Consider the following 72,089-nt stretch of genomic DNA (forward strand, 5'->3'; position numbering starts at 1 on the left):
AATCTTGTTGTAACTTAAGCTTTAAAAGAAAAACGCGCAAACACAGAGGGTCAAAGAAAGAAGTAATTTGTCATTCATGTATCTGGTTATAGTTTAGGGTTGGGACTATTTTTGGTAGAATCTTATGATTCATCAAAGTCAGGAGGAATATCTGTTTCAAAATACCCACTGTGGCATTTCATGATTTCCGTTGGCTACTTTTTGTTTGGGTTTTTCATTTTGGCTGTCATTATTCTTTCAAAAAAAGGGACACAGTGGCTCAGTGGGTTAGGATGCTGAGCTTGTCGATCAGAAGGTCGACAGTTTGGCGGGTCAAATCCCGAGTGCCGCGTAACAGAGTGAGCGCCTGTTACTCGTCCCAGCTTCTGCCAACCTAGCAGTTCGAAAGCACGTAAAAATGCAAGTAGAAAAATAGGGACCACTACGGTGGGAAGGTAACAGCATTCCGTGCGCCTTTGACGTCTAGTCATGCCGGCCACATGACCATGGAGACGTCCTCGGACAAGCGCTGGCTCTTTGGCTTTGAAACGGAGATGAGCACCGGCCCCTAGAGTTGGAAACGACCAGCACGTATGTGCGGGGGAAACTTTACCTTTATTCTTTCAAAGAACAGCTACACAATGTGGGTTTGTTATCCTCCACTGCTTTCCTTTCCTTGTAGATGTGAATGGCATAGGGACCAGGAAGCGCCCTTCCTTTTGTCTGCTGACTTTCAAAATTATAGGACAAGTAGCCTTGATGAAGTCCCAGCATGTTGGCAGCACCAGGTTGATCTTGTTTGGTGTACAAAGTGGATGGACACTGGCGGAGTTTGTACTGGGATTGTGCCCACCTAGAACTCCAGTGATTGTTCATTCCTGAGGGATTGCCTTTTCCTAAGAGTCGCTAGCCATCCAATTTGAACCAACAGATGCTACAGATCCTATCCGCCGAAGAGTGTTGGCTGGCAGAGACTGGAAGACAAGCAGAGTGGCCACTTCTCTATTGAACACCCTCCTTTAGGAGATCAGAATGGCCCCAAACCCTGTTAGCCTTCCGTAAAGCTTTAAAGACCTGGCTTTGTTCCCAAGCCTGGGGTGCTGAAGGTATTAAGGGCCCCGTATCCTAGCTGTATTGCTAAGTGACCAAGTACCTTGCTCCTATCTATATTTAATCTGGATGTTTCTATTGTTTTTATTTTTAAAAAAAATATTTTTAGCTTTTTAATTGTAATATTTTTCTTGAATTGTAAGCTGCCCAGAGTCATTGACTAAGAGAGGTGGCTACAGAATAGCAATAGCAATCGCACTTAGACTTATATACCGCTTTGCACTGCTTTATAGACCTCTCTAAGCGGTTTACAGAGTCAGCCTATCGCCCCCAACAATCTTCTCTCCTCATTTGACTAATTTAACAACTACTGTGATTCATTTGACAACTGTGTCAAAAAAAGGTTGTAAAATGGGGCAAAATCGCTTAACAAATGTCTCACTTAGTGACATAAATTTTGGGCTCAGTTGTGGTTGTAAATCAAGGACTATCTGTAGCTTGCTTCCAGAAGTTATGGATGCTCCATCATTGGAAGTTTTCAAAAATAGGCTGGTCAACTCTTTGACTGGGATGGTATAAAGTCTCCTGCCTTGAGTAGGGGGTTGGACTAGAAGACCTCTGAGGTTCCTTCCAGCCCTTGGGTTCTATGTTCTAAAGTCAAATAACTGGAGAAGGAACTGGCCACATTTTCTGGCTCTCCAGTTTACTCAAAGCACCACACGTCCCTTTCTGAACTGGGGTCAGACACTGATTAGAGCAATCCAGCTCAATGGCCAATGCAATGAATGAATGAACCTTTTATTATCAAAGTACAACCATGTATACATTGAGATTGGCTGAGCCTCCCTTCGTGCCCCCACCCCCAACTTACAGTGACACAAACCCTCCATCTTATTACACCATGTGAGCTAATTGCACAACACACCGGCCTCGCAAGTCAATCATGCATAAAGTTTATAAAGTTATTTCCCGTTCAAAAGCCTGACAGCCCATGGATAAAAGCTGTTCTTCAGCCTGTTGGTACGGCTGGCTATACTCCTGTATCTCCTACCCGATGGTAGGAGAGTAAAGAGATACCGTCCAGGGTGTGAGTCATCCCTGAGAATCTTCCTCACTTTTCCAAGGCAGCGAGCCCTGGCGATGTCATCCAGTGGTGTCAGGGGACAGCCCACAATGTCTTGTGCTGTGCTCACCACCCTCTGTAATACTTTCCTATCCGCGGCTGTCAGACCAGCACACCAAACCACAATACAGTACGAGAGGACGCTCTCTATAGTAGACCGGTAAAAGAGGGTGATTAGCCGTTGTTCTACCCTGTTCTTCCGCAAGACCCTGAGAAAGTGATTGGTGACCAGTGGAAGAAGACCCTAAGGCCATTTTCAAACTGTATCAGGTGATCTATAGGACTTACTCAATTTCTTCTATTTGAGGTATAGTCTTCAAAACTTCTGCAAGGTGAGAACATGCTGGACCATCAAGATGGTTGTTGCTCAATCTAAAGCCAAATAAACATACAGTAGGTCAGTTGGTCTATGTGAGATCAAGTTTCCCCAACTTGAAGATGGAATTCAATCTGCAGATACTTACCCAAGTCTTTTCAGGAGAGGCATTTTAGAGAGCTTTGACGACAACTTCAGAATTGTGGTGTTGTCAAGATTCAAAGAGCCAAAACTAAGAAACAGATAAAGAAGATAGAGATCATAATTATTATAGTGGAACCCCATTTGGGAAATCTCTGTTATTTGCGTATCCCAATCAGGCACAAGAAATATCCCTGGATAATAGCATCTATTCATTTCCCTTCAGGCCAACACTTGTACCTGTAGCATTTTTGCTTATCCTCATAAAATAGCCAGACAGGAACTTTGTGATGTGAATTATGGAGTGATAGTTGCTTTATGGATTCATCTCCTAGCCCATCAGAGCAGGAAGGCAAGGCATATTGCAGGTCCCAACCATCAAGGAAGTATCTCTGGTGGGACCTAGAAATAGGGCCGTCTCTGTGGTGGCTCCCTCACTTTGGAACATCATTTATTCAGTTGTTAAGCAAAGCGGTCATTGTAAAACCACAACTGTGCTTATATTGTTGCTCGAGCTTTCCTTTGCTTTACAGACTTATGAAGACCATAAATGCCGGCATTAGTTGCAGTCATATTTTATTTATCATCATAACTGAACAGCTCTAAACAAAGGCAGTCACTTCCTTATGCAAAGCAGGTAATGTGTAGACCAGCCAAGGTTCCTAGATCTGCTGCACAAGAGTAGAATCACCCTAACCACTATGTACTACATCTTAGCACAGGGGTGTCAAACTGCCGGCCCGCAGGCCAGACACGTCATCCGGAAACCATGCCCACCCCATTGCCAGCAATGGTGAAAAGGCTCCAATACATTGCATGACGTTGTGAGTTTGACATGTCTGTCTTAGCATATTTAGAATACAGTACATAGAATAAAAGGGTTGGAAGGCACCTTGGAGATCATCTAGTCCAACCCTCTGATCAAGCAGGAGACCCTATACCATTCCAGACAAACAGCTGTCCAGTCTCTTCTTGAAAACCTCCAGCAATGAAGCACCCCTAACTTCTGGAGTCAAGTCGTTCCACTGATTAACTGTCCTCACTGTTAGGAAATTTCTCCATCTGTTACTTCTTGTCCTACTATCCTCAAGTGCTTTAGAGAATAGGCTGACCCCCCTCTTCTCTGTGACGGCCCCTCAAATATTAGAAGACGGCTATCAAGCCTTCTCTTTGTTAGACACACCCAGTTCCTGTAACTGCTCTTCATATGTTTTAGCCCCCAGCCCCCTAATAGGCTTTGTTGCTGTTCTCTGCACTCTTTCTAGATTTCAACATCTTTTTTGTATGAGGGTGACCAGAACTGGACATAGCATATTTATTTATTTTTTATTTATTTATTTTATTAATTTTATTTGTATACTGCCCTTCTCCCGAAGGACTCAGGGCGGTGAACAGGGCAATACATATTAAAAAACAAGATACAAAAATTAAAAACGATTAAACAAAATGCCCATGAATAAGTTAAAACACATTAAAAAGTAGGTTAAAACAGATTAATAAAACCCAACCCCATCCCATCAGGCCAGGCCAGCTTGTTCGAAAAGGTAGGTTTTGAGATCGCGCCGGAAGGAGCGGAGGTCAGGCGCCATCCGGAGCTCGACCGGAAGATGGTTCCATAAATCCGGCGCGCCCACAGAGAACGCTCTCCCCCTGGGGGCCACCAGTCGACATTCTTTGACCGGTGGCACCCTGAGGAGGCCCTCTCTGTGGGAGCGCACTGGGCGGAGGGAAGTTGACGCCGGCCGCAGGTGCTCCCCAAGGTATTCCGGACCCATGCCATGTAGGGCTTTGTAGGTCATTACCAACACCTTGAATCTCACCCGGAAGACAACTGGAAGCCAATGCAGCTCGCGGAGCAGAGGTGTAACATGGGAGTGTCGGGAAACTCCCAACACAACTCTCGCGGCTGCATTCTGTACCAGCTGGAGCCTCCGAGTGGTCTTCAAGGGTAGCCCCATGTAGAGAGCGTTGCAGTAGTCCAGACAAGAGGTCACGAGCGCATGAGTGACTGTACTCAAGGCATCCCGGTCCAGATAGGGCCGCAACTGGCGCACCAGGCGAACCTGGGCGAAGGCCCCCCTAGTCACAGCTACTATATGGTCTTCTAGAGAAAGATTTAGGCAACATCTCATTCTTTACACAAGATTAAACCCACTATATAACACCGGAATTATTGGAACAGATTAAATAAACAATTGGAATTCCATTACATGGCATCCCATGCCCTACAGCAATATACTCTAAAGGCCACTTACTTGATACTCTTTAAGTGGCCTTTGCCAGCCAAAGCATCTAGGAGAAGGCTGAGACTATCCAAACTCAGGTCACTGTTGGAAAAACTAGAAATGGAAGGAAAGTACAAGTTTTTAGAAAAGTTGTTCAGAAAAGAACGGAAATAGCAAACTGGCACAAGGTACGGTGACCCTGTGAGAAAGAGGCAAATCTGAGAGCAGTTCATAAGGATAACAGCTTTTTAACTGTTTACGTTTCCCTCCCGTCCAGAATCAGCTGCTGGTGAGAAAAACTGTCACCAACTGCCACACATGGCCTGGATACAGATGGTGGCTGACTGGAATGGAGAGTTTAACCACCTTTTCAGTAGCCCAAGTGACAGGGCAGAGGTTCCCCATCAAAAATGAGTCACTTGGGATATTTTTGACTGCAAGTCTAGCAGCCTCCTGGAAGGGACCACTGGCTGGAGTAAACCTGGGCAGTCTTCTCTTAAGACCAGCAAGTCATTGTTCCAAAACAGCCCAACAACCCATTACAGACCAGTAGACAATTTTACTGCTCTTTCTTTCGCTTTCACTAAGAGCTCTAGCAACTCTTAGCTCTCTTAAATCAGTAATTGTCATAAGGAAATTTTAGAGCAAGTAGAGATATCACATCAAGAACTTTGAGTGGCTTTGATCTAATTCTACACTGCAGGAGTAGGCAACCTTGGCTCTTTGATGACTCGTGGACTTCAACTCCCAGAATTCCTGAGCCAGCCATGCTGAGGGGAAGGGAGAGGTTTCCAAGCTGAGCCAGGCTGGCTCAGGAATTCTGGGAGTTGAAGTCCACCAGTCATAAAAGAGCCAAGGTTCCCTAAGACCTAATCGAGACTAATAGAACTACCGGTAATAAAAAAAAAAAAGATTAAAACAGCAAAAGGCAGCTCTCCAGCCTTGAAATATCCACTTTGTCAATAAATAGGGACCATCCCTTAAAAATGAGTACAGGTAGTCCTCGACTTACAATGGTTCATTTAGTGACCATTCAAAGTTACAACGGCACTGAAAAAAGTTACTTATGATAGTTTTTCACACTTAGTGACCATTGCAGCATCCCCATGGTCACGTGATCAAAATTCAGACAGTTGACAATGTATTTATGACTCTTGACGTGTCGCGTGGTCATGTGATCCCCTTTTGCAACCTTCTGACAAGCAAAGTCAATGAAGAAGCCAGGTTCACTGAACAACTGAATTACTAACTTAATAACTGCAGTTATTCACTTAACAACTGTGACAAGAAAGGTCGTAAAATGGGACAAAACTCCCTTAACAACAGAAATGTTGGGGTCAATTGTGGTCATAAGTCAAAGACTATCACTATCTACCTCATCAATAAATCGGAACTATTCCTTGAAGATGAGTACTAACCATCTTTATGAAGTCCCTCCTTAAAGAAACCCTAAACGAAGAACTTTTCCATTCCAAAAATCTGTATTTTGCAGGAAGAAATTAGAAATCAGTAGCACTTTTAGGTCTTACACTTACTTAATATCATCAATGTAAAGGCCCCGTTGCAATATCTCAGCTACATGTTCAACGCTGGTGGGAAGAATTCTACCATCGGTTAACCTGGAAATCCAGAAACACGGCAAGTTGAGAAGAGTCTGGGGTCTGACTGAACACCACTTGTTTTCCTATGTGTGGCACTTGTGCAATGCACAGAGAAACATTTGTTCATGTAGTGACATCTATCTATCTATCTATCTATCTATCTATCTATCTATCTATCTATCTATATCTCCATCCATCCATCCATCCATCCATCTCAGTGTTTCTCAGCCTTGGCAACTTTAAAATAGGCGGACTTTAACTCCCAGAATTCCCCAGCCAACTGTCTAGATAGATAGATAAATAGATAGATAGATAGATAGATAGATAGATAGATAGATAGATAGATAGATAGATAGATAGATAGATGATAGATGGATGGATGAATGGATGGATGTCATCTTCTCAATATCTTATTCTTTTAGATCTCTCATCTTTCTCTACATTTATCTATAGTACCTTGTTTCTCTCTTTCTCTCTCTTCTTCTGTTTATCTACCTATCTAATTTTTACACCATTTATCTCACCTGAATGGACTTTGGGAGGTTTACAATACAAACCATATAAAATATCTAAATACAAAACATGTAAAAATATAATTAACAGAGTTAAAAGCAGAATTAAGAACAAAGTTAGAAGAATGGCATAAGCAAATCTTTGGAAATGCAGATGAAGACTCTCACAACCAAGAGGAAGGGAAACAAAACCATAGATTTCAAGAACCCAACAAAGACAACAAAGATAGGCAGCCAAGCCAAGCCAAGCCAAGCCAAGCCCACGCCTTGGTTTAGATTGGACCTACCAAAGTTTCTGCAGGGCTGGAAAATGCACCAAAGCATCAAATGAGGTTGGTCCTTCAGCATCAGGAAACAATATGTGAGAAGTCCTGGAACAGCCAAACCACCTTGATCAATTAATCAAATAAGGAATCATTGCATCTAATATTAAGTCAAAATGTTATTTGTTTCTGGCTTAATGTGACCCAGGCGCTCAGGGCTCACTTCCTGGACTGCTTTTAGCATTCAATCATCACTTTGTTGTTGGTTTATGAATCCTAGATTCTTTTAATCACATCCTTATATCTGTACCCCCAACCCTTATTTCTGATTTACTCGTACACCCACTTTGTTTCAACCCCAGATAATTTTCTAAAAATACTCTGAAATAAGAATAAGGAGGATATTCATAGGGGGACTGCATAGAACATTACTTTCGATAGCTTTGATTGAATTCATATGCTAAATCATGTAAATGAGTTCTTATAACTATGTATAATCTGGTTACTAAGTGAACTCATTTTCAGGATTTATATAATATACTGATCTATAGGTTAACCAAATAGGTAAGGTTCACACAATATGCTAAACCCCGAACCGATTATAGTCAAAACCATCCAACTAGAAGGTTGTATACATGTTATTTGCTAGGACGTTACCTATGCTGCTTAAAAAGGTTCATAGTGGTTTGTCTGAGGTTTGTTTGATTTTGGCAGAGCCTGATGTGTGAAACCCACCCACAGTGAGGTAGAGTGGTCAAAGGTTTGCTGATACTAGATAGACCTATGTTCAAATCTACTCTCGGCCATGAGAATTCTCTAGGTGACTTTGGAAGCCTTATTTCTGTTTGTCCAGCCAATATGACCAGGGATGTTTACAGCAAGGATAAAACCAGAGGAGACCCAAAGTGTTGCCTTCAGCCTCCTGAAGGAAAATGAAATAGAAATATTGTTATGTCTAAACTCCTCATTGGTTAGCAAGTCACTCGAGTCTTGGGTTCTCCATTCATTTGAGATTTTCTGTGCAGGCAAACGGTGAGAAATAAATTAGAGCATAGGAAATAGAATCGTAAGGCTGGAAAGGACCCCAGAGGTCTTGTAGTCCAGCCCCTCTGCTTAAAGCAGGAGAATTTATACCATCCCGGTGAAATGGTTATCCAGCCTATTTTTGAAAACTTCCAGTTGATGGAGCACCCACAACTCCAGAAGACAAGCTATTCGGTTAATTAATTGTCAGGAAATTCCTTACTTCTAAATTGGATCTCTCTCTAATGAGCTTCCACCCATTGCTTCTTGTCCTGCCCTCAGGAGCTTTGGGGACTAGATCAATCCCTTCTTCTCTCTGAGAGCCCCTCAAGTACTGGAAGACACTTATCATGTACCCCTAATCTTTTTCTTCAATAGGCTAGACCAGGGGTTGGCAACCTTGGCTCTTTTATGACTGGTGGACTTCATCTCCCAGAATTCCTGAGCCAGCATGGCTCAGCATGGAAACCTCTGCCTTTCCCCTCAGCATGGCTGGCTCAGGGATTCTGGGAGTTGAAGTCCACGAGTCATAAAAGAGCCAAGGTTGCCTACCCCTGGGCTAGACACACCGTTCCCTCAACCATTCTTCATACGATTTAGCCTCCAGACCTTTTATCATCTTTGTTGCTCTTCTCTGCACCCTTTCTAGGGTCTCAGCATCTTTTTTGTATCATACTAGCAGAATCTCCCACACATTCATAAAATACATGGTGGCGATACCAGCAAGAGGACTTACTTACCTGTTGACCACACGCTGTCCTTTCCCCACCCGAGGAGGAAATTCCTGTTCCAACATGAAGAGAAAACCAGCTTTCCTTTTGAAAAGTGAAAAAACAAGAAAAAAAATGTAGACTGGCTGAAAGATTTAAGTCTGTTCTTAGCCCACTACCAAAAAGTGCGTTCTACTTATTTAATCCAGCAATGCACTACTTGGAGTGTATTTCCCATGGACTCTTTGTCTAAATCTTGTGTTACATTTCTCTGGCGTCTCCCGAGAACCCCAGGGCCACTAGTGCATTTGTAGACCAGCCAATTCTGTTTAAACAATACAGGTAAAGGTAAAGGTAAAGGTTCCCCCGCACATGCGTGCTAGTCGATTCCGACTCTAGGGGCCGGTGCTCATCTCCGTTTCAAAGCCGAAGAGCCAGCCCTTGTCCGAGGATGTCTCCGTGGTCATGTGGCCGGCATGACTAGACACCAAAGGCGCACGGAACGCTGTTACCTTCCCACCGGAGTGGTTCCTATTTTTCTACTTGCATTTTTATGTGCTTTCGAACTGCTAGGTTGGCAGAAGCTGGGACGAGTAACAGGCGCTCACTCTGTTATGCGGCACTCGGGATTCGACCCGCCAAACTGCAGACCTTCTGATCGACAAGTGCAGCGTCCTAACCCACTGAGCCACCGCGTCCCTTCTTAAACAATACAACTCCGAGTCGTAGCAGCCACAGAATGCCAGTTAGTGGGGCCCAGAGGGTGAGCCTATTTTGCCATGATGCCCACTTTATAGAACATTCTCCCTGTGGAAATTAGAAGGACCACAATCCTGCTTGACTTTCACAAGGCCCGCAAGACTTACTTCTGTGCCTGGATCTTGGGTTCTTTGTACTAGAGACCGTCGATTGTGATTATTTTTTCTCAGCCGCTGTGATTTGTGATTGGAATTGTTTTTAATTATTTTAAAACTGTTTGTCATTGAGAGTTGTCTGAAAGTTGAGTCGTGGCAACTGGTCTTACTTTGTTTGTCATAAGGCCCTCAAGAACTACTTCTGTGGTTCTGGGTGTATAAAGAGTCCCATCTGGGTGTATAAAGAGTCCCATCTCCTGGCTGTGTTGGTTATTTTCATGTTAGTTGAGACATTTCATCTAGTTGGCTTCATCTGTCACAGCAAGTTAGTTAGAAAAACAGCTGTTGGAATGTACCGCCTCCTTGCACACCAACCACAGGGGTTTCTTCTTTAAAGTGTGTGGAAATAAAACTATTGAAAGTTGAGTCATGGCAACTGGACTTTTTCTTGTTGTTGTTGGTGGTGGTGGTTTGACTTATTCCATTGCTCAACCAATGATGAAGCTGCTTCGACAAACAGCGAAACATCTCAAATCAACAAGAAAATAAGCCTAGTTGTCATGACTCAACTTTCAGACAATTTTACCTGAATGACTGAGAACGTTCATCAACACTGACAGTTATTTGTCAAGATGGATGGTGGAAGGAAGGAAGGAAGGGAGGGAGGGAGGGAGGGAGGGAGGGAGGGAGGGAGGGAAGGAAGGAAGGAGGGAGGGAGGGAAGGGAGGGAGGGAGGGAGGGAGGGAGGGAGAGAGGGAGGGAGGGAGGGAGGGAGGGAAGGAGGGAGGGAGGGAGGGAAGGGAGGGAGGGAGGGAGGGAGAGAGGGAGGGAGGGAAGGAAGGGAGGGAGGGAGGGAGGGAGGGAGGGAAGAGAGGGAGGGAGGGAAGGAGGGAGGGAGGGAGGGAAGGGAGGGAGGGAGGGAGGGAGAGAGGGAGGGAGGGAGGGAAGGAAGGAAGGAAGGGAGGGAGGGAGGGAGGGAGGGAGGGAGGGAGGGAAGAGAGGGAGGGAGGGAAGGGAAGGGAGGGAAGGGAGGGAAGGGAGGGAGGGAAGGAAGGAAGGGAGGGAGGGAGGGAGGGAGGGAGGAAGGGAGGGAGGGAGGGAGGGAAGGGAGGGAGGGAGGGAGGGAAGGAAGGAAGGAAGGAAGGGAGGGAGGGAGGGAGGGAGGGAAAGAAGGGAGGGAGGGAGGGAGGAAGGGAAGGAAGGAAGGGAGGGAGGGAGGGAGGGAGGGAGAGAGGGAGGGAGGGAGGGAAGGAAGGAAGGGAGGGAGGGAGGGAGGGAGGGAAGAGAGGGAGGGAGGGAAGGGAAGGGAGGGAAGGGAAGGGAGGGAAGGGAAGGGAGGGAAGGGAGGGAGGGAGGGAAGGAAGGAAGGAAGGAAGGAAGGGAGGGAGGAAGGGAGGGAGGGAGGGAAGGGAAGGAAGGAAGGAAGGGAGGGAGGGAAGGGAGGGAGGGAGAGAGGGAGGGAGGGAGGGAGGGAAGGAAGGAAGGGAGGGAGGGAGGGAGGGAGGGAAGAGAGGGAGGGAGGGAAGGGAAGGGAAGGGAGGGAAGGGAAGGGAGGGAAGGGAGGGAAGGAAGGAAGGGAGGGAGGGAGGGAGGGAGGAAGGGAGAGAGGGAGGGAGGGAGGGAAGGAAGGAAGGGATCCAGTCAACTCAAAAGCCATTATATCCCCAACTGCAATCCAACACATGCCCTGAATAGGACCCTGTCCTACAGATAGTCAGTCAACGGTAGAGATGGAGGATCTGATTACTTGATGGTGATCACTTCTCCCTGGACTTCAGCAGCCAGGCTCAGGAGGGCAAGAAAGCTTTCACTGGCCACCCATGGTTCTTCTATGCTAGAAGACAAAGCAGAAGAGCTGAGAGAAGCCTATTTTCACTCAGAAGGTTCCTCGTGGTTTTCCCCTTCATCATGAAAGAATCCTAGATCACATTCACATAAAGATATAATTATTATTAGCATATGGCATTCTTACAGTAGCCAGTAGACCACAATGCTATTGCAGGGTAGTAGTTTGCCTTTCCAAGATACCAGCCCTGTTAGAGGACATGCTTGCATGCTTCCCAAGGTGCGTCACAGGAGAGAAAGCTGGCTTCGCACCAGAGCGAAAGACGAGGGGCACTTCCCAAGTCCCCTCTCCCTTCCCGCAGCTGACTCACAAACAGGCAACACAACCGGGAAGGGTCAGGGGCCATCAAGAATCTGACTGCCTGCAGAGAGCACCAACTCATCCCCCCACTGAAGTGGCATGTATCTATCTACTCTCACAGAAGAAGATTTCTAACTTTTAAGTGGACAGAAGCGGAGGCTAGTGACGGGAGCTCACCCTTGACGCGCAGTCCTTGGGCTCAAACTGCCAGAGCTGAGACCATCTCCAGGATCATTAAGCCCCTGAGCCACCACATCTGTTCACACAGAGGTGAACTCTATGTTATCACCTAATTGGCTAATGAAATACCTAAAAACCACCAGCCCCGCTCAGGTGAACATCTAAAACGCCATAATTCAATCCTGGACTACCTATATTCTCTTCTGAAAGCTCCACAGAGCTGGAAGTAACAGTAGGACAAGGAACCAAGCAGAATTTCTTTGCGCTTTCTGATTCCCCGATTATATACCTTCTTACCTTATTTTTTGCACACCAGCGGGTCTCCTAAAGGCCCTAAGGAGGGTTTTGGTGCTGCTGAGTGTCAGGCCATTGTTAATTGATCTAAGAACAAATGCAACAAGCTGGTGAGAAATTCTGATTCGATGGCTCCTAACCAAATAATAATAATAATAATAATAATAATAATAATAATAATAATAATAATAATAATAATAATAATAATAATAATAAAGTTGGAAGGGACCTTGGAGGTCATCTAGTCCAACCCCCTGCTCAGGCAGGAAACCTTATACCATTTCAGACAAATGGCTGTTCAGTCTCTTTTTAAAAACCTCCAGTGTTGGAGCATTCACCACCTCTGGAGGCAGGTTGTTCCACTGGTTAATTGTTCTAACAGTCAGGAATTTTCTCCTTAGTTCTAGGTTGCTTTTCTCCTTGGTTAATTTCCATCCGTTGCTTCTTGTCCTGCCTTCAGGGGCTTTGGAGAATAGCTTGACTCCCTCTTCTTTGGGGCAGCCCCTGAGATATTGGAAGACTGCTATCATGTCACCCCTCACCCTTCTCTTCATTAAACTACACATACCCAATTCCAGCAACCATTCCCTATATGTTTTAGCCTCCAGCCCCCTAATCATCTTTGTTGCTCTTCTCTGTACCCTTTCTAGAGTCTCGACATCTTTTTTACACGGAAGAATGTTATGAAATGGTGCACGAACTCACGTGAAATCACTCAGGCCAAGGCATTCTTCCAGCTCACTCAACAGTTGCACCAGATGCTCTGCTTGCAGGTCGCATTCCTTTAGACTGAAAAAAAAGAAAGAAAGCCATCTGAGGATAGTTGTAACAAACACACACACACACACACACACACACACACACACAGAAAAACCATCTTGCACTAAGTTCATTTACATTTTAAAGGGTATTTAAAACAGAGAAATTTGCAACAAAAGAGTATTGTAGGGGATACTGCCTTTAAAAATATTCTATTAGGAATGATCTGTATATTCCTTTCAAATATGGATGAATGAGGCGATTTCATGGTGAAGCTTAGCAATTCTCATAGGTTTGAGCACTGAGACTCTAGGAATAGTCTACAACATACCCTAAATTGCTAAAAGAAGAATTTAAATAATATTTCACTTACCTCAGGATCTTTTGAGGTTTAGCTTGTTTCTTGAATGTGACAAGTAGCATTTTTTCAGGGCACAAACTGGCGAAGGAAGAAGAAAATAAACAAGCACGGATAGAACAAACCTCTCTTGAAATGACTGCTTATTCTACCCAAACCTTAAAAACATTTTCTATTCCAAAGTCCCCAATTTCTTTTAGATTACTATCCCTAGAACTTAAAGAATACCATGAAAAGCCATGGCAGGGCTCCACTTTCCAACACATAAAATAGAATCTGCAAACATTCAAATTATCAGGAGACAAAAAAGAGAGTTTGTTCTGAACTCGAATGCTTCAGAAGATAGATACTGTAAGTAGAACTAAGTAGGATTTTGGCCCTTTCTGTAATCTTTCTTTCAAGGATCTCTACAAGGAAGCTCAAAAACTTCAAAATGGCAGCTACAATCGCACAATTAAACCACGCATCAGTCGTGTCCAATCTTGGCAATTTTAAGACCTGTGGACTTAAAATTCTGGGGGTTGAAGTCCACAGGTCTTAAAGTTGCCAAGTTTGGACAGCCTTGGTATATATGATCTACATTAAAAAGGGATGGGGCTTTCAGTGCAGAGTTATAGCCGCTATCTTTTATTCATATTTTGTCAACCCCATTACATTTTTCAAATCTATCTATCTATCTATCTATCTATCTATCTATCTATCTATCTATCTATCTATCTTATCTCTCTCTCTCTCTCTCTCTCTCTCTCTCTCTCTCTCTCTCTCTCCATCCATGTGTGTGTGTGTGTGTGTGTGTAGATAGATAGATAGATACAGTAGATAGATGATAGATAGATAGATAGATAGATAGATAGATAGATAGATAGATAGATAGATAGATAGATAAAATTAATGGGTTGAATCTGATAGACAGTTTAGTTGGAACCATCAAGATCCATGCTTCAAAAGTGATACAAGGATTTGGAGAGATATTTATTTATTAAATTTATATGCTGCCCATCTCACCTTTTTTTGCTTCAAAGGGAAGCACAGAATTGAACCGATTTTCTGAACTGACCCAAATAGTCCAACAGGATCCAACTGAGAGCCTGAACTGAATTCTCAACAAAGCTAATCTATTTCTATCACCTTTTCTGTCCATTCTCCTTTTGATGCCTTCTGCAATAGGGCAGGTTAACTTCCAGTCCCTTCTTAAATATTCTCTGCCTACTTCAAACCCTTTTGAACATCCAGCCACTCTACCTTTCCTCTCTGAAAACTTCATTTCTAAATCCACACTAACGTCAAAGGAAACTAAATTAATACAAATGGTTGCACCTTGCATGAACTTCAACCACATCATCCATTGTGGCAAGGAAATTAACAAGCAGGAGAACCCCATCTTGAGAGATTCTATTGCGGTTGATTCTATGAAGAAAATGACAATTGCCAAATTATTTCTGTTTACCTTTTAAAGGTCCAAACATATGCTACATGATTTTATTAAAAACTATATATATATTTCCTATGTTGTTAAAATATTACTAGAATCCTGCTAGATTCTATTATGATTGAATCTATACCAGAAATGACAATTAATGAATTATTTATTTTTCCTTTGAAAATTAATAGCAATAGAAATAGCACTTAGACTTATATACCGCTTTATAGTGCTTTACAGACCTCTCTAAGCCGTTTACAGAGTCAGCCTTTTGCCTCCAACAATCTGGGTCTTCGTTTTACCGACCTCGGAAGGATGAAAGGCTGAGTCAAGTGTGAGCCAGTGAGGATCGAACTGCTGGCAGTGGGCAGAATTAGCAATCTGCATTCTGTGCCACCAGGGCTCTCTCTTCATTGTTTTCTTCCAAATAATGGTAATGGCCTCTTTCATTCAAATTTATCAAACTACTGATAACTTCCCAGTTTCCTTTATATCTCAATATCTAGGTCAATTGTATTCCATATTAAGGGAGGCTACACTTATCTTTAGCATGACCATCCTCCAAAGTATTTGAAGGTAGAACAAGAAGCAACAGATGGAAATTTATCAAACACAGATCCAACCTAAAAGCAAGGGGGGGGAGTTCTGTGTGTGTGTGTGTGTGTGTGTGTGTGTGTCCTCTTTCTTTGGACCAAAGGCGGAGAGCACAGTGGCTACCACGCTGGCCCGGAGCACCTCCAGCATCTCTCAGCGAGTGCACTAGGCCACCCCAACAGCAGCAGCCATCACCGGAACAATTCCTCAGCCCTTGGGGCCCGCTGCTGCCATGGGGGCCGGCCCAGGAATTTGTTTCTGTGGGGGAGGCGGAGGCTGGCGGAGATGCGGCAGACCTCCAGCGTCTCTCTCGCCGCCACCTCCACCACTACTGTTGGCTTCCGCTACGGCCGAACCCGGGCAGCTTCCTCCACCCCCAGCAGTGGCATCCAGAGGTTTTCCGGTTTCATCAGAACCAAGCAGCAAGTGGAAAATTTAGCAGTAGCAGCACTACCGGGAGTTGTTTCAATCGGCCCCTTCATTGCCAAGCGTCCCCATAGAAGTCAATGGAGGCGCCACGGCTGGCCTTTCGAGTGAATGAGAGCGAGAGAGAAGCTTTTCCAAACAAAACATGAGTGAATGAGAGCAGAGGGGGCAGGGTAGGTGCATATCTTGCCTTGGCTCTACTCTTCAGTCAAACCCTGTTCTGCACATGCGTGCATGTACGCGCATGTGCACACAGTTTTTGCGGCTCCCAGTTTTTCCTTTTGTGAGGGAACCAGTTCCGAGTGGCTCTTTCACTGTTTCAGGTTGCTGACCCCTGGTATAGACCAATGTTTCGGTTTTTTATGAACTTCTTGTACATGTACATGGATGTATAAGAAACAGAAGTTTCTTATACACATAAATGTATTATATATGTACCAGTGGTGGGATTCAGCCGGTTTGCACCACTTCGGCAGAACCGGTAGCTAATTTTTTGTTGCCCAGGGCCAGAACAGACTTCCAGAAGTGGCATCCACGCAGAGAACCGGTTGTTCACATATTTGAATCCCACCACTGACTTACATATATATAAGAATGCAGAGTAACACTAAAATAAAGAAACTGGCACCAATCAAATCTAAAAATAAGATGCAACTTTTGCACTGAGCGGTGGCTCAGTGGGTTAGGACGCTGAGCTTGTCGATCAGAAGGTCGACAGTTTGGCAGGTCGAATCCCGAGTGCCGCGTAACAGAGTGAGCGCCTGTTAGTCGTCCCAGCTTCTGCCAACCTAGCAATTCGAAAGCACGTAAAAATGCAAGTAGAAAAATAGGGACCACTACGGTGGGAAGGTAACAGCGTTCCGTGTGCCTTTGGCGTCTAGTCATGCCGGCCACATGACCACAGAGATGTCTTCGGACAAGCGCTGGCTCTTCGGCTTTGAAACGGAGATGAGCACCGGCCCCTAGAGTTGGAAATGACTAGCACGCATGTGCGGGGGAACCTTTACCTTTAATATAATCCAAAGATGCTTTTTCCAGAAAGGCAACTAGAATTTCTTGGCTTTGCTTTGAAAACTTTTGCCTCTTGTCTGAGAAGAGATGCCTCTGATGAGAAAAAAAAATCCAAGAGAGTCCAGGTGACTTTTGGGAAAAAGCATTTTTGGGACAAGCATGACCGGGATGATTAAGAATCTCCATAGACATTGCTCCTAATATAACCGTACATCATCTAGGAAGGACTTCTGCAGTGGTGGTGGTGGTGATGGTTAGAAGGTCAGCAGGTTGAGGTTCAACAGATAAAGTTGCAATTGGGGGGGGTCACATTCCCCCAGAACCCCATAATTTCCCCTCTGCTTCTCACACTGAATCCACTTACTTCAATAAGCACGAATTCTGGGTCTTGGGCAAATGTCTGAAAAGACACCTCAGTGCTTCATTGTCAAGATTGTTCCCAGATAGACTGAAAAAGGAATAAAAAAAACCGGTAAGCTTTCAGAATAGGTATAAAATGTCCTTATTAGTCCAGAAATTGTTTTTTTTAAAAAAAGAGCTTAACCATGTTGGAAGTTGTATGGGCCTCTCAAAGTTAGACTCCGCTCTTGATGACTTCAGAGCAATCTTTTAAATGATTAAATTTAAAGTTGAATGAGAGATGTGCCCCTGGTGGGTTCTTTTGCAACAAGATGGAAGTTGCTAGGTCATAATAATAAATAATAAATAATAATAAACCTTTATTGTCAAAGTACAATATGTGTACATTGAGATTAGCTGAGCCGCTTCCCGTGCTCTCTCCCCCCAACACACAGTGACAACAAACCCTCCATCCCACCACACTATGTGGACCAACTACACCACACACCGGCCTCCCAAGTCAATTCTGCATAAGATTATGTCCCATTTAAGAGCCTAACAGCCCACGGATAAAAGCTATTTTTCAGCCTGTTGGTATGGCTGGCTATATTCCTATATCTCCTTCCGGATGGTAGGAGAGTAAAGGGTGTGAGTCATCCCTGAGAATCTTCCTCACTCTTCCAAGGCAACGAGCCCTGGCGATGTCATCCAGTGGTGTCAGGGAACAGCCCACAATGTCTTGTGCTGGGCTCACTACCCTCTGTAATACTTTCCTATCCGCAGCTGTCAGACCAGCATACCAAACCACAATACCATACGAGAGGACGCTCTCTATAGTAGACCGGTAAAAGAGGGTCATTAGCTCAGCGTTTCCCAACCTTAGGAACTTGAAGATGCGTAGCTGGCTGGGGAATTCTGGGAGTTGAAGTCCACGCATCTTCAAGTTCCTAAGGTTGGGAAACGCTGCATTAGCTGTTGTTCTACCCTGTTCTTCCGCAAGACCCTAAGAAAGTGAAGCCTCTGTTGGGCCTTTCTAGCCACCTGGGTTGTGTTAACTTTCCAGGTCATGTTCTCTTCCATGATATTAAATCATAATAGCATAGCATAGAATCATAGGGCTGGACTGCCAGTTTACTCTACAATACTGGTCTCTACAACTATCCAAGCTTTGAGCCCTTTTGTGCTTAGTTTCCCAGTTGCCACCTGATTAACTAATAATTAGTAATTTTATTTTCTGAAGATAACTTTAACAACTATTTTAATGCAACGGATGGAAACTAATCAAGGAGAAAACAAACCTAGAAAAAAAGGGCAACTTTCCTGACAGTTAGAACAATCAGTCAGTGGAACTGCTTGCCACCAGAAGTTGTGGGTGCTCCATCACTGGAGGCTTTCAAGAAGAGATTGGACAACCAGTTGTCTGAAATGGTAGAGGGACTCCTGCTCAAGCAGGGGGTTGAAGACCTCCAAGGTCCCCTCCAACTCTGCTATTCTGTTAATCTGTTAATGCTTTTAGCACTTTCCTGCTGTATGAAATTGTGATTTTTCAGCAATACAGGTAATCTTTGAGTTGCTACCATAACTATGCCTGGAAATTACAGGGATAAGTCATGACCGCAGATGACCGCCCGGCTGCCCTGTTTAGAGTGACCCGCTCCCTTCTCAATCAGGAGGTGAGGGAGGAGCCCTTGCAGGGTCGTGCTGAGGAATTTGGTCAATATCTGTTGGATAAAATCGCTCGGATTCGAACCGGCCTGGACTCCAACTGGGCAGAGTCTGACGAACAGGACACGGGCGGTCTTGTCGACGTTATCTGGGAGGAGTTTGATCCTGTGACTCCGAAGGAAGTGGACAGGATTATGAGGAGATTGAGCTCCACCACATGTTTATTGGACCCGTGCCCTTCCTGGCTGGTTTATGCACTCGGGAGGGGACACGAGGCTGGTTCCAGGCGGTTATATCTGCTTCTTTGAGTGAGGGTAACTTCCCCGCCGCCTTGAGACAGGGTGAGACCTCTCCTCAAGAAGCCCGCCTTGGACCCAGCTGTGTTAAATAACTTTCGTCCGGTCTCCAACCTTCGCTTTCTTGCAAAGGTTGTTGAGAGTGTGGTGGCGCATCAGCTCCCTCTGGTCCTGGATGAAGCGGATTATCTAGACCCGTGCCAATCGGGTTTCAGGCCCGGCTACAGCACGGAGATGGCATTGGTCGCTCTGGTGAATGATCTCTGGAGGGCCCGGGACAGGGGATATTCCTCTGTCCTAGTCCTATTAGACCTCTCGGCGGCTTTCGATACCATCGACCATGGTATCCTGCTGCGGCGCCTCAGAGGATTGGGAGTGGGAGGCACAGTTCTTCGGTGGTTCTCCTCCTATCTCCTGGGACGCTCGCAGTCGGTGTTGGCAGGAGGGCAAAGGTCGACCCCAAGGTCTCTCGTTTGTGGAGTTCCTCAGGGGTCGGTCCTCTCGCCTCTCCTGTTCAACATCTACATGAAACCGCTGGGTGAGATCATTCGTGGTTTTGGAGTGGGTTACCATCAGTATGCTGATGACACCCAGATTTTCATCTCGACCCCAAACCACATCAGTGATGCCCTCGACGTGATGTCCCGTTGCCTGGAAGCGGTCCGGGAATGGATGGGGAGGAACAGGCTTCAACTCAACCTGGACAAGACTGAATGGCTGTACATACCGGCATGTCAGGATATTCAGAGCTCGCAACCTGGGTGTCCTCTTAGATTCACAGCTCTCCTTAGAAGATCACATAGGAGCTGTGACTAGGGGGGCTTTCGCTCAGGTTCGTCTGGTGCGCCAGCTACGACCCTATCTGGACCTGGATGCCTTGCGTACAGTCACCCATGCACTTGTGACCTCTCGTCTTGACTACTGCAACGCTCTTTACATGGGGCTGCCCTTGAGAACCACTCGGAAGCTTCAGCTGGTACAGAGTGCAGCTGCACGAACGCTTTTGGGGGTTTCCCGATACTCCCATATTACACCTCTGCTCCGTGAGCTGCACTGGCTTCCAGTTGCCTTCCGAGTGAAATTCAAGGTGCTAGTGACGACATACAAAGCCCTACATGGCATGGGTCCGGATTACCTACGGGAGCACCTACTGCCAGCGTCAACACCCCTCCGTCCTGTGCGCTCCCACAGAGAGGGCCTCCTCAGGGTGCCACCGGTCAGAGAATGCTGGCTGGTGACCCCCAGGGGGAGAGCATTCTCGGTGGGTGCGCCAATCCTTTGGAACCGCTTACCAGCTGAAATCCGGATGGCCCCCGACCTTCGCTCCTTCCGGCGTGATCTAAAAACCTATCTATTCCAGCAAGCCGGCCTGGCCTGATAGATTTGGGGTTTTATTTGTTTTATTGTTACTTTATTGTATACTTACTTTGCACTGTACACCGCCCTGAGTCCTCCGGGAGAAGGGCGGTATATAAAACAAATTAATAATAATAATAATAATAATAATAATAATAATAATAATAATAATAATAATAATAATAATAATAATAATAATAATAATAAATGAAAGCGGGTTTGCCACATGATCAGACTCAATTTTACAACCTTTTTTCTGGCAGTGAACCATTGTTTACTATGGGAAACCAGGAGTAAATGTTTGTTTCCAGCCAAAACGTCATAAATTACAGGGATATGACTGCAGGACATAGTCTGAGATGCTTTGAGCAGGGAGTTGGACTAGATGACCTCCAAGGCCTCTTCCAACTCTGTAATTCTAAGCTGCCATATATGTAGGCCTATTGCTGAGTATTCACATGTGGTCGTTAGACTGTATGCGGGGAAGGCAAATGTCATAACTTTGAATCCAGGTTGCAAGTAGTTTTTTGGGGTCTGTCATAATTTTGAACAGTCGCTAAGTAACCGGTCGTATGTCAAGGATTGCCTGTAGTTATTGTATTGGTTGAGTTTCATTTTGCCTTCTCTATTGCTTTTCAGGCTGGCTTTATTCATTTTCTGTTTAATCCATCATCTATTTTAATTAATTTGTAACCTGTCCAGAACTGTAATAATCTATTTGTTTAGGTTTACAATCATACAAATTCACTGATATCTCCTCTTCACTCTGAATGTTCAAGGCAGCAGTTCTGGTCTCCTCCATTATTTTAAACTCACAATCACAACCCCGATAGACTCCATGGTTGGTGGAAACCGCCTTAGACCCAGTTCGGCATCTCAATCTCTACATCAAGGTCTCTCAACCTTGGACACTTTAAGATCAGTGGACTTCAACTCCCCGAATTCCTCCAGATCCCATGCCCACAAATTTAATTAAATTTCTGAAACTGGGAGAGTGTGTGTGTGTGGAAGCAACTGTATTAATACTTCTCTCTTACTCCAGCTCTGCAAGATGGTCACAGTTTTCAAACACGGCACCCAGCGCTCTGAGATCAGCCTGGTCAATGTCACAGTTGATGAACCTATTTGAAGACAGTTCAAGGTGAAAGTTAGAAGCAAGTCCTCTTTTAAATATAGAAAGTGATATTAGAATGATGCATTTGTCTGAAAACTGGCTAGTTAGCTCAGGAAGAAAAGGGAACAAATGTAACACTTTTGGAAATGTGTATTTCCAAAGCACACGAAGGCTAGACAAGGAACAGTGGATGGAAACTGATCAAGGAGAGATTTAACCTAGAAATAAGGAGAATTTTTTTGACAGTGAGAACAATCAACCAAGGAAACAGCTTGCCTTCAGAAGTTATGAGTGCTCCAATATTGGAGGTTTTTAAGAAGACAGAAATGGTATAGGGTCTCCTGCTTGAGTAGGGGGTTGAATGAGATGACCTACAAGGTCCCTTCCAATTCTGTTATTCTAAATAAATAAAAGTAACTATTGACCATTGTTTGGCAAACCAGGGATTGCTGTAAAATGTAGTGAACCTTGTTCTGCCTTTGTCTCTTGCCTGACTTCTAATGTACCCTTCAGGAGAGCTGGGACCAAACCTAAATCTGATTCATTTGAACAAAACACAAATTCAAATGGAATGCAATTATTTTATTTGTTAAATTTATGTGCTGCCCATCTCATCAAGAGTCGACTCTAGGTGGCCTACAACCAATGAATTAAATACAATCAATTAATTAAGTAGAAATAATTAATTAATTGCCGCATATTTGATATATTTTTCATATTGTGTTTTTGCAGCAATTTTGGAAGGGCTCTCCAAAGGCACCCAAGAAAAGCCATTCACCTCTGAGACTTCAATTTGTGTGCTCTTACAAAAATAGAACAGGAAGGAAGGAAGGAAGGAAGGAAGGAAGGAAGGAAGGAAGGAAGGAAGGAAGGAAGGAAGGAAGGAAGGAAGGAGCGAGCTAATCATACTTACCTGAGGTTCAAAATGTTTTTTTCATAATGCTATGCTTGATCATTTATTTTTTGGGGCTGTTTGTTTTCTATAATCTCACATACATGAAAGGGTGGCTGACCCATGAACTATTTGGTTTCTTTCCTGGGTTTTCAAAGCATGCAACATTTATCCATATTCTTGAAGAAAACAAAAGTATCATAAAAACATAAAGGGTTGGATTGAACCATCACAGACCTGCAGAACAGTGTATGACTTGCTTGACTTTCCACAAAATGCAAAAAAGCATTTTTCCTTGATCTGGAACCATAACAAAGAACAAATGTTCACTTTCAGAAACCAGACTTCTCCACTACAACAAGTCATTCTCAATCAAAACACCTGGGACTTTAAAAATGAAGGGGTGCGTTCAATGGTCCATCCTACAAAAAGCAAGAGAGCGTTGCCCTCTCTTTGACCAATGCACAATACAATGCAATGCAACGCAACGCAATGCAATGCAATACAACACAATACAATACAATATTCTTTATTGGCCAAGTGTGATTGGAGACACAAGGAATTTGTCTCAGCTGCATAAACTCTCCATGTATATACCGATAGTACAAACAACAAACAATAAAGTTATATAATCATAAGGTACAAATAGTAGAAGGTAATAGGAAAGATGAGAAGAATAATAGCAATTTATGTAATTTACTACTGGATTTTACATAATTTATTTTATTGGGCTTTATGTAATTTACCACTGGATTTTACACTGGATTTTCCAATAATTTACATTAGATTTATGTTCTATGGCTAAAGACAAGGGCATGCAGCAAATTTCTCTTGCAGCATTTTATCATTTATTAAATTTATTTACTATGTATAAACCTCTCTCTGGATGTCTGCATCTCCCCTTCTCCCCTTCCCTTGAAACCCCAAGGAAATGTATTAGTGGTCCTCGACCTACAACAGTTCATTTAGTGACTGTTCGAACTTACAATGGCACTGAAAAAAGTGACTTATGACCTTTTTTCACACTTATGACCATTGCAGCCTCCCCATGGTCAGGTGATCAAAATTCAGATGCTTGGCTACTGACTCATATTTATAATGGGTACAGTGTCCTGGGGTCATGTGCTCACATTTTGCGGCCATCTGACGAACAATGGGGACACCAGAGTCACAGTTACTAACTTAACAACTGCAGTGAATCATTTAACAACAGTCGTAAAATGGGACCAAAGTCATTTAACAAATGTTTCACTTAGCAACATAAATTTTGGACTCTATTGTGGTTGATAAGTCAAGGACCACCTGTATTAAGGATGGGTTATCCTGACTGTGGTGCTTCCTCTAAGGGATAGTTTCCCCATGCAACGTCTTTGGAGATATTTTTTTCCCCTCTCCACCAGATTAGGTGCAGAATTTCCAAAGGGTACTTGTGTCTACCCCTAAAGAAGAAATCTTCATGGGGTAAGAAACAGGAGATGAGATGATAGGTTTCTCCATGACAATTGGCTTTGATCCACCTACATTTGTCTTATTCCAAGCTTTCATTGCTTACCTGATGTTCACTTCAGAGAGTCTTCTGCACTGGTTGAACGAATTGGCCAGCAAGCAAATCCCATCAGATGAAAACGCATTATCTCTGATGCTGCAAAAGGTTGGGAGAAGGGGACAGAATTAGCAACATGTTGGCTGGGTTTGCAACCATGCTTGGTTCACCACTATGATGGCTGATGAATTAACCTATTGTCTTGGTTTACCCAATCTATTGAACTAAGTGGTCCGAGTTTCCATAATACACTAGGCCAGGAGTCTCCAAACTTGTCAACGTTAATACTTTAACTCCGGCTGGGTAATTCTGGGAGTTGAAATCCACAAGTCTTAAAGCTGACAAAGTTGGAGACCCCTTCACTAAGCCATAGAAAATTAATTAAGTTTATCCTCTTGTGCTAATGAAGATAATAGATCTTTAACTTGTTCAGTGTGTGGCAAAATCACTTCACCATTGTATCTGGAAGCTTTGCACAAAATATGGGACTGTAGCTTGTTAGGAGAGGAGGATTCATTTAGAATTTTGAGAAAATGTGAACGAACCCACAAAATGTCTGCTAGGGTAATTTACCCATTCACAAAATGGCTGCCACAAGGGTCACAGCCAGGTAGAAAGTAACAATTTATCTGGATGGCTCATGCCACAGTTCTCCTCTCTTCCTCCACCCCAGTTTGATTTTTTTTCTGGAGAGATGGACGCACTTCTGCAAAAAGCAATGTAGTGCAGTTACCCACCACGTTTAATTTCTAAGAATGCAGATGAACCCAGAATTCTTCAAATTACAAAGGGTAGGGAAATAGGTATAGGTAGCTCTGTTGTTAAGAGAGATAGTTGTTAAGTGAGTTTGCCCCATTTTATGACCTTTCTTATGACAATTGTTAAGTGAATCACTGTGGCTGTTCAGTTAGTAACATGGTTGTTAAGTAAATCTGGCTTCCCCATTGACTTTGCTTGTCAGAAGGTCACAAAAGATGATCACATGATTTTGGGTCATAAATATATGCTAGTTGCCACATGTCCAAATTTTGATCACATAACCATGGGGATACTGCAAAAAGTTGCAAGTGTGAAAAATGGTCATAAAAATCCCTTTTTCAATGCCATTGTAACATTGAATGGTCACTAAATGAACTGTTGTAAGCCAAGGACTACCTGTACCTTATTTTAGCTTGACAAATCCTTTTTTTAACTTAAACATCAAAAAGTAAAGAGAGTATGGAATCTGATAACATTAAGGATTTTTTAAATGGAATTGGCAGCTTTGTGCACCTACATTGAGTTTCTAAGGGAGAAATCTGTTTGGACTTACCTTAAGAATCTTAAGCTGCTGAGACTGGGCAGACACAACAGCATCTGCTTAATTTCTTGATCACCTAGTGAATTTCCAGAGAAGCTAGAAGGGTGGAATGGAAAGTTTGAAATGCATCAGAAGAATAAAATCCGCCATGACTACTGCATTTATGAATGAGAAATACTTTAGAAGATCCAAAGAGCTGTTGAAATGGCCTCCAGCATCAAGCTTTTGTAGGAATTTTAAGAACACACATCAATGCTTTCACGACTGGTCAAAACTCAGCACAGATCTAATAGATCTGGCCCAAGAAGCTAAGCTTTTTTCAAACTGAATTGCTTCATGGAGAAAAGATTTGGAGGAGCAATGGTTAATCTTTCCCTTTTAAGCTTTAAGGCTGAAAAATGGAAGCTAGGCAGAACAAATGTTCCTATTAAATGCCATTGTCAAGATTAAAATTTCAGGGAAGCTACCTTGGACCAAATCCATCTCATGTACCATTGAGTCCTTGCCCCCATTTGGTATCAAATGCCAATTGGAAAACGTTAATCAAAAAAACCCTGTCTTCCGCTTCTGAGTCATATTTTATAACCTTTCTGTCTTCACAGAGTACAGTATCCAACATTGTTCATAATACTGACTAAAGATATTTACAGCAACAAGAGTAAAATAATGCATCCAAGGTACTGTAGATAGACCCCACCCATATATACATGCATAAGGTGGTCTGACAGAATCAATTACAGGTAGTCCTCGACTTACGACCACAATTGAGCCCTAAATTTATGATGTTAAGTGAGAGATTAGTTAAGTGAGTTTTGCCCCATTTTAAGACCTTTCTAGCCACACTTGTTCAGTGAATCACTGCAGTTGTTAAGGTAGTAACACGATTGTTAGATGAATCTTAAGTGTGAAAATGCTCATAATTCACTTTTTTCAGTGCCATTGTAACTTTGAACAGTCACTGAATGAACTGTTGTAAGTCCAGGACTTAAATGTTAAATTGGAATTATTACGGGGGAATTTTCAAAGCTTGCACCTAACCGTTCAGAAATTTTTGTCAGCTTCTTTGTTATTGCAGTTAAATAAAGTTAAATAAAGTTGTCAAAACAAATAAACCACTGTAAAACAGGGGTCCCCAACCCCCGGCCCATGGTCCGGCACCAGGCTGTGGCATGCCGGAAACTGGCCGCACAAACAAGCAAAGCATCCCATCTGTGGGATGCAGGCAGCACACGAAACCATGCCCTCTCCAGTCCGTGGAAAAACCTCTCTCCACGGAATTGGTCCCTGGTGCCCCCAAAACCTGGGGACCTCTGCTGTAAAAGTACCAATACAAACCAATCATCTCAACATGGATTCTATAAGCAATGTAACAATATTTAGGACCACTAAGCAAGATTACAGCTTTATCTGACTGTAGATATTAAAGATGGAATAAATCTGAATGCCCTGAGAAATTAGACATTAATGGATCCATGTATTGCGTTAAGGTGATCATCAACCACCAATCACAACTGGGAACAGAATTTCTGTTGCTAAGCAAGGTACTTGGGTTGCTCCTGATTTTACAACCTTTTTGCCACGGTTGTTAAGTGAATCACTCCAGCTACTAAGTGAATCACCCAGCTGTTAAGCAAACCTGGTTTCTCCTATTGACTTTGCTTGTCGGAAGCTGGATGGGAAATTCAGAAACGGTGCTCACAGGATTACAGGTTCCTGCAACCATCACATGCCGATTGTCAAGCACCCTAATTTTGACCCCGTGATCCTGGGGATGTGGCAACAGTCGTAAGCGCGAGAACCAGTCATAAGTCAATATTTTCAATGCTGTTGTAACTTCAAATGGTCATTAAATGAATAAAGTCAAGGACTACTGTATAGTCAGCTATGGTTTTTTGCAGGGCCCATTCCTCACGGACCAACTCCCTCTGTATTTGTAGTTGTTGGTTACATATTAAAATGTGTGAATTAGCCTGCGTCTTCTGCACTTTGGAATTTCAATTTGCTCTAATGTTGTAGCTTTGCTGGAACTAATAGGCTACCTGCTGAGTCAAAATTCCTCTTGGCAGACAGATCTGTATTTCTTGCTCATCTTTATCTCAAGTCATCTGCCTCAGCAGAAAAAACCCTCTTATCACAGTCTTCTCTGAAATTTGCATAAATCCTCTCCAAAAAAATAATCTGAAGATTTGGACAGGTTTTAGCTACATTTACGAGGAGTGTAGAAAAAGTTTCACATTCTCAGGCTTTCAAGGAGTTTGAAACAGGTTCTTCCAACGTCAATGGAAGTGTGTCAACTTTGAAACAGATGTTCAACATGTGGCCATTGGGAGCTCCAGTAAGTTCGGAGCTATTTTCAACCCCGAATGGAGACTTTCAGATGGAAACCGTTTTATTGATTTGTGCCTGATTTTTGACTGATAATAATTTAAAATGGGGGGCTTCATACATTTCAGAATCAAAACATTCTGCACAACTGGTTGTATATGTTTGCAATTGTTATTGTTCCTTTGGAGATAGGCTCATTTTCAAAACAACACAAAATTTGATTTCATCCATTACAAGTAGTCCTTGATTTACAACAATTCATTTAGAGACCATTCAAAGTTACAACGGCACTGAAAAAAGTGACTTAGGACCGTTTTTCACAGTTATGACCTTTGCAGCATCCCCGTGGTCACGTGATCGAAATTCGGATGCTTGGCAACTGACCCACATTTATGACCATTGCCGCATCCCAGGGTCATGTGATCACCTTTTGTGACCTTCTGACAAGCAAAGTCAATGGGGAAGCCAGATTCACTTAACAACCGTGGTACTAACTGCCATGATTCACTTAACAACTATGGCAAGAAAGGTCTTAAAATTCACTTAACCACTGTCTTGCTTAGAAACAGAAATTTTGGGCTCAGCTGGTCATAATTAGAGGATTACCTGTATTTTGTTCTTGCAAACTCAATTCCATTCTGGCTTAAACACTGGATAAAGATGTGCACACATCCGTCACAACACTTACTTGATTTCTGCCAATCCAGAGCATTTGGCGAGAATCCTAAAGAGGCGAGTCATGTCCAGTCCAATTGTGCAACCCTCGAGGCTGAAAGAGACAATCACATTCAGCATTGCAAAGATTTAAATCCAGAACAGGTCAATTTCCTCCCCCCACCCTTCTGATGTTTCCCCCCAATGCTTTTTCACCCTTCCTACAGATTCTATAACAATATGCTAAGGAAACCAGATTAATTTTTCTTTTTTTGGCAACTCTTTAAAAAGAATTCTGTAAACAGATGGTTTCAAAAAATATTAGAACTGTTCGCATCACACTTGTGTCAGAAGTACTGAGGCGCTCCTGAATTGAAAGGATCAGTGACATCACTGATGTTGCCTGTGGGATGCCCAGTTGGGGGCTCCTTTCATGTCTGGCAGCAGCTGGAGCAAAGGACGGGAGCTCACCCCCACCCAAGGGCAGCACTCGGGTCTCGAACACGGGCTTGCTAACCTCCAACCCAGCGTCCTAACCACCGTGCTCCTATTAGAACTGTTATTTCCAGTTCTTGGGAATATTGACAGGATATTTTGGCACCGAGAGAAAGAACGGCAGATCAAGCACCACTGCTTTACAGTTATGAGGCCCCCAAAAGATGAAAACACAACTTACTAAAAGCAACGGCTGCTCTGCTGTTTTCTGGCATGCTTGCTGGCCGGGCTATACCTTCGGAGGGCAAAAAAACAAACTAGGTAACTTGAGTCAAGGACATGGTTGAGCTCTGTATTCTACTTCTAGCACAGAGCCTTGGTGGAGCAGTGGGCTAATGTCTCCTTAAGTAACACCAGCTGCCTGCAATTAGTGCAGGTTTGAGTCCCACCAGGCTCAAGGTTGACTCAGCCTTCCATCCTTCCGAGGTAGGTAAAATGAGGACCCAGATTGTTGGGGGCAATAAGCTGACTTTGTAAAAATGCCTCGTGGGGGGGGGGGAAAGCCCTAATAAGCAGGTATATACATAGAATGAAGGCTATTGCTAAGCACATTTGATTTGTGCTTGGATTGTAAGCCGCCCTGAGCCTTCGGAGAAGGGCGGGATATAAATGGGATTTTTTTAAAAAAAGTGTTTATCAAGATGGTACTAAGACATCTGGTTGTTTAATTTCTGAAATGAAAAACTCCTTCCCCTCTCATGTAGGAATGATGATGTTACCTAGTTTGGTAATGAAATGTTGACAAGAAAACAACCAAGTCAGAGAGCACCAAGGACCTCTCATTTCAACTCTGAGCTACATTTTAGGGTCTTTCTTGCCACGGTTGTTAAATGAATCACTACAGTTGCTAGAGTAGTAATAAGGTTTTAAAGGAAATCTGGCTTCCCCTTTGACTTTGCTCATCGGAAGATTGCAAAAGGTGATCAGATGACCTGGGGACAATGCAACCATCATAAATGCATGCCAGTTATCAATTATCTGACCCTAACGCTTGGGGTGTGTGTGAAAGCCCTAATAAGCAGGCATATACATAGAACGAAGGCTACTGCTAAGCTTGTAAGCCGCCCTGAGTCTTCGGAGAAGAGCGGGATATAAATGGAATTAAAATAAATAAATAAATAAATAAATAAATAAATAAATAAATAGAAATGCAATTTTTTTTAAGTATGGGTGGAAAACAAGAGATGCTTCTCACCCACACAGTAAAGTTTACAAAGGAATACAATTCTTTGGTCCAACCAAGTGAAGGTCCACAGAGTTTTAATTAAAATACTGGATCAGAAATGGACAAATTATGAAACTGATCCCTAAAGCCTGAATGCAAAATTGAACCCACATCCCATACTGTTAATCTATAATCAAGATAAATCCTGGTTGAAAAGAAAGATGCATCAAAATGAACACAATCCTCACCTGATTTGTTCTCCAGCGCTTAAGTGACATTTCTGGATGCTTCCCAAACTATAATAGAATGTAGAAATGCTATGAGTAAAAATGATTACTAAATGAATGTAGAATCCCAGTTTCTCAACTGAGATGAACTTGACTTCTCAACCATGATTTTTCAATTGTGCAGCAACATCACTTTAAGGCAGTTGTTGTCTTTGAACAGACAAGCCTTGAAAAAGAATCTAACTCCAGCTAATTAATCTGCATAAATATTATTCCTGCTCTTTTTGGCCAGTCTACTGTAAAATGCAGGAAGAGCTATAAAGAAGAAGAAATATTGCTGAAATATTGCTATGGTCAGTGTTTCTCAATCCTGACCTCAATCTGCAATATTAAAAATGTATGGAGTTCAAGTCCCAGAATTCCCTAGTTAGCATTCTGGGAGTTGAAGTCCATACATCTTAACATTTCTAAGGTTGAGAAACACTGTGCTATAGTCGAAACTAGGATATTGTGAATTCTGCTCCTGTGTTAAGCTCAAAAGTCAACTGAGAAGGTTAAGATCAGTCTACCTCAACCCTAGGAAGAAGGCAAGGACAAAAAAAGTTATCAAGAAAACTGCAAAGTCTATTCCGAGCTATTGTCAGGAGTCTAGACTGACCTGAAGGCACAAAACAGGCACACAAACAAACAAGAAGCACTCAGTTGCAAACCATCCAGTTATATTAGAACACAACTTCCTCCGGTCCCAACCATAAAAGAGTTTTGCCCCTGGCAATAAAGACTTTTGTAGCCCACCACAGCTGGTAGACTTCTGTTGATAAAAGATGTAGTAGGACAGACTGGACCAAAGGGTGGTAACATGTTGGATTGAGAAGGTCAATGGTGAAGAACTGGTTTTGTTCACATACCCTAATTCCACTGAGTTGATATGTTCTAAGATGGAGACGACTTCCAGCAAGGAAAAGGCACCATCCAGTGACATTTGGTTATTATCCAGACTGGAAGGAAGAAGAGTGGAAATAGTCATTGCCAGGAACACAGATATGATTGTTGTTTATACAGCAGTGGAATTCCTTTAATGATTAACATTGAACTTTGGTATTTAAAGCTCTAAGCACCTTGAACTGGCTACTTGGTACCAGTATGTGAGGATAAAAAATAATAATAAAATAAATAGGCTGACATTTTTAATATCGTGATGCTGATTACTTTCTCCCTTTTACATTAGGAGCATATAAAATAATGTTTTTGAAAGTTGGGACCTTGACGATGTGTGGACAACTCCCAGAATTCCCCAGCCAGCATGCTGACGTCCACACACCTTCAAGTTCCCAACTTTCAAAAATATTAATACAAAACAATATAAAATAACAAGAACCAATGCTTTTTTTGTAAAAGAAAAAGGTGCTGGAACTCACACATGTCATACAACCCGCCTTGCCTACCCTATAAGGTTCCATCCAAAAAAGGTGCCGGAACTCCGTTCTGAGCGTTCAATGAGAAAAAAAGCCCTGACAAGAACTGTAAGCTCCCAACTGCCATCAAAAAGTGCTATAGTTCAGACACAGTCCAATGTCTTCACTGAGGACTAGCTCAGGATTGATTAAGCAAAAGATCTGTCTGAGGACATTTAGTTCTATAGATATCATTAATTAAAGAGAACAACCTTCACTTACATTAAAGAATTCAAATTCTTCAGATCTCGGATGGAACCCATTATCTTCAGAATTCCTGAGTCACCCAGAGAATTATTTGACAAGCTGATGGTGGGACAAAGAAGGCAAAGAAGAGATGACTACTCCAATGTGCATACTTATCTTCTTTTTTATTTTAGACTGCGAATTTAATTGAGGCAATATTGGTGGAAAATTTCAAAAGATTCAGATGCATCTCAATGTAACTTCTCTAAAAAGGAAACATCCGAAACGCGAACATAAACATAGTGATGCAAACATCCAAAATTTCAACCTCAGAACGTTCACATTTCTTGACAAGAATGAATGAACACTTACTCTAATTCGAATACGCTGCTACACCTTCTCAAGGCTAAGCACAAGTTCTTGAGATCTTCGCCATGAAAATGATTACCTGCCAGGCTAGTAAAGAAGGCAAATCACCATTCAAGTGTCGATTAAGCCAGGTGGGTTTAACTGTTCTTATGCTAGGTTCACACAACATAGTGAACCCTAAACCTGGTTCAGAAAAGTTTTAGACTCTTAATGGTCTTCCTCAAAGCCAGTGACACATACAATGGTCTTTTCCTCCAAGCATTTAGAGGACCAAACTAAGCAGGTATTAACAAAGTGACTGTACCATATTTTCTTTGGTGCCATCTCCATCTGTTGACTTTTGTTTAACTGGGCATCATGAAAGTTGCAATTCCTGTAACAGACAAATGACAAAATATTATACAATGGGTAGAAGGAACCAGCACTGGATATCCAGCAATGTGATTGGTCAAATGTGGCTAGAAATCTGCTCTATAGTAGAGGACAGAAAGAATGGCCTTGAAGGTCAACGGAAAGACCCACTACCAAGGCAATAGTGACATCAAAGGAGCCTGGCCAAGAAAGAAACTTGAGGAAACATCTCAAATAAGCCACTCCTTGGTTCAGATGAACTGAGGGAGGGGGAAACACAGTGAGACTTGCAAAATTCTGTCACTATAAAAGGTAAAGGTAAAGGTTTCCCCACACATGCGTGCTAATCATTTCTGATTCTAGGAGCCGGTGCTCATCTCCGTTTCAAAGCTGAAGAGCCAGTGCTTGTCCGAGGACGTCTCCGTGGTCATGTGGCCGGCATGACTAGACGCCAAAGGCACACGGAGCGCTGTTACCTTCCCACCGGAGTGGTCCCTATTTTTCTACTTGCATTTTTATGTGCTTTCGAACTGCTAGGTTGGCAGAAGCTGGGACGAGTAACAGGCGCTCAACTCTGTTACGCGGCACTCGGGATTCGACCCGCCAAACTGTAGACCTTCTGGTCAACAAGCTCAGCATCCTAACCCACTGAGCCACCGCGTCCCTTCTGTCACTATAGGTTTTCCATAAAAATAGTCCTTATCTACATGTCATTGATTTCCTAGCCTGGTGTCAGGCGTGAAGAATCAGGACCAAACATTAAGTTCCAGTTAAGATGAACCACAAACCACATTTTTGCCTGCTCACAAAAATCTACTCAACTAACGTTCAGCACTGAATTGGTGCTAGATAAGAGTTGATGAAATTCAAAAGGAGTTAGGCCATTTCTAGCAACATCACAAGTCCAACTGATGACTCGCTTGACTCTGCCTGCTCTTCTCCAACTTCTGGTCTTCCTTGAAGATCTAACACATACCTTGACTGACTGACATCAGGGCCGCCTTTATTCGCAAAGGTCAAAACTGCAGTTTGTTGATCAACACTAGAGAGAAGAGAAAGAGTTTTACAAGATCATGCCTTGATGGCAAAGTTGACCAAAGGTCTGCAGGAAATAGTCTACGAAATAATGCATGAACACGTCTATGGAGATTCTCAGTCATCTAGGTCATGGTTGTCCCCAAAGGGCTTTTTCAAGAGGCAACTGGACTTTCTTCTTTTTCTTTGAAGACATTTCGCTTCTCATCTAAGAAGCTTCTTCAGCTCTGAATGGACTTCTGTCTGCAAGGAATATAAATCCTTCCATTCCCCACCATCCACTTAGAGCTGAAGAACCTTCTTGGTTGAGAAGCAAAACGTCTTCAAAGAAGAACAAGAAAGTCCAGTTGCCTCCTGAAAAAGCACCTCTGGGACATATGCATGGACACAATGTTCCATGCATCCCCACTTCTAGTGGCAAGGAAGTTCCAGAAGCCCAGTGCCCATCCAGATTTCATTCCCTTTAAAGCAGGCTGTTCTATACGGGTAGTCCTCAACTTATAACTGTTTGTTTAATGACCATTCAAAGTTACAATGGCATTGAAACTAATGAACTAAAATCAGGCCTTGAACCTATGACCATCATAGCATCCTCACAGTCATGTGATCAAAATTTGAGTGCATGGCAACTGACAGTTGCATTGTTCTGGGGTCATGTGATCACTATTTGTGACCTTCTCAACCAGCTTCAAACAAGCAGTCAATGGGAGAAGCTGGATTTGCTTAAGGACTGCATGATTCACTTAACAACTGCAGTAATTCACTTAAGAATCCTGGCAAAAAAATTGTAAAATTGGGTGCAATTCACTTAACAGCCATCTTGCTTAATAATGAAAATTTACCCCAATCATGGTCGTAAATCGAGGATTACCTGCATTTGTTTTAGAAATAAACTGGTTCTGTATAAGCGCAAACATGCAACTCAAACTTTTCCAGAGAACATTCAACCAATCAAAAGTAGGCACATATAATAAAGCTAAAATGCTTCTGCCGCTCAACCTTCAGCCCCGAATTATAACAACAGCCATTTCTCTTAAAAACTGAATTGTCCTTTTCCTGATTAGCCCCAGGCATACCTGGCTTCCAGCTTCACAACATTTGGGCAAAGATTCACTGAGTCCAGGAGACAAAAAATGCTCTTAAGTGAGAGCTGGTTGTTGCTTAAACTGCAGAAAACCAAATCAGATCACAAGAAAGAGAGAATATCAGAAAACAGCAATAGCAATAAATGCCACATTAATATTTACTGATGGCTTAGTGCAGGGCTGTCCAACCTTGGCAACTTTAAGACATGTGGACTTCATGGCTGGCTGGGGAATTCTGGGAGTTGAAGTCCACACATTTTAAAGCTGCCAAGGTTGTAAACCTCTGCCTTAATGGAAGACAATAAACCAACAAAGGGATCACAGTCCAGGAGTACAACATATCTAAAGATTATCAGAGATTAAGATATATTTAACACAACAGGCACAACCATAACATGATTAGTTCAAGCTAAATTGGTCATTCTATCAGCCATCCAGATCAACCAGATCAAGAAATCAGTTAAAGCCACTTTTAATAGTTTTAATTAAAGGCTAAAACTACTTTTATTGAGATTGGCCGTAATAATATTGCAAGCCTGGTTGTGGTGTAGCACAATCAGTACCTCCTACTTAAGTTCAGTGAATTAGAGAGGTGTCTATCTGAGCCACTTCTGAATGGTTTTTTTTAAATAATATCCACTTCTGAATGTTATCTGGATGTTGTGGACTTAAAATATATTTTATTCCTGGTTGTCTTGGCAAAAGAGCTTCCATATCATCATCAAAATAATCTTCCTTATTCTCTATGCAAACCCAATTATTGTGCTTTAGCACCAATACTTTATGGCTTAGCATCTTAATTTATTGAACATCATAAGAACATAATGCCACTTGGGGTGTGTGTGTGAAAGCCCTAATAAGCAGGCATATACATAGAATGAAGGCTACTGCTAAGCTTGTAAGCTGCCCTGAGTCTTCGGAGAAGGGCGGGATATAAATGGAATTAAAATAAAAAATAAATAAAAATAAGAAGCAATCAGAGCAGACTCAGCTAACCTGTCATTATTGAGTCACATAATGTTCAGCCAGATGCATTCAGCAAGCTAGGTATGGAAAGAAATACAATATATGCTACTAAAACTCTCTGTCTATAACCAGGTAAAAGAGTGCATTGAAAGGCCACAATTTTTGAACCAAGGTACCTCAAATTTATTTATTTAAAAAGATTATATAGCTGCCTACTCACTCACAGTGACTCTAGATGATTTACAAGCAATAAAAACACAGTGTAGAAAATAAAAATAATTAAAAAATAGCCCCCCATCTACACAGTGTAGAAAATAAAAAAAAAATGAAAAACAATAACCCTCCAAATAGGCTAATTCATACAACGCATCCAAAATCCTGGACCAAGGGATTGAAATTTGGCAAACTTTATAAAATATTTTATGACATAAAAATGATCATAAGGCAGTTTATGACATAACTTCACAGGTCATAAAACGTTTCCTGTGGTCAACTTCTGATGTTTGACTGTGCTATACAGTTCAGCATGGGTTACTTTCGAGGCAGATGCCCTTCTGAATATCTCCCTGCATTCTTAAAAATCCAGATATATTAGAAGCTCTGCCATTTCTGAAGGCATTGAGGAATCTGGTAAGGAAATATCTCTGAAATGAAGACTGAACAGGTCACGAGTGGTCCAGAGTCTTCTACCGCTCCCCTCTACCAGAAACCAGGTTGTCTGTGATTTTGATGATAGTTTCAACCATCAAGAAATGCAACCATCGTTAGCTAAATTATTCTAACAAATTGGTCCAGTTTCCTTCTAAAACTCTGGTGATTCCATTGGTCGGCACAGGAAACAAACTTTCCCAAAGTAATCCGGCCCATGTTTAGATTCAAATATCGATTTCAGGAACAAAGAAAATTAGCACCTTTTATTTCAAGTCAGATGAACAACTGCAATGTATGGGTTGTATGTTCCTAAGTTTGCTGTTGCTTGGAGAGGTGGAGAATCTGTCTGGTCTTGACAACCTTGTGGACTAGCCCATGCAATGTTCTAGATAATGTTTTCTGAGGTTCTTCCTAGGTCTGAGAAAGTATCACTGGCTCAAGGTCACCTAGCTGTGTCTCGTAAGCTCCTGGCTCGCAAAATTCAGTTTGAACGTACTTTAGACTGCAAAGCTGGATTTTTTAGATTGGACTTACAGGTGGTCCTTGACTGACAGTCACAATTGGAATTTCCATTGCCAAGTATGACGGTTGTTAAGTGAGCCATGCCCAATGCAATGACTTTTGCCACAGCTGTTAAGCAAATCTCTGCAGATGATGATGATGATGATGATGATGATAATAATAATAATAATAATAATAATAATAATAATAATAATAATAATAATAATAATAATATTGGAAGGGATCTTGGTGGTCATCTAGTCCAACCCCCTGCTCAGGCAGGAAACCCTATCCCATTTCAGACAAATGGCTATACAGTCTCTTCTTAAAAACTTCCAGTGTTGGAACATTCACTGCTTCTGGAGGCAGGTTGTTCCACTGGTTAATTGTTCTAACTGTCAGGAAGTTTCTCCTTAGTTCTAGGTTGCTTCTCTCTTTGGTTAGTTTCCATCCGTTGCTTCTTGTCCTTGCCTTCAGGCACTTTGGAGAAGAGCCTGACTGCCTCTTCTTTGGGGCAGCCCCTGAGATATTGGAACACCGCTATCATGTTAAGCGAGTGTGACTTCTTCCACTGACTTGCTTGTTAGAAGCCAGCTGGGAAGCTTGCAAATGGAGATCATATGACCTTGGGATGCTGCAACCCTACATGTCAGTTGCCAAGCACCTGAATTTTGTTCACATGAGTGTGGGGAAGCTGCGACAGTCACAAAGGCAAAGTCTGATCCTACATCGCTTTTTTTCCAATACTGTTGTAACTTCAAGTGGTTGCTAACAAATATTTGTAAGTCAAGGACTACCTGTATTAAGAATCAAGTCAAATGTATTTTCATATCAAATGAAAAGGGCAAATTTTCAGAAGGACTTACTTCAGAGGACCCGATATGCACATCTGGGACACCACCGACATCAGCTTTCCACATCCTTCATCACCAAGTTGGTTATCTGATAAACTAACATGTTTCTTCAGGTTAGTAATTGACTGAAACATCTCTTTGTTTACAGATGCTTGGAAAGAATGGCTACCTACTTGATGTTAGACAGGTGGGGACAGTTCTGGAGAATGTCTACCAATTCCTCTGCCGTTTGTGAATCTATCTGGCAATCTTGCAATCTGGACACCGCAAGAGGAAAGCAGCAATCATGAATATAGGTTTAGTTGATTTCATTCATCATTTTTATCCCATTGCCCTGTCTGTGTCACATGAAACCCTTGCAAACCCAAGAGCATTATTCCTTATCCTGGGTTATTGTTGCCAATGTGGAAAGACACGGACCCAAGCAGACTAAGACAACAGCTAAATCTTGGCTGAACAGGATAACAGAGTTGCAAGGCACTTTGGAGGTCTTCTAGCCCAACCCTCTACTCAAGTAGGAGAGCCTATACCATTTCAGACAAATGGTTGTCCAATCTCTTTTAAAAACCTGCAATGTTGGAGCACCCACCACATCCAGAAGTAAGCCATTCCACTGACTGTTCTCGCTGTCAGAAAATTTCTCCTTGCTTCTAGCTTGCATCTCTAAGTTTCCATCCATTACTTCTTCTCTTACCCTCAGGTACTTTGGAGAATAGGTTGTCCCCCTCTTTTCTGTAACAGTCTCTTAAATATTGGAAGACTGCTGTCATATCACCCTTAGTCCTTCTCTTCGTTAGACTAGACCAAGGGTAGGGAACCTTGGCTCTTTTATGACTCGTGGACTTCAACTCCCAGAATTCCTGAGCCAGCATGGCTGGCTCAGCATGGCTGGCTCAGGAATTCTGGGAGTTGAAGTCCACGAGTCATAAAAGAGCCAAGGTTGCCTACCCCTGGACTAGACATATACTTGTCTAGCATTGATTTACTGAATCAACCATAACTGGGTAAAATCACAGATTGGCTTAATACAATTCTACAATCTGGTGTCCGTCAAATGTTGCATAATCTTTGTCATGCCCTAGCTAGCAAGCCAACACATCTGGAAGGTGTAAAGTTAGAGGTGGCTTTGTGAGAGCTATAAAACTATTGATGCCTCTCAACATTAGTCTTAGAAAAGTCTCCTAAGACTATCATGGACAACCAAGAAAACAAACTGATGGGTCATTGGACAAATCAACCCAGAGTTGCCCCTTGAAACACATGCAACCAGACTCAAATTATACTACTTCGGATACATTATGGAAAAACCCAGGTCTCTGGAGAGATGTCAGGAAAGATGGAAGGAAAGAGAAGGAAAAAAAAGAATACAGAATAATAGAGTTGGAAGGGACCTTGGAGGTCTTCCAGTCCAACCCCCTGCATGACCAGGAGATCCTGTACCATTCCAGACAAATGGCTGTCCAATCTCTTCTTAAAAGACTCCAGTAATGGAGCACCCACAACTTCTGAAGGGAAGCCATTCCACTGGTTAATTGTTCTCACTGTTGGAAAATTTCTCCTTAGTTCTAGGTTGCTTCCATCCATTATTTCTTGCCTTGCCTTCTGGTGCTTTGAAAAATAGGTTGACCTCCTCTTTCTTTGTGGCAGCCTCTCAAATATTGAAATAATGCTGTCATCATTTGTTTGGGATGGTATAACAGGGGCTGGGGGATGGAATAAATACAAAACCTCTAATGTTCCTTCCAGCCCTATGGTTTGGGGTGACCAAGCAGCAAAGAGAACAGACTCGGTTACAGCAGCAATGGGGACACCCTTGGAAGACTTAAAGGACCCAGTTATGGACTGATCATCATGGAGAAAATCTATTGATGTGAAGACTAGAGTGGAAAACAACTTGGTGACACATAATCAATCAAAAACAAATATTCCAAAATAATTCTCTTTCACAGGAATTGCAGAAGAGGCCTATCGTTTATAGATGCTTCAGGAATAATTCAGAAATGCATTTTGAATCTTGTCCAAGTACAGACCTAGTACTTTTCTGTTGCTCTTCAAGTTTTTATAGGAATCTTGTTAAGATATGTAATTTAATAGCTGGAGGAGTAAAGGGTTGTACTATGAGTCAGAACAGTGAATTGGTTGAAGAGAGTTGGCTGCTACCTGAGGCAACCTAAGTGGTGATTGACTGCTGTGAGTGTAAATGGGGAGTTTCGCTCTTTCCCGCCTTTTTCCTCTGTGTGCTTTGTAAGAATTTACCTCAGGTTGTTCCTGCTGTATTGATTTACCTGAAGATGCTCTTGTTTGAGGCTTGAATGGAAGCCTGAAAATTGACTAGCTCTTTTAATGAGCAGCATAGTGGTGTTGGTGTTCATATATCATCTGAAGTCACTTTTCTGAATTATTTTTCAAAGGTGTACATGTTTGGGCTGTATTGTCATAAAATCCTAAGTTAAAAAACATATGTATACATCATTGTTGTAAATATGATGCCTTATAATTTTATTGTATTCTCAAATAATTTTAAGGTACAGGTTGTGTCTCCCTTTTTTTTAACTGCTTCATGTGTTAAAGTCCCTGGGTTAGTTCTTTAAAACAACCACACATGTAAAAAGACAAATTGGATAATTTTTTTTAAAAAAATGTACCATCAATAAATTCTGTTATACAGATATACTTACTGTAAAATTAAACTTCTGGGTTTGGGAGCAATTTCTTCTTCCTTAATTCCCAAATCTTTTAACCTGAAACCATACAGTAAATATGAGCTGACAGATAAATAGATAGCTGGATTCTGACGTTTATGCTGGTTTATGCAAAACTGTTGGGCGTACAAAGAAGAAGGAAGAAAGAAATTAAATATTTATATTATTTCTAGGGCTGGTTTTTTCCTTCTTTTTAACATTTATAAATAATAATATAGTAGAGATTTTGCCATTTACACTTCTTTTTATGTCATGAAAACAAATTGTTGTACCCCTGGAATCTCTTACTAATGTTATACTGAGCATTACTTGTATAACTTCTGTCCCATTAAAACTTCTTTCCATTGTCAGTCTGCCCTATGTTGCAATTTCTATCTTTTGGACTTCTTTACACAATTAACTACGGCCATTTTTTCTTTAAAACTAATTAGTTTCAAAAATTACTGTGAAGCAAAATAATAGAATAGCAGAGTTGGAAGGGACCTTGGAGGTTTTCTAGTCCAGTTACCTCGTCAAGCAGGTGACTCTACCCCAGGGGTAGGCAACCTCGGCTCTTTTATGACTCGTGGACTTCAACTCCCAGAATTCCTGAGCCAGCCATGCTGGCTCAGGAATTCTGGGAGTTGAAGTCCACGAGTCATAAAAGAGCCGAGGTTGCCTACCCCTGCTCTACCCTATTCTGGACAAATGGCTGTTCTTCAAAATCTCCAGTGTTGGAGGCAAGCCAGAAATTTCTCCTTAGTTCTAGGTTGCTTCTCTCTTCGGATAGTTTCCATCCATTGCTTCTTGTCCTGCCTTCAGGTGCTTTGGAGAATAGGACCCCCTCCTCTTTGTGTCAGCCCCTCAAGTATTGGAACGCTGCAACCACGTCACCCCTAATCCCTTAAAAAATCAGTTTCTCACCTAGGTTCCTTTGGAGAGACGTTGGCAAGGGAGATTATTAATATGCTCTTCCTGGAAATAAGCAGTGGAAAAATAATATATGAGTTTAGTTTTGCTACCCCGTCCAACAAAACAGCTTCGTAGAATAGTATTAATGAGAGTTGCCCACAAGTCCAGCAATCTGCTATTTACCTAATAGTCAAGAGATAAAGAAGATCTTGTTTTAAGACGGGGAAAAAAAAGAATTCTAGTATCATTTTTCTCTTGCAATCTTTAACAGTTGGTACCTTATTTGAAGGCTGGAAACTTTTGGACAATTTGCAGCTGCTCTGCTAAAGGCCAGCACGGTGCCCACGGACATCTTGTTGTGGCTTAAACTGTTTAAAATATAATACATTTAGTGTTACAAAACCATGGCAATTACTTGTTAAGCAGAAAAAGCCATCCATGTTCACCCATGTGCAAAGTTGCAGAGATTAAAATCACAATCCTTTGTTGACCATCCTAGTTTTTTTCTATTTTATGAATCAGACACTTTTATCTTAAATGCAAACTATGGTTTTGCATGGCATCAAGCCACAGTTTGCTGAACTATGTTTTGAGATTGTGTTCATGCATTTCATTAAGCCATGATGTGATAGTTGCTTTTGTTTTAGCTGGTGGACGAGCCCCGTCTTTTATAAACCATTGTTTATGTTTAAAAGGTCTGCTGCCTTGAGCAGGGCGTTGAAGTGGAAGACCTCCAAGGTCCCTTCTATGTTCTACGGCAGAATGAGCTACCTGTTCAGCTAACAATAATTAACCTGAAATCTAAGCAAACTGTGACTAAATGGCACATGGAATTAAAATTTGAATAAACCGTAATAGGCACAGCTCATTCTGCAAAACACTGCACCATTCCAGAGGACCAATATGGTGCAATGATTAAGGTATTGGACTAAGATCAGGGAGAGCAAATACAGTCCAATCAACATACCTCACAGGGTTGTTGTGAGGAAAAACAGGAAGAGTGACTACTGGGATATAAATGTAGTAAGTAAAATATGGGGATGTCCACTTATGTAAATATTGCTCAGGAAAAAATATTTATACTGTGTGTGTCGATCAGAAGGTCGGCAGTTTGGCGGGTCGAATCCCGAGTGCCGCATAACAGAGTGAGCGCCTGTTACTCGTCCCAGCTTCTGCCAACCTAGCAGTTCGAAAGCACGTAAAAATGCAAGTAGAAAAATAGGGACCACTATGGTGGGAAGGTAACAGCGCTCCGTGCGCCTTTGGAGTCTAGTCATGCTGACCACATGATCACGGAGACGGCCTCGGACAAGCGCTGGCTCTTTGGCTTTGAAACGGAGATGAGCACCGGCCCCTAGAGTCGGAAACGACTAGCACGCATGTGCGGGGGAACCTTTACCTTTACCTTTATATGTGTATTGATAAAGCTGATTGTCACAAGGCAATTTTAATGACTTGAAAGGTCACGATTTCTCAGAATGGTTGGTCAGACATGAGCTGCTATATTAATAGACTCAGAAGAGGATATAGACATAAAACGTGTTCTGTCAAAGACGGAATATGGCTGGCTGGGGAATTCTGGGAGTTGAAGTCCACACTGCTTAAAGTGCCAAGGTTGAGAAACATTTTGTACTATACTTACTCCATTCTCTTTAACTTTTCCATGGTGGGAAATATTTCTACCAACTTGATCATGTCCTGCTCCTTCAACCTGTTGTCCTGCAAACTGGAATATAGCAACTGATTAAAATATTAAGGTCTCTGATTCATGGTCAGGCATTCCACTGCTTTACCCTTTTCCCTAAATGAAAAGGTTTAAATTACTTTATTTCTTCCAGCTGGTGACAGATAGGAAAAACTCGAATGAGATCTTCAAATCCTGGGCTTCTAAGATTTCCACCAGATAGCCTGAAAATGAAAAGTGGCATTGTTGTAATAGAGACTAAATTCCACTTTCCCACAAAGTATACAAAAAAACTTGATTCTGTAATTTTGACGGACTGCAATACCATACTGCATATGAAGTCATGGCTTGTTTTAATCATGGTTTTTGGAATTAGCCACAGGACTTTATTGCATACATGTCACATAATATAAGTGTGTCTTTTCTCTGCTGAGAATTAGGAGAAGGAGAGAATTCCTAAGCTGAAATTGATATTGTGCCTAGTTCTCAAGACTCGGCTTCCATAGATTATAAGAAGTAATGACTAGATATTGACCTTATATTTCACACAAAGCACAGGTATACAGGTAGCCTTGACTTATGACCATTTGTTTGGCAACTATTCAGTTACAACAGCATTGAAAAAAGTGACAACTGGTCTTCCCACCTATGTCTGTCACAGCATCTCTTCATTTTGAATTTTAATCATAGAACTGAAGAGATGCTCTGACAGTCTTAAGTGGGAAAGCAAATTGTCACTTTTTTTCAGTGCCGTTGTAACTTTGAATAGTCGTTAAACAAATGGTCATAAGTCAAGGCTACCTGTATACCTGTGCTTTGTGTGAAGTAAGGTCAATATTTAGTCATTACTTCTTATAATCGATGGAAGCCGAGTCTGAGAACTAGGCACAATATCAACTTTAGCTTATGAATTCTCTCCTCCTAGTTCTCAGCAGAGAAAAGACACAGTTATACTATGTGACATATATGCAATAAAGTCCTGTGGCTAATTCCAAAAACCAAGATTAAAACAAGCCATGACTTCATATGCAGTACGGTATTACAGTATGGTATAATGCAGAGGTCTTCAAACTCGGCCCTTTTATGACTCATGGACTTCAACTCCCAGAATTTCTCAGCCAGGCATGCTGGCTGAGGAATTCTGGGAGTTGAAGTCCATGAGTCATAAAAGGGCCGAGTTTGAAGACCCCTGGTATAATGTGACCTTAGAGAGATGCTTACTTAAATGTTGTCAGGTGTTTGATCTTAGGCAAGGTTTTGGAAAGGGCTCCTGCAAACTCACTTCCATATTGCCTGTTCTTGAAGCTACAAACAAAAAAAAGCAGAAGGTGGATGTGATTAAGAAGCTACCAGTCTTATTCACAGAATCACAGAATTATAGGGCTGGAAGGGACCTTGGTGGTCTTCAAGGTGGGAATCTTACAAGATAAGTGGTCTTCAATTCTTTTGGGCTTAGGAAGACCTATTGCATGGTATCTGCCTAATGACACTTGCAAATGAAAAGATTGCCACAATCCTATTTTATGCACACACAAATATACTGTATAAAGACCCTTATCTTCTGAGTTTGATGGTTAAGTTGGCCTTCGTCTCTCACCTCAAGCTCTGTATATTTTCACAACTGCCCCAGATGTCCAAATAGTCGTGTTCCAGGGGGCACCCAACAAAATCCAAGCACACGCCATGAGGACTTCCATTGATGAGAAAGGCTAAAGTCACCATGTCAAAGGGCATCAGCCCAACGTTTCTGAACTGATATTTGAAATTTAACTCTTTTGCAGTGTGCTGTGCTAAGCAGATGTCTTGTGTCTCGTACACACAGTGGCACAACTCTACTATCCTGGGTCCTGTTAAATTAGCAACTGCGAGTTTCTGCAATATCTCCTTGATGATACTTTGCCGTTCCTGAATCCAGACCTCGTTTCGCCCAGCTAAGGAACAAAGGAATTGTCTAGACTCTTGAGATGAAAGGCCAGACAAGAAGATATGGTAGTTCTCTGCAAAGGGCAATCTTGTTTCTTTCTTCAGAATCCACTTTGATCTCAAGGAGAAGTTCTCCTTCAATATCTTGCAATCTACTGATGGGCTTGCCATCAGGAAGAGAGCTGCAAAGAATTCTTGAAAGCTAAAATGAGCAAATGTATAACCCATTTGTACAGGGTCCTTGCCCATTTTAACCTCAGATGCCAAAAGAAGACCAAAGTGACAAAAAAAATGTTTCACGTGTTCTGGGACCTCTCCAGCATCAAAAACTCTTTTCTTCTCCTCAAGGCCCCTGAAGGCCAACTCACACAGATCTGCAAGGGTTGCTTGATATTGACCCATGTCCATTTCATTCAAAGTTCTCCCACCCTGATGTTTGCAGATGAAGGTCTGGAGCATTGTGGTGTAAAACTGGGTCCTGGTTTGAGGAAGCTGGACATTCTCTGCGTCTTCAAGGAACAAATGTTTGAGGCAAGTGCAGATAATGTGACACATCACAGGAATGTAACACATGCTCAAGAGTTTGCCATTGTCGTTCAGAAGAGCGAGGGCTTGCTCTTTCTGCAAAGGCTCTTGGAAAAAATAGCTGACATATTCCTCAACTTTGTCACGGTGGAATCCCCAGACTTCTGCTAGCAGAATGGTACCCTTGTCTAATTCTGCAGGGAGTAGCTTTAGCCGGCTTGTGATCAACACTGTGCAGCCTGTCAAGAGTTCTCCGTGGCAAAGATCAGCCACAAGTTCAGAGACAGAACGAGGCATGAGAAGATCCGAGAAGGAAGTGAAAGGAGTGGGTGGGTGGTGAATGTTCTCCACAAACTCATCCAGACCATCCAAAATGACCAAGGTCTGTTGGGCATTCTCCAGGAGGAATTGAAACACTGTGTCAGGGTGATCTGGTTGGAGGAAATATTCAAACAAGAGTTCTTGGAGAGTTAGTTTTCTCTTGGTGATGAGGTTCAGCTGCTTAAACTCGAAGAAGAACATCAATTTGAACTGAGGAAGGGCTCCCTCGGCCCACTGCTGACAGATCTGATGAACAAAGCATGTTTTTCCCATTCCAGCCTTGCCCAAAAGCAGAACAACCTGGGTGATGCCCATCTGGACACTTTGGAAGAGCTCGGACAAGTTCACCATTGGGTTGCCGTGGTCCTTGAATTCGTGTGGGGACATTGGTTCCTCTTTGATCTTCTCAGTTCCCACCTTCAACTTGGATGCTTTGCTTTGATGGATGACGAGGTTGACAAACTTTTGGCTGAAAGCCAATGGCTCATCTTTTGTTTCTGCTGCCTCTGCAGAGCGGTTAATTCCAAACTTTCTAAACACCAAGCTGAGGATGTGTTGACGGTATCTTTCAGCAGCATCTGGGAAAGACATTTCAGGTATAACCTGATGGCAATATTTATACAGGTAAAAGGCAATAATTGTCCCCAAACATTAACTGCAATGCACTTTCCACAAGAATCTTGGAGGGCTGATATAAAAACAAATCCATATGAGCTGAGATTGCCCTTGTAGACAAAAGGGATATTGAAACTACAGCTCACGTCCTACTATACTGTACCTTCTATAGCGGGGGTCTTCAAACTTGGCCCTTTTATGACTTGTGGACTTCAACTCCCAGAATTCCTCAGCCAGGCATAATTCTGGGAGCTGAAGTCCACAAGTCATAAAAGGGCCAAGTTTGAACAACCCTGTTCTGTAGGTAGTCCTTGACTTACAACAGTTCCTTTAGTCACGTTTCAAAGTTACAATGGCACTAAAATCCCCTGACTTATGACCATTTGATGCACCTTACATTTAAAACTCCCTTTTTATGACCCAGAGAGAGAGAGAGAGAGAGAACGAGAGAGAGAGATGCTACATCAGTGCGCTCTCAAAAAAAACCCTTTTGTCTTCAAATCCAAAGGGTTGCACTGCTGTTTTGGGTAATCACAGTATACAGGTAGTCCTTGACTTATTCATTTAGCCATTTTTGAAGTTAGAACATTGAAACTCAAAGATGCTTTTTCAAGAGGCAACTGGGCTTTCTTGTTTTTCTTTGAAGACATTTCACTTCTCATCCAAGAAGCTTCTTCCGCTCTGACTGGATGGTGGGGAATGGAAGGTTTGAAAGAGGGGTCAAAGAGGCCATCTATGTCAAAATTGAACAGCCCTCAATCAACAGAGGGGGAGGGATACAACATTCTCTATCTCCAGTCTACAAGACAGTCCCTTCAGCAGTTCCAAGAAGGCTCCCCACCCATCTGCACCACTCAGGTGACCCTGAGGACAAAGATATGCCTCCAAGTGGCCTCAACAACTCTCTAAAAGAATGCAAATGACCAGCTGTCTGCAAGGGGTATAAATCCTTCCATTCCCCACCATCCAGTCAGAGCTGAAGAAGCTTCTTGGAAGAGAAGCAAAACGTCTTCAAAGGAAAAACAAGGAAGTCCAGTTGCCCCGTGGAAAAGCATCTTTGGGACAACTATGATCTGGATGAGTGAGGATCTCCATAAACAACATTGAAAGCGGTGATTTACAACTGGTCCCTCCATCCTGTCACAGCATCCCTTGACCACATGATCAAAATTCGGGCGCTTGGCAGCCAATATGTATTTATGACCGTTGCAGCATCCCAAGGTTATGTGATTGCCATTTGTGACTTTCCCAGCTGGCTTCCAACAAGTCAGTAGGGGAAGATGGACTTGCTTAACGACCATGTAATTCACTTAAAAACTGCAGTAATTTATTTAACAACTGAGCTGAAACAGGCCATAAAATCAGCCAGTCACTCTATTAACAACTGCCTTGCTTAGCAACAGAAATCCTGGACCCAATTGTAGCCGTAGGTCGTGGGCTACGTGTACAGTTAAAGCAACCTGAAATTAAGAGTGCTGGTAAAGCTTCTTTAAAATAATCTTGGGAATTGTAGTTTGAGTCAGTTTTTTTTAAAGGAGGGTATTTCAAATTATTCCAGAACTAAAAGGTAAAGGTAAAGGTTCCCCCGCACATGTGTGCTAGTCATTTTCGACTCTAGGGACTGGTGCTCATCTCTGTTTCAAAGCCGAAGAGCCAGCGTTTGTCTGAGGACATCTCCATGGTCACGTGGCTGGCATGACTAGATGCCAAAGGCGCACGGAACGCTGTTGCCTTCCCACCGTAGTGGTCCCTATTTTTCTACTTGCATTTTTACGTGCTTTCGAACTGCTAGGTTGGCAGAAGCTGGGACGAGTAACAGGCGCTCACTCTGTTACGCGGCACTCGGGATTCGGGATTCGACCCGCCAAACTGCCGACCTTCTGATTGACAAGCTGAGCGTCTTAACCCACTGAGCCACCGCGTCCCAGATTCCAGAACTAGAGAGTGGCAATTAATGGACTCACTGAAAGAACTTCTTTGCATTAAGAAAGGGCGCAGAGGCTCCCTAAGCCCTGGATTCCCAAACGGTTACAGATGTGGATGCTCAAAAGGAGCTTTTTTTTCTTCCTCAACTGGTCACTCACAGCTTTTGGACTTACAAAAAGAAAGAAGGAATAAGAGGGTTGGACCCTAACCTACCGAGCTGTTTCTGCTTTGATTCTTTCCCATTGTTGTTGGAGAAATTGCTGAATGGACGGCGTCTTTCAAGCTCTGCAAAATGGGAGGTGGGGAAAAGGGGGAGGGAGACAGGAACAAAAGGAAAAGAAGAAACAGGGGTGACATGATAGCAGTGTTCCTGTATTTGAGGGGCTGCCATGAAGAAGAGGAGGGGGTCATGTTATCCACCAAAGCATCTGAGGGCAGGACGAGAAACAATGGTTGGAAACAGATCAAAGAGAGAAGCAGCCTGGAATTAAGGAGAAACTTCCTGACAGTGAGGGACAATTAACCAGTGGAACAGCCTGCCTCCTGAAATCGTGGGGGCTCCCTCACTGGAGATTTTAAAGAAGAAGCTGGACAGTCACCTGTCTGAGATGGTATAGGTCCTCCTACCAGAGCAGAGGGCTGGACTAGAAGACCTTCAAGGTCCCTTACAGCTCTATTCCATTCTAATGCTCCTTCATAGGGCAATTTTGCGTATCAATACATCAGAGGCATTGACCCAGGCGAATAAAGGTCTTCTGATCAAGTGAAAAAGCTGGACGTTGTTCATGTGGTGATGGACATTATCTTGATTTTTTTTGGCCTCCCCTGGCAATGCAGGGAGTCCTCGACTTGCAACAATTCATTTAGTGACCATTCAACATTACCACAGCACTGAGAAAAGTGACTTATGACCGTTGCAGTATCCCCGTGGTCACGTGATCAAAATTTGGACACATGCCAAATGGCATACATTTTATGACGGTCGCAAATCATGGGACGGGTCATGGGATCCCCTTTTGCGACCTTCTGAGAAGCTAAGCCAATGGGGAAGCCAGATTCCCTTAACAACCGGGTTCCTAAGTTAACAACCACAAGTGATTCACTTAACAGCTGCATTACTAACTTAACAAGTGCAGTGATTCACTTAATATCTATGGCAAGAAAAGTTGTAAAAGGAGGGAAATTTCAGTTAACAAGTATCTCACTTAGCAACAGAAATTTTGTGGTCGTATGTTGAGGATTACCTGCATCAACATTAAATCTGACGTTAATGTTAGTATAAGGTTGTTTCAATTCCACAATTAATGCTAAGTATGTCATTGATAAAGAATTGCAGAATGCATCGATTTATAATACAAGAAAGGCTTTGATCGCGAAGCTTAATAGTTAACTCTAAATTAACACTGTGCTGTTATTTATAAAACTGAAAAGAGAGAGAAAAAAAGAATAATAAATGACCTTACTTCTCGAAGTTGATGGGACGCAACCTTTCTGGTGATCTTGTCCTTCAGATACACTGCCTAGAATAATCGAGAAAAAAGAGGTTAATCTTGCATCGGAGACCCCTTAGGTGTTTTCCAAAAACAAAACGTGCTCATATAGCCAGATAAAACAATACTCAAAAGGTAAGGGATCTTCTTGAAAGGATCTGTGTGTGTGTGTGTGGGGGTCCTTTGGTTACCCAAAGGATGTTTTATGATCAATTCCACCTTTTCTAATGGTCATTTTGGAGCTGTAACAGGCAACGCCATACAGCTATCGTGTATGTATGTGTATGTATATATATACAGGCCCCGTGGTGCATTGCACCATGGCGCGAGCAAGCAACAGCCCCGGCGTGATGTGCCACATGGTGTCCGGCTGCAAGTGGCCACAAAAAAACTCAAGACAGCGGCGCAACAGGTGTCAGAATGTGGGAGGCCTGGCTGCAGCGGTCCTAAAGTAAGCATATACTTTATTAGGCACATGCATAAAAATCATTTTCAGGATAGGTCTCATTTGCGGGGAAACATGGTAGTCCTTGACTTATCATTGGCCATTTAGTGACCATTTAAAGTTCTGGTCCTCCCACTTACAACCATTACAGCATCCCCACGGTCGCGTGATCCAGATTCAGGCGTTTGGCAACCAACATGGATTTACGACCGTTGCAGCAACCCAGGCTTGTGGGATTGCCACTCGTGACCTTCCCACATTGCTTCCAACGAAGTCAATGGGGAAGCCTTAACAACCATGTTACTAACTTAACCACTGCAGTGATTCACTTAACAACGGTGGCAAGAAAGGATGTGAAACAGGGTAAAATTCACTTAACAACTGTCCTGCTTAGCAAGGAAACGTTGGACGCCATTGTCGTCGTAAGTCGAGGACCACCTGCATCTATCCCCGGAGCTACAGGACTTGGCGTGACTCAACCATCCTTCACCTTCTTGAGAGACGCTCATCAGTATGATCTCAAGCTCCATGGGGAGGCTGCATTCGAAACAGACGCTCTGGATGAACTTTCTGAAGACCTCGGGATTGGCGTCCACATCTCTTAAGACCATGTCCAGGATCCGCAAACGCTTCGTCTTGAGGTCTGGCACCCTGTCGACAAAACTCAGATCGTCCTGAGACAGAAGCATCTCAGCTTTCTTCAGCACCCACTCTGAATGGTCACTTAGGAAGTCTACTAGCTGTGGCCAAACTCTTCTGAGGACGCTTTGGCGTTTTGCACCATCCATCTGGAAGACACAGAAATTGGAGAAGACTAAAGGAAGCCCCCAGATCTTCGCTTTACTGCTGACAAATGCCGCTCTGGATTAACCTTTAAGCCAGGGTTTCCCAACTTTCCAACCTGGCTTCCAACAAGCAAAGTCTGGACTTCAACGGTTGCTGGGGAATTCTGGGAGTTGAAGTCCATACGTCTTAAGCTGGCCAGGTTGGGAAAAACTGCACTAAGCAAAATAAGGCCAGCTTAAGGCACCAAGAGCAGCGGGCACAACTTGTTTAACAACCCAGCCTGTATTTATGACGGTTGCAGCGTCCCAGGGTCACATGATCACCATTTGCTACTTTACCAGCTGGCTTCCGACAAGCAAAGTCAATGAGGGAAGATAGGTTTACTCTAATGGTTGCATGATTCACTTAACAACTGCAGTGATTCACTGAACAACCATGGCAAAAAGGTTGCAAAATTGGGCACGGCTTACTTATCAGCCAACCCGCTTAGCAACTGAAAGGCTTGACCCAATCATGGTTCTAAGTTGAGGACTCCGTTGTCCCTTTTTTTTAGTGCCAGAAACTTCTAACATTCACTAAAAAAATGGTTGTAAGTCAAGGACGAACTGCATCTCATCCAGCTGGCACTTTTTACAGACCGTCCCAGCCAACTATCCCTTCTTACCACCATCATCTTGCAAATTCCTCTGTCTTCAGCTGTGTTGTCTGCAACTCTCCAGAAGTGTCAAGGGGTGGACTCCATGTTTTCTGTACATTTTGGGGGCCTCCCAGGCCCCCTTGGTTACTTCCAGAAGATCATCTCGCTGGAGGCCATCTCCTGCAGGATCAAATAAAGGGCATTTTAATCCCAGCATTCCAGCAATGTGGTCCTTTCAAACTGCAGTGCAAACCGCCTACCCTAGTCTGATGCCATCCAGATGTTGAGGTTAGGCACCTCTGGACTGGGGGATGTTAGGAGCTGCTTTCCCACCATCTCTGCAGAGCACCGATTTGGGGAGGCTGACTTTAAGACCGGTGGTGGCACAGTGGTTAGAATGCAGTTAGGCAAGCTAATTCTGCTGACTGCCAGCTGCCAGCACTTCAGCAGTTCGATCCTCACCGGCTCAAGGTTGACTCAGCCTTCTGTCCTTTCAAGGTCGGTAAAATGAGGACCCAAATTGTTGGGAGCGCAATATGCTGACTCTGTAAATGACTCAGAATGCTATAAAACACTATGAAGCGGTATATAAGTCTAAGTGCTATTGCTATTCCCATCCATCCCTCCATCCCTCCATCCCTCCATGATGCGCAGTGGTTAGAATGCAGCATTTCAGGCTGACTCCCTGCTCACTGCCAGCAGTTCGATCCTGACTGGCTCAAGGTTGACTCAACCTTCCATCCTTCTGAGGTTGGTAAAATGAGGACCCAGACTGTTTGGGGCAATTATGCCGACTCTGTAAACCGATTAAAGAGGGCTGTAAAAGGACTATGAAGCAGTATATAAGTCTAAGTACTACTGTATTGCTATTAAACCAGGAGGCTGATTGACAGGAAAGAGGAACTCAACACTTACAGTATGTAAGATTAAAAATCAGAGAGAAAAACAAATTAAGGCAGCAAACAGTCATTGAGGGATCGATATACCCAGATTGTGAAATGCAGAATGTGGGAAGGATGAGACCCCGAGGGCCTGTCATATTAACTTATTAGCAAGATACAGGTAGCCCTTGACTTACAACAATTCAGTTAGTGATCATTCAAAGTTACGAAGGCACTGAAAATGACTTATGACCATTTTTCACACTTATGACCATTGCACTATCTCCATGGCCATGTGATTAAAAATTCAAACTTGACAACTGACTCGTATTTATGACGGTCACAGTACCTTGGGATCATATGATTAAGTTTCGGGACCTTCTGTCATGCGAAGTCAATGGGGAAGCCAGATTCACAACTGAACAATTGTGTTACTAACTTAATGACTGCAGTGATTCACTTAATAACTGGGGCATAAAATGGGGCAAAACTCACTTAACAAATGTCTCACTCAACAACAGAAATTTTGGGCCCAATTGTGGTCATAAACCGAAGACTACCTGCATTATGGGTTTTTGCAAGTGAGGCATGAATTACCTTCAAAAAAATTACTAGCTCAGGGTTGAAATGCAGGGCTGTTGGTGCTCTCTGAGCTTGATGGATTTCTTGTAGACATTTCATTACCAGACTAGGTAACATCATCCATTTACTCCATCTTAATTACTCTGTTTGTGGTTTTGCTGAAATTAGCAGTCAGCACCACCTGCTTTGACATCTGTTAGCAAAGGGCTGAGGGCGCTTACTACAAATGCTTCATATGTAAGAGGTGGCAGGATGTGGGTTTGTGGCTGAGTAATTTTGCACCTGGGTTTGTTACTGGAACAAGTAATGTGGCGTTTAGCTTAAGTTGTGGTCAAGAACGTTTTGATGTTGGATACGCTGTGCACCATTGGAGTACCTACAGATACACTTTTTTACACTACGTCTTTATATAGTTTTCTAACTTTAAAAAAAGGATATTTTTTAATTATTATTTTTTATTACAGAAATACCTATTCCCGTTACGTGCACTTTTGGAATTGATAATGTGATGCATTGCGGGGCTATATGTTTTATTCAGAGTAAGAGATTATATTATACAGTTGCAAGAAAAAGTATGTGTACCCTTTGGGATTATGTGGTTTTTTGCATGAATTGGCCATAAAATGCGCTCTAAACGTCATGTAAGTCACAACAATAGAAAAACACAGTCTGCTTAAAATAATACTACACAAACATTAGCTGTTGTCATGTTTTAATTGAAGATAAGATGGAAACATTCACAGTGCAGGGTGGAAAAAGTATGTGAACCTTTGGACTTAATAACTGGTTGACCCTCCTTTGGCAGCAATAACCTCAACCAAACGTTTCCTGTAGTTGCAGATCAGACCTGCACAACGATCTGGAGTAATTTTGGACCACTCCTCTGCACAAAACTGTTTCAGTGTAGCAATATTCTTGGGATGTCTGGTGTGAATCGCTCTCTTAAGGTCATGCCACAGCATTTCAATCGGGTTGAGGTCAGGACTCTGACTGGGCCACTCCAGAAGGCGTATTCTGTTCTGTTGAAGCCATTGTTTTGTTGAATTACTTGTATGCTTTGGGTCATTGTCCTGTTGCATCACCCATCCTCTGCAGAGCTTCAGTTGGCGGACAGATGGTTGTACGTTTTCCTGCAAAATGTCCTGATAAACTCTGGAATTCATTTTCCCATCAATGACAACAATCCGTCCAGGCCCTGAGGCAGCAAAGCAGCCCCAAACCATGATGCTCCCTCCGCCATGTTTTACAGTGGGGATGAGGTTTTGATGTTGGTGTGCTGTGCCATTTTTTCTCCACACATAGTGTTGTGTGTTTTTCCCAAACAACTCAATTTTGGTTTCATCTGTCCCGGTTTGAAGTTTGCAAAAGAGCACCTGGATGTTCCACAGCACTACTGGCAAAATATACTGTTTCCATCTTATCTTCAATTAAAACATGACAACAGCTAATGTTTGTGTAGTATTATTTTAAGCAGACTGTTTTTCTATTGTTGTGACTTACATGACATTTAGAGCGCATTTTATGGCCAATTCATGCAATAAACCACATAATCCCAAAGGGCTCACATACTTTTTCTTGCAACTGTATATCGCTGCTGCTGTTATTTGATGATTTGGTATGCATATCTTTACACTTTTATATCTTTTTCTTTGGTTAAAGAGCCATGGTGGCGCAGTGGTTAGAATGCAGTACTGCAGGCTACTTCTGCTGACTGCCGGCTGCCAGCACTTCGGCAGTTCGATCCTCACCGGCTCAAGATTGACTCAACCTTCCATCCTTCCGAGGTCAGTAAAGTGAGGATCCAGATTGTTGGGGGCAAAATGCTGACTCGGTAAACTGTTTAGAGAAGGTGTAAAGCGCTGTGAAGCGGTATATAAGTGTAAGTCTAAGTGCAATTGCTAGTGCTAAACTAAAGCGAGAATGTGGACGTGGACCTGGGGACCCCTGACCTACCACTAAGGGAAAATTTCCTGACAGTGAGAACAATTAATCAATGGCATAGCTTGACTCCTGGGGTTGTGAGTTTTTCAAGAAGAGATTGGGCAGCCATTTGTCCAGGATGGTCTCCAATCTTTCTGGCTTTGTGGACCAGCGAGAAGGGGGAGAAAAGGGAACGGTTCCGCGCGAATGGCGGGTCAATGTACACACAAGGGTGCAGCTCCATTTGCGCGAGTGGTGGGCACACACACCGCAGCTGGCACAAATGGAGCTGCACATGCACTCACCCAACGCTTCTGAACAGGCTGCAGCCCGGTTGTTGGGGACCTCTGGTATAAGGACTCCTGCCTGGGGCAGAGGGTTAGAATAGAAGACCTCCAAGGTCCCTTCCAGTCTTTTATTATTCTGCGAGTTAATCACAGCCGCACAACATGAATTTGCATCGCACATACTCAGGGCAGATACGTAGGCTTCAAAAAGCAAAAATGTTTGGAAGACGTTAGATGACACTAACTGTATGCTGGATCTCTTTTTTTAAAAAAAAACTTGTGGCTGTAATATTTGAAAACAAAGGTCTCAAAACGAAAGCAGCGGGACTGGAATTCCCCAACCTCAAGGCCGTGAGGGCCTAGTTGGAATGCCAAGATCAAATGGAAACCTAACTCGAACTTCACTTTCTAGAAATGGGCGACTAGATGGTGCCATCAAGCTTTGTAAATTTAGGTATTTTCCACACGAGAACGGGTTTCTATTTGCTAGCACAAGAGCAATTATAAAATTTTTGAAAAAAAAGAAAGAGAGATAGAAACCAACCTGTGGATTTTGCAAGCTTTGCTCAGTTAATTCATGCACGCCAGGGAGAACTTTCGGCCCCAAAACCTCTAGGGCACCCTTGGCTCTTTTATGACTCGTGGACTTCAACTCCCAGAATCCCTGAGCCAGCCACGCTGAGGGGAAAGGGAGAGGTTTCCAAGCTGAGCCATGCTGGCTCAGGAATTCTGGGAGTTGAAGTCCACCAGTCATAAAAGAGCCAAGGTTGCCTACTCCTGCTCCATGGTGACTTTGGCCCAGTTGCTTTCTCTCCACACACTCTACCTCACAGGGTTGTTGTTGTTGTTGAATGGAAAATGCAAAGGAAGGAGTGCATGGAATACTGCGTTGCCTTCCTGAACCAAATGTGGAATATCATCAAACAAGCAAATGGATCACTGTGGAACGTGCTCTCCATCCCATTTCAAAGCTTTTTCATAGCTTCGGCAGCCGCCCCTGGGCTCTAGGGCAAGCGTTTATTTAATTACTTTCCTCAGCTATTTTACTTAAATAAACTTGCAGGGGCATTGTTAGAGGAGAAATTTAAGAATGATACAGTAATTTCTTTGGAAATCAGTTAATTATTAAAATACATTCTACAAACCCTTCTCCCCAGACCGGTTGGTTCAGTAAGTGAAGTGTGTCTGTTTGTGTATATCCCACCTTCGTTATTTTTACAAATAACCCAAGGTGACAGACATATCCAACACGTCTTCCTCCTCCTATTTTTCCCACAACAACAACCCTGTGAGGTGGGCTGGGCTGAGAAAGAAAGACGGGCCCGAAGTTACCCAGCTGGCTTTAACCCAAATGTTGTAAAAACACATTGGTTGCCAAGTGCCCAAATTTTTCGGAAGGGAAGGGAAAAAAGGAGGGAAAGAGGAAAAAAGGGAAGGGGGATAGAAAGAGAGAGAGAATAATAGAGAGAGGGAAGGAGGGAAAAGAGAAAGGAAGGGGAAGAAAAAGGAAGGAAGAAGAAGGAGGAAGGGTAAGAAAGAAAATCCTTATTACGACAAATCTATAAGAGCACATCCAGCACACACTTAACCGCAGCCCAAACTGAGCTTAACAGTTACAGACAGTCCTCGACTTGCAACAGTCCATTTAGCGATAGTTTGAAGCACTAAAAAAATGGGCCTTATGACCATTTTTCACACTTACGACCATCGCAACATCTCCATGTCCAAAAAATCCAGACGCTTGACTGTTTACCAACTTAACAACCGCAGCAAGAACAGCTGTAAAACGGGGGGGGGCAAGGGATTCACTTAACAAATGTCTCGTTTAGCAACAGAAAGTTTGGGCTCAGCTGAGGTCGTAAGTCGAGGACTACCTCCTAATACTTCCAAACAAGAGGAAGAAGGTTAGTTTCTTCATTTTCTCACTTTCTGCAGATTAAACAAGCAGGCCTATCAAACGACAGCTTAGATTCCCTCCTTACCTTTGAAAACCACCCGTGGGACTTTAGCCCCATTTCCCTCCCCGCAGTCTCCTTCCTGGTCCTCCCCCACAATTTCTACTCCGATTTTCTTGGGGTTATCAGTTAAGCTGAGCAGGCCAAGGAGGACACGAACAATTTAAAAGAAGGAGGCATGTGGCAAAAATTAAAACTATTTAACTTCCTTGGCATCTGCCACAAAAAATCACAGCAAAAAGCAAGTATTTAGGCCTACACGTATAAACATTACCCTACTTTTTCCAGCACCAGAAAGACTGGATTTTTTTTTCAGTTGCATTATTTTTTTTTCTAAGGAGGTCATGTGCTAGTAATAGTATAGAATCAACAACCACACACTTTTCAAATTTCGCCAGAGAAATTACGATAAATTATATGATCTCCAGACTCCGGTGACTGTAGCTTTGAAGGGGCTGGATTAAAGCTGACAGATAGAAATCAGGAAATAAATTAAATAACGTAATTCTAGGCTCTCAAGTCTGTCAACAAATGAAGGAAAGAAAGCAGCAGACAATTGACAAGGTCACACAATACAGGAGGGCTTGACTGACTACAGTTGTGAAAACAGTCCAAAATAGAATTTAAAAAAAACACCCTGAAATTACTCAAAAGCCAGAACAATATTTGTTGTTAAGGCTATGCTTGCCCAACGGGAGAAATAGTTCTCCTTTTGCCAGACATCTGGGTATTCTTGTAATACTTTCACTTTTTTTGCCTTCCCGCCATCTTTTTCCTTGAAAATCAATTGCTCTCAAACAATTCTGCACGGCTTGCTGACCCCATACCGCCCTCCAACCTGGATCTACAGTATTCTAGGCCCACAAGTAAATCGGCCCAAGGAGTAAAAGCAAGCAGAGAACATCCGCGGGGAGAGGTCGAAAGATCGAAATGGCATCCACGACTGCGGGATTAAAGCCTTGCATTTTTATTTTATTTCTTTATTTTTATTTTTTGCTGGCCAAGAAGGGCAGAGCTTTGATTCCACAAATTGTGGCCATTTTCACTTTCCTGCCTGCCCCACCTGACTCCCAGGTTTTGATTTGCATAGGAAAGCAGTCAAAGCAAAGAGCCTTGGTGGAGCAGTGGGCTAATGCCTCCTTAAAGTAACACCAGCTGCCTGCAATTAGTGCAGGTTCGCGTCCCACCAGGCTCAAGGTTGACTCAGCCTTCCATCCTTCCGAGGTAGGTAAAATGAGGACCCAGATTGTTGGGGGCAATTAAGCTGACTTTGTAATAATGCCGCTTGGGGTGTGTGTGTGAAATCCCTAATAATAATTATATACAAATATAATAAATAAATAAATAAATAAATAAATAAATAAATAAATAAATAAATAAATAAATAAATAAATAAATAAATAAATAAATAATAAGCAGGCATATACATAGAATGAAGGCTACTGCTAAGCTTGTAAGCTGCCCTGAGTCTTCGGAGAAGGGCAGGATATAAATGGAATTCAAATAAAAATAAAAAATAAATAAAACAAAGCAGAAGCCCTGAAAGAAAGAAATGCTGGATATTCCAAATTACACTGACCGGAGGCAGCTTCCCCACAGGTGCCCGCTAGCAATTCTCTTTGCAGGTGTGTAACCCCTTGCTTGGACGAATGCTGAAACAAGCTTTTTATTTCACACACACACACACACACACACACACACACACCCATCTCCAACCCCATCAGACAAGACAGACCAGGCTCCTCTTCCATAACTCTCTGCCGGCTAGGTTAGAGCGCAGGTAGGCGCGCGAAGCCGAGGATCCGGCAGCGCGCAGGCAAGAGCGCCCCCTGCCGGCCGCCGAATCCTCCCGCTGCAGCGCGTCCTGCCAGCCCAGAGCGCAAAAGCGCCCGCCGGGCGACCCCGGCGCGAGAAGGGGGACCCCGCGGGCGCTTCTCGCCCACCCACGCACCCCGAACTACCTTCGGCGCGGCTGCAGCCCAGCTCGGCTCTGCTCCGGCCGCCACCAGGCGCGAGACGCCAGGCGCTCTGCCCCGTCGGGAAATGCCCAGCCGCCGGAGCCCCGGTGCGAAAGCGAAAGCTCTACTTTGGCATCGGCGGCGGGTCTACAAAAGAGGCAGCGCTTTTCTGGGAAACCATGTGCTTTCCTCCGTGTCAGCCGCAGAGGGCAGGAGCACGGGGCGAGGGAGGGACGGTCGCTCAGATCAGCTCCAATCTGGAGAGGAAAGAGAGAGAGAGTGATAGAGATGACAGACAGATAATAAAGGTGAATAGAGATGACAGAGAAAGAGAGAGAGAGAGAAATGATAGATAGATGATTTATTTTTATTTTTTATTTTAATTCCATTTATATCCCGCCCTTCTCCGAAGACTCAGGGCGGCTTACAAGCTTAGCAGTAGCCTTCATTCTATGTATATGCCTGCTTATTAGGGCTTTCACACACACCCCAAGCGGCATTATTACAAAGTCAGCTTAATTGCCACCAACAATCTGGGTCCTCATTTTACCTACCTCGGAAGGTTGAAAGGCTGAGTCAACCTTGAGCCTGGTGGGATGCAAACCTGCACTAATTGCAGGCAGCTGGTAATAGTAAATATAAATGATAGTAGAGAGACATGATAGGGTGTGGGTGTGAGAGAGAGAGGGTGAAAGAGATGATTTTAAGAAGAGACTGGTCAGCCATTTGTCCGAAATGGTATAGGGTTTCCTGCCTGAGCAGTGGGTTGGACTAGATGACCTCCAAGATCCCTTCCAACATCATCATCATCATCATCATCCTCATCATCATCATCATCATCATCATTATTATTATTATTATTATTATTATTATTATTATTATTATTAAAAACTTTTATTCATTAAACATGAACCTCAGTCAACTGAACACTCAAACTGACTGGCACTAATGGTTGACACGGGTTGCTGCCAGCATCCTAGGTATCAACCAGGTATCTCCTTAAAATGTAAGATGTTCCAAGTAGCGCAGTTTTTTGTAACTTTGCTGGAGTTTTTAAATTAAAAAGGTAAGGGTTCCCCCGCACATGCGTGCTAGTCGTTTCCAACTCTAGGGGCCGGTGCTCATCTCTGTTTCAAAGCCAAAGAGCCAGCACTTGTCCGAGGACGTCTCCGTGGTCACGTGGCCGGCATGACTAGACGCCAAAGGCGCACGGAACGCTGTTACCTTCCCACTGGAGTGGTCCCTCTTTTTCTACTTGCATTTTTACGTGCTTTTGATCTGCTAGGTTGGCAGAAGCTGCGACGAGTAACAGGCGCTCACTCTGCTACGCCACACTCGGGATTTGACCCGCCAAACTGCCGATCTTCTGATTGACAAGCTCAGCGTCCTAACCCACTGAGCCACCATGTCCCGTTTTTAAATTATATTATTATTATTATTATTATTATTATTATTATTATTATTATTATATAAAACTTTTATTCATAAAACAGGAAACTCAGTCAACTGAACACTCAAATTGACTAGCACTAATGGTTGACACGGGTTGCTGCCAGCGTCCTAGGTATCAACCAGGTATCTCCTTAAAATGTAAGATGTTCCGAGTAGCGCAGTTTTTTGTAGCTTTGCTGGAGTTATTGCAGGAAGCTGCAGTTTCTTGATGTATTTTGCAAAGTTTTTGGACATAGTTCACAGTGCCCCGATGACAATGGGTATCACTGTTACACGTTTCATCCATAATCGCGCACTTTCGATGGCCAGGTTGCGGTATTTTGTAATTTTTTCCAGTTCATCATCATCATCATCATCATCATTATTGATCATAGATTAGATAGATAGATAGATAGATAGATAGATAGATAGATAGATAGATAGATGATAGGTATGATAGACAGAGAGAGAGAAGATGAGACACAGTTAGATGAGACCATCAGCCTTATCTAGCACCATACTTCTGCTCTCAGGGCTGGACCCCCTATGCCTGTCTCATAGTAAGGGTCTCCAAACAGGGCAACTGTAAGACTCCCAGAATTCCACAGCCAGTCACAACTCTGGGGAATTCTGAATGATGCTGAGTGGGGAATTCTGGGAGTTGAAGTCCACAAGTCTTCAAAGTCGCCAAGCTTAGAGACCCATTTCTCATAGGATTGGAAGTGGCCTTGGAGACCATCAAGTCCTAAAACTAAATAAAGAGAATCTAACTGCTAAAGATTTACTTCTTTAATTTACTTTATTTAACATTTATGTAATTCACATTTATTAAATTAAATGTGAAAGATTATTTATAAAAAATAAAGGCAGAGTAAAAAAAAAGAACCATGTGTTAAAAAAAAGGAGCCAATGAGGCACATCTGTGGACTTCTGAAGGAGATATAACGAACTGAAGACAGGTTTAAGAACAATACTGTTTTTTCTCTTACGACTTCCAGCATCTCCATTTTTTTCCCCATGTGTGATTTTTTTCCTATTGAGTTATATTTCTAGCTATCTGTTCATTAGCATTTTGCCATAGGCCGTATGGCATAGGGGAATTAAAGCATCAACCACGTTAACTTGTAAGGGTAAAATAATATATGGTAGACTTAAAATGGCAATTTCTCTCTCACCTCTTGTGCAACTCACAGCTGAATCACCCCATCCAGATTTATTAGAGCAGGGGTGTCAAACTCAATTTCATCGAGGGCCGCATCAGCATTGCGGTTGCCCTCAAGGAGCCGGGTGGGTGTGGCCAGGGTGGGTGTGGCCTACTGGGTGGGCGTGGCTAGAGTGCGTATGGCCTACTGGGTGGGCGTGGCCAGCTCTACATCATTCGCATCAAGGGTGCCCATGGGGGGGCCTGAGCAGGAGTGGGACAGATCTGAGGGTCTCTGGCAGGAGGAGGGTCTCTGGGCCAGGGCCAAGGCAGTGGGGGCCATTCCCTCACTGTTTCCAGGATGGCTTCGCGGGCCACATGAAACCACTTCGCGGGCCGGATCCGGCCCTGGGCCTTGTGTTTGACATGTCTGTATTAGAGAATACGCCTAGGTATGTATGAAAGGTAATTTCTGGCTTTGTTTTGACATGTCACCTGTCAGCAAGGAAAACAACTCCTCAGCAAGAACTTCATAACCGCACATTTTGGCTGGTTGTGTATCCACTCCCCTGCAAATTAGAAATTTATATATTTATTTCACAGTCTTAGGTAGCCACCCACCTTACACCGAGCTCTGTGGATTGTGTGGAGCAAAGAAAGACATGGGAGGATAGCCATGCACACAATCTTACAGAATTACAGGATAGGGCTGGAAGGGAACTTGGAGGTCTTCTAGCCCAACCCTCTGCTCAAGACAAGAGACCTTATACCACCATGGTCCAATGGTTGTCCAGTCCATTTTTGAAAAAGCTCCAGTGATGGAACACCCACAATTTCTGGAGGTAAGCCATTCCATTGATTAATTGTTCTCACTGTCGGGAAATTTCTCCTTAATTCTAGGTTGGTTTTCTCTTTGATAAGTTTCCATTTCTTGCTTCTTCTCTTGCCCTCAGGCACTTTGGAGATTAGATTGACTCCCTCTTCCCTTTGCCAGCTCCTCAAATATTGGATGACTGCTACCACATCACCCATAGTCCTTTTGTTCTGTTAGACTAGACCAGGGGTAGGCAACCTTGACCCTTTTATGACTCGTGGACTTCAACTCCCAGAATTCCTGAGCCAGCCATGCTGAGGGGAAAGGGAGAGATTTCCAAACTGAGCCATGCTGGCTCAGGAATTCTGGGAGTTGAAGTCCACAAATCATAGAGATGCCAAGGTTGGTCTAGACCAGGGGTAGGCAACCTTGGCCCTTTTATGACTCGTAGACTCCCAGAATTCCTGAGACAGCATAGGGAACTATGGCCCCTTCATGACTTGTGGACTTCAACTCCCAGAATTCCTGAGCCAGCCATGCTGAGGGGAAAGGGAGAGGTTTCCAAGCTGAGCCATGCTGGCTCAGGAATTCTGGGAGTTGAAGTCCACAAGTCATAAAAGAGCCAAGGTTACCTACCCCTGGACTAGACATAATCAGCATCTTGAAACCCGTATAAAATGATTGAGCGGAACCACAGAAATGGTGGTTCAGACAGCCTAATCAGAGGCAAGCTGGAAGATACTTGGAAGAAATCCAGATGTGGAGGCACAGGGCCTGCCACAACTCTCCAGTTACCGTAGTGGGATTCCAACATCTCCCCTTGACTAAAAATGACAAATCAAGAGAAACTTGCCAGCAGCCCCGTTTGAAATCACTTGCAGAGCTCATGTCATGAGAATGACAGAAAGAAGAGGGTGCTTTGTCTAAATTGAAACATTTCCCACTGGCACCATTTCGGAGTTGCACAAATGCGAAATTGGGCAAGAAGCCACCTCTTGTGTCCTTCCTTTCTTGGTCTCTGTTGAAAGCTGGAGAGATGTTGATTTCGACAAGAGGGAGGCGGTGCTAATGGGGTGTGAGAGGAAGAAGAATGGTGCTACGGAAGAGTGAAACCTGGGAAGGAGGAACAGCTGGGGTGGAGGCTGCCTAGTGGTTAGAGGTGTGTCTGTGTATGTAAGGAGCTGCCCACATCACTCAGCAACTCCTAACTCACTGGCCACCTCTGCAAAAGGCCACCTGACCTGGTCTCCAAGATAAAGGATGGCGAAGCTTTATAAGACCTTACAAGGGTTGAAGCTGGGTTGGTTGAATTGGGGGGAAAAGCTATTTTTATTCCAAAGCAAGCAGAGAAGGCATCAAACTGGTTAAATCTTGGATTGGGGACAAACACAGGCACCATGTAGCAATAGCACTTAGGCTAATATACCGCTTCACAGTGCTTTCCAGCCCTCTCTTAAGTGGTTTACAGAGTCAGCCTATGGCCTCCAATAACCTGGGTCCTCATTTGACTGACCTTGAAAGGATGGAAGGCTGAGTGAATCTTGAGCCGGTCAGGATCGAACTCCTGGCAGTGGGCAGAGTCAGCCTGCAATGCTGCATTCTGACCACTGCGCCACCACGGCTCATAATGATGCATAAACCAGGATGCGTCTGCCAGCATCTTTTCCAGCTGACAAATTTTATTAAACAGCATAAGTTCTCTTGAGCTGCAACTCACTTCATCACATCCATGAGCTGAGTTACAGCAATGTTTTTCAGCATTTTTAAGATGTGTGGATTTCAACTCCCAGAACCCCCCCGATTAAAAATATGAATTGAGTGTGTGTTGGTCTATGTGCACCAGTACAGATGACTCCTCAAGTTATGACCATAACTGAGCTCAGGATTTCTGTCGCTAAGCAAGACAGTTGTTAAGTGAATTTTTATTCCATTTTAAGACTTTTCTTGCCACAGTTAAGTGAAACACTGCAGTTGTTAAGTTAGTAACATGGTTGTTAAGTGAATCTGGCTTCCCCATTGACTGCTCATCAATAGGTTGCAAAAGGGGATGACGTGACTCCGGGACACAACAACCGTCGTAAATACGAGTCAGTTGCCAAGTGGCTGAATTTCTATCAGGTTACCAGGGGGACGCTGCAATGGTCGTAAAGTGTGAAAAATGGTCACCTGTTTTCAAAGTGCCGTTGTAACTTTGAGTGGTCCCTAAATGAATTGATGTAAGTCAAGAACTACTTGTATTTCAAGCGGGGACTACCCACTGCTCCAATTTCTCTGATTAAGTCTCTAAACTATATTGCTGAGGAATTATGCAAAAGCAGAGAGGAATTATCTGCCCCCTATTTATTTCTGGGGCAACAGCAGTAAGATCTCCCAATCTCTTCTCCTTCCTGGTTGCTTTCTCCCTCCTACTTGGTTGTATTCCAAGCAGAGCTGCACCCTGAGAAAATGGTATTTTCTCAGAGCATTTATACCTCATTTGTCTTATTTCTTCAGAGGAAACCATATTTCTGATGGAGGAGGGAGAGGAGGTTCTCAGGGCCACATGCAAGAATATCAAGTACTCAGGCCATTAAATAATCAAGTAACACGACTATTAAAATTAACATTATTTAACCTGACCACTGAATTAATGCAGAAGGTCATCCACGAACTCACTGGGAGTTAAGACTTGACTTGCAGAAAAATTGTCATTGTGGTGATACTTTTTTTTTAAAAAAAAGCATAACCAACTCCAAAATTTCAGCTGTGGGTATTCAATTTTTAGTTACAGACAAGAATGGAATCTTGACATGTTGAAGCGCCAAGATTGCAAATCAGCCTTCTCAAGAAGCTTCTCTACTGATGTATTGGCATGACAATCTCTAAATTCCCGGTTTCCGAGGACAGTGACACCAAATTTGGAAAAACTGGGCTTCTGTGATGTACGGTGAAGGCCTCGGTCGTGGTGCGAAAGGAAGCCAAACCCACTGAAGTTTATGCCTCTCCATTGCTCTTGTCTTCCTCACAAGATCCTTCCAAATTTTTCTTCAGAAAATCTGATCCAATCATGGGGCAACGCTAGAGTTGATCTGAATAAAGACATACTCCTACAGAGGAGAAAGGAAAAATTTGAAGATCACTTCAGTGGAGCAGAAGCTTGTGATGAAATCTCTGGAGCTGAATGGTGTTCTTGCAGATGTTGCATTACCCAGCCAGCTAACAACATCAGTGCTAGCGCAGCGCCATATAGCACTGACGATGTAACCTAGTTGGGTAATGAAACAAATCCTTGAAGAACACAAGCCAAGAACACCACAGTTCAATCCCAAGCTACGTATATTCTTTTCGATTAATCTCTGGAGCGTTTTCCGACAGGCAAAGCAATCAGTGAGAATTGAACATAAACAGCTTTAAAAAAACCATTCACCAGTTTGAAGAGCAGAGAAGCTGGGCAGACGTTGGCTTTCACAGGAGACATCCAATGAAATCACACACACCCTCTCCATTTTCTTGCACATATTTAATTATGGTCAAGGTGTCAATGGAGGGCAATATACGTTGTGATCCAAATTATACTCCTTACATAATGCGTGTGTGACATTGCACAAAATGGTAGAGCTTGCGTCGTGACATCACAAAGTGTGTGTCATGATTTTGATGTCATCATGGTTAGGAATGGACGTCTGTAAGTATTCGATAAGGGGGTTGGAAGGGACTTTGAAGGTCCTCTGGTCCAACGCCCTGCTCAAACAGGTGACCCTGTACCATTTTGGACAAATGGCTGTCCAGTCTCTTAAAAAAAAACAAAACCCTCTAGTGATGGAGCGCCCACAACTTCTGAAGGCAAGCTGTTCCACCAATTAATTGAGCTCACTGTCAGGAAACTTCTCCTCCGTTCTAGGGTTGCTTCTCTCCTTGATTAGTTTCCCTCCATTATTTCTTGTCTTGCCTTCTGGTGCTTTGAAAAATAGGTTGACCTCCTCTTTCTTTGTGGCAGCCTCTCAAATATTGAAATAATGCTGTCATCATTTGTTTGGGATGGTAGAACAGGGGCTGGGGGATGGAGTAGAAAACCTCTAATGTCCCTTCCAGCCCTATGGTTTGGGGTGACCAAGCAGCAGACTCGGTTACAGCAGCAATGGGGACACCCTTGGAAGACTTAAAGGACCCAGTTATGGACTGATCATCATGGAGAAAATCTATTGATGTGAAGACTAGAGTGGAAAACAACTTGGTGACACATAATCAATCAAAAACAAATATTCCAATATTTCACGGGAATTGCAGAAGAGGCCTAAAGTTTATAGATCACTGTCAGGAAATTTCTCCTTAGTTCTAGTTTGCTTCTCTCCTTAATTAGTTTCCATTCATTGCTTCTTGTCTGTCTTCAGGTGCTTTGGAGAATAGGCTTTAGTCTCCAGCCCCCTAATCATTTTTGTTGCTCTTCTCTGCTCTCTTTCCAGAGTCTCAACATCGTTTTTTATAATATGGTAATCAAAACTGGCTACTGAGTGTGGTCTTACTAAGGCTTTCTAAAGTAGTACTAGTGGAAGAAAGAGAGACGGAAGTAGATTCTTTCCTATTTTAAAACATTTTCAAATTCATGTACGAATTGTGGTTTTTCAGAAGCAGAAGCTGAACCACAGACGGGAACAAATGAATACTGTGTCCTGGGAGGAGAAAAGGCAAAATATATTGTTTTAATGGCTGGATCTGCCACCTTGTGGCTGGTCAATGAAGTATTTGGTATTCAGATCCGTAAATAGATGTAAAAATATTTTTAACAGCTGCAAACCCAAAATAGATGCAGTATGGTCAAGCTGACTGAATGTTTTTGGAACAGCTGCTTCATCATCATTCTGCAAAGGGAAAAAAGAGAAAAAGAGGAAGAAGGAAAGCAAAATGTTAGTGATGATTTAGGACAGACCAGTTGTCAAAGCGCTAGTTAGGTATTCTAAATTTAAATCTTAAGTCTTGGTTTAGCAAAGAACACCTTGATGCTGAGACTAGCTTAGCCTAGCTCAGGGGTAGGCAACCTCAGCTCTTTTATGACTCATGGACTTCAACTCCCAGAATTCCTGAGCCAGCTGGCTCAGGAATTCTGGGAGTTGAAGTCCATGAGTCATAAAAGAGCCGAGGTTGCCTAACCCTGGCCTAGCTCAAGGATAATAGCATTTATAGAGATAAAAATTGCTTTTCAAAGGTGCAGGTGATGCCACGTACCTCATGCTAGGACCTCATCACACAAATGGATGTCCTACCTGATGATGGTGTACTTTGCACCTGATATGTTTTTGCTAAAAATGCAAAAAGAGGCTCTAGAGGTGGGGTCTCCAAACTTGGTCACTTTAAGACTTCTGGACTTCAACTCCCAGAATTCCCCAGCCAGCATGGACCATCTGCTGTTTATACTAAAGAGAGAAAAATGTGCTGGAGCAATTTTGTCTCTCTTTATCAATTGGCATTATATTTCAATGTCATGGCTGGCTGGCTAATTCTGGGAACTGAAGTCCACAAGTTTTAAAGTGGCCATGTTTGGAGAGCCCTACTCTAGCTTAGAAACTTGTCCAAGCAGGCAAGAGAAATAATTCTGCTGCATTCTCACATTTTATACAGTAAGGTAAGGTAAAGGTTCCCCCGCACATGCGCGCTAGTCCTTTCCAACTCTAGGGACCGGTGCTCATCTCCGTTTCAAAGCCAAAGAGCCAGTGCTTGTCCGAGGACGTCTCCGTGGTCATGTGGCCGGTGTGACTAGACGCCAAAGGCGCACGGAACGCTGTTACCTTCCCACCGTAGTGGTCCCTATTTTTCTACTTGCATTTTTATGTGCTTTCGAACTGCTAGGTTGGCAGAAGCTGGGATGAGGCGCTCACTCTGCTACGCGGCACTCGGGATTCGACCCGCCAAACTGCTGACCTTCTGATCGACAAGCTCAGCGTCCTAACCCACGGAGCCACCGCGTTCCCTTTTTTATACAGTAGTTCACTTTAAAAAAAAACAACTTGGATCAAACAATGCTGGGGATTTGAGTTGAGCTTTTTATGTCTTATTTATCTATGATCCCATCTGCCTTTGAGTGAAGTCCAGATTATTATTTCATTGCATTCCTTATCTCCATACAATACAAGATTGGCTGTTGGAAAATGGTAAGATTTGGTCTCTCTTTGGATTTCCAAGAGGCAACTTCTGATTGTTGGGCCTCAGAATAGTTATTTTTATTTACTCATATTGATCACCCTCTCTAAATCCCCAGGCATTAGAGACAAGCAATCTACACTAGCTTCCAACCATTGGCCACAGGAAGACATGTGGGGTCTTTCAGCTCCTGGTGCTCCATCACTGGTAATTTTTAAGAAAAAAATTGGATAACCAGTTGTCCGGAATGGTGTAGGGCAGGGGTCTGCAACCTTGACAAACTTTAAGACTGGTGGGCTTCAGCTCCCAGAATCCCTCAGCCAGCTGTTGGCTGAGGAATTCTGGGAGCTGAAGTCCACCAGTCTTAAAGTTGTCAAGGTTGCAGACCCCTGGGTGTAGGGTCTCCTCCTTGAGCAGGGGGCTGGACTTGAAGACCTCCAAGTTCCCTTCCAACTATTCTGGTTATTCTGGTTCACAATAATTCCTGAAATCAATTAGTTTTAAAGAAAAATTGGTCGGACCCCATTAATTATGTTGTAAAGATTTTGGGCACAGGAAGTTGGCTGATTTATTTCAGGACAATATTGATCACAATCACAATATTGATCACAATCTATTGTTCAGTAAGCAAGCTGGGCTTAATGCAAGCTAGTCAACACTTTGTCTGGGTATTGTTATTCCAACTGGCCTCAGGCATTATATTATTGATGGCAACTTGGTGTTTGACCCAATTCCTTATAGAGGCTTGGGTGAAACTGGCAACCTCTCCAACCAGCTTAGATGTGGCACTCCAGGGTGTCTCTTTCACCCAACCTCTAGTCAAAACGGGTTAACCCAGATTGTTGTGCTCTTCTTAACGTACGTGGCCGTTCTTGTGTTCTCCAAGCAGACTCAAGATTTAACTACGTGGAATTTGGAAGCCACGCTCACGAAACGTTCTCCACCCAAGGTTCAGCTCTTTATGGGTTAATTTCAAATCTACAGCATCATTGAGGACTTCCTGCCTTTTGGGCTCCACACTACATACTTCCTATGCTTGGTTTCAGCCAACGTGTCTTGTTTACAAAGCGTCTTTTTTGGCATGAATTTGCCACTTCCATGCCAGCTTCAATCATTACCACACCCTCCCAAGCTGGAAAGTTACTGTTTCAGTCCTTCTATATGCCACTAGAGGGCAGTGCGGTGCTTGGCAGTGAAAAGATGCTGGGTTTGTCCGCTAGAAAGCAGCAGCCCAGGTTTGAGACAGCGCCACAGGATGGGGTGAGTTCCTGTTACTTGCTTCAGCTCCTGCCAACCTAGCAGTTCAAAAGCAGGCAAATGTGAGTAGATAAATAGGTGCCACTTCGGTGGGAAGGTAACAATGCTGTGATGTCATGCTTGCCACGAAACTGACTCCGGACAGCGCTGGCTCAATGTCCTTGAAACGGAGATGAGCCTCTCTCCCTACAGTTGGCATCCGCAGGTACTTCTTTACACTCATATTCTCCTTCAGTGGCACTCATATTTGTTACGATGCAACAGACTTCTGGTTTCTACTTATGTTGCAGAAACTCTTTGTCAGGATTTACCTCAGACCAAAGATGATGTAAAGTGGAAAGTTAAATGGCAGCTACAAAATCTACAATTTCAATCTTCTGCTTGGAAGGAACAAAGAAAAACTTAATACCGACACCTAAGTTTCATTTTGTTAGCAGTAAACTTGCAATTATGATCTTGGCTCTGCATTTTTAAGCCTAACATAATCACCACAGGTAGTCCTCGACTCAGAACCAATCGTTTGGCAACCATTCAAAGTTACAACAGACGTTTAAGACTGTTGTTCTATGGGGGGGGGAAATGATTTTTGCAGACAATTGACTGCAAAAATGGCTACAAAATTGGGCAGCTATGTGGTGACTTGCTTAATGACAGGCCTGACTTACACCTTAATTCCAGGCTCAATTACGGTCATACGTCAAGAATTACCTGCATACAGATCGTAGATTTGTAAATTGGAAGTTGAAAAAGGATGCCAGTAAATTGGCAAAGACAAAACCCATTAAAGATCTGGATCCTACAATTATTTATGCAACTCCGGTATTTTATTTCTCAGAGCAGAAGACCCCTAGGTTTAAAAGACAATAGGTAAAGGTAAAGGTTCCCCCGCACATGCGTGCTAGTCGTTTCCGACTCTAGGGGCCGGTGCTCATCTCCGTTTGAAAGCCGAAGAGCCAGCGCTTGTCCAAGGACGTCTCCGTGGTCATGTGGCCGGCATGACTAGACGCCAAAGGCGCACGGAACTCTGTTACCTCCACCGGAGGGGTCCCTATTTTTCTACTTGCATTTTTACGTGCTTTCGAACTGCTAGGTTGGCAGAAGCTGGGATGAGCAACAGGCGCTCACTCTGTTACGCGGCACTCGGGATTCGACCCGCCAAACTGCCGACCTTCTGATCGACAAGCTCAGCGTCCTAACCCACTGAGCCACTGCGTCCCTTTTTAATTTTGAGAATATCAAAATGATTCCTGGGGGGGGGGTCTTTTCAATTCACAAAATTGGTGGCTACTGTGTGTATTTCCCCCCCCCCCCCGCACTTTTATCTTTGTTCCAAATACCAGTCTGGACAATTTCATTTTCTAAGACCTGTCTGCGAAGTTATGTAAGATTAGAGCAGCTGCTAACATGCCAGTTTTTTGTTTGAAGCTGAGTCTCATCAATGCAATAACTCCCCAACACTTGCAAACAATCTCAGTTTAATAAAATTAAGCTGCAATATATTAAACTTTTGTTTAATAATGTACAAGAAAACAAGTCCAGCCATCGTGCGACTGTCCTTGTGAAATTTTGAGTAGATAGAAACAGAAAACATCCAGGTTACAATCCACAAGAGAGAAAACACACCATTTCAGCATCGTCCTGAAATCCAAACACAGAAATGGGAAAAGGTTTTTATATGCAAAATAATCCCTGAGTGGAAAAGAATGACTTTGGAAAAATCATGCATTCAATCAGGCTTAAGTGGGGTGGGGTGGGGGTTAGTAATGAGCATTGTAAGAAGCCCACACAATCTTTTGATTATAAGATGCTAGAAATATCACAGCCTGGGCTCAAACTTCTGTGTGTAAAATGAACAGCTGCAGTAATTTTGGGTGATCCTATTACCCCTTCTGACCCACTCGGACTGTCCCAACTTGGGGGCAAAGGTTACTGACAAAATATCCGTTCTTTTCCAAGTGTAGGAGCCTCCAGTTCATGCTCCACCCAATTTCAGATT

General features: G+C 43.1%; 2 protein-coding genes across 4 annotated transcripts in view; both read right to left on the reverse strand.

Moving 5' to 3' along the window:
* Window positions 1–17,345: 17,345 nt before the first annotated feature.
* Window positions 17,346–59,435, reverse strand: NLRC5 (NLR family CARD domain containing 5; the record flags this gene model as incomplete). The annotated part of the gene is made up of 23 exons (XM_083370226.1): window positions 59,340–59,435; window positions 51,781–51,933; window positions 50,791–51,118; window positions 49,859–49,915; window positions 48,569–48,719; window positions 44,683–46,419; window positions 44,307–44,390; window positions 43,226–43,309; window positions 43,044–43,127; window positions 37,982–38,065; window positions 37,821–37,904; window positions 34,828–34,917; window positions 33,693–33,758; window positions 32,670–32,738; window positions 32,369–32,452; window positions 32,033–32,116; window positions 31,265–31,354; window positions 28,504–28,584; window positions 25,503–25,586; window positions 24,200–24,289; window positions 22,885–22,947; window positions 21,679–21,762; window positions 17,346–17,433 (listed from the first exon to the last, which is right to left on the reverse strand). Exons 2-23 carry the CDS (start codon window positions 51,787–51,789, stop codon window positions 17,346–17,348), a joined length of 3,675 nt encoding a protein of 1,224 aa, XP_083226352.1. The 5' UTR covers window positions 51,790–51,933; window positions 59,340–59,435.
* A 7,991-nt stretch (window positions 59,436–67,426) lies between these two features.
* The window catches only part of HERPUD1 (homocysteine inducible ER protein with ubiquitin like domain 1), an 18,048-nt gene continuing 13,385 nt past the window's right edge, over window positions 67,427–72,089 (reverse strand). For 2 of the 3 annotated variants that reach the window (XM_083370320.1, XM_083370319.1), the window contains exon 8: window positions 71,552–72,089. This exon is cut by the window's right edge and continues 1,165 nt beyond it. The gene's annotated coding sequence lies outside the window, so the exon portion shown is untranslated. Of the gene's footprint in view, window positions 67,561–71,551 lie in introns of those variants that run through there. The other variant, XR_014493390.1, reaches the window with a different exon arrangement.

This window comes from Vipera ursinii (genome assembly GCF_947247035.1).
Source record: "Vipera ursinii genome assembly, chromosome: 10".
Taxonomy (NCBI): domain Eukaryota; kingdom Metazoa; phylum Chordata; class Lepidosauria; order Squamata; family Viperidae; genus Vipera; species Vipera ursinii.